The sequence below is a fragment of the Phyllostomus discolor genome, chromosome 11 (genome assembly GCF_004126475.2).
Source record: "Phyllostomus discolor isolate MPI-MPIP mPhyDis1 chromosome 11, mPhyDis1.pri.v3, whole genome shotgun sequence".
NCBI classification, from domain to species: domain Eukaryota; kingdom Metazoa; phylum Chordata; class Mammalia; order Chiroptera; family Phyllostomidae; genus Phyllostomus; species Phyllostomus discolor.
Genome location: NC_040913.2, coordinates 84594680 through 84666768, shown reverse-complemented (window position 1 = coordinate 84666768; position 72089 = coordinate 84594680). Strand labels below are relative to the sequence as shown.

Sequence of the window (72089 nt, the reverse complement as noted above, 5' to 3'; positions counted from 1 at the left end):
CATAATGTCCTAAACTCACTATATTTAAATGAAAAGAAATGGACTCTGTTTGTAATAAAATCATGCAGTATTACAATGCAAGTATTCTTAATGGTAAGAGGTTTTGCTGACTGGCTTGGTGGCTAAATCTATGATTTAAATATCTCCTGGACTCATTCTAGCAGCAGTGCTTAGTTAGCACTTTCAAACTGGGAAGCACAGATAATAAGAGACTCTTGACCCACAGTCTTGCTGAGAAGGTAAGGGTCTGGTTAAGGTAATGTAAGATTAAAAAAAAAAGATAAAATTGGTGAAGAAGAATATTTCCTAATGATAATGCAGTCAGTTCATCCAGAAGATATAACAATCCTAAATGTATATGCATCATATAACAGCATTTCAAAACACGTAAGTAAAACAGGATTGAGAGAAAAATAATAAAAATTTAGTTGGAAATTTTAATACTCTTCTCTCAACAACTGAAGAAACAGGGATGTGAACAGTATGGCTATAGAAGATGTGAGCAACCCAATTAGTCAGTTCAGCCTGATTGATATTCACAGGACATAAACACACGGCAACAACATACTACACACTCTTTTCAAATGCACGGGGAACATGCACAAGGACGCGTCATATGCTGGTCCACGAAATAAGTCTTGAGAAATTTAAGAGAACTGAAATCGTGACAGAATCGGTTCTCTCCATACAAATGAATTAAATTAACGAAAAGGTGTCTAGAAAACCCTCTACTATTTGAAAATAAAAAGAAAACAACCAATTACAAATCATCCAGAATCAAAGAAGAAATCACAAGTGAAATTTAAAAACATTTTAAATAGCATGACAATAGAAACGTGTCTCAGACATTGCGGGATGCAGGGAGAGCAATGCTGTGCTTAGGGGGAAATGTGATGCCTATGTAGCTATAACAGACATTGTGAAAACAAACAACCATGGTATATTGAAGCGGTATTTACCATTGTTGGGGGAGCATTTAGACCAATTTTACTTAGAAGTGGCAGGGGTTCAGGGATAGGTGTGGGGGCACAGAGTAAGTAATGCAACCTATGAAGAAGAGTAGAAGTTTGGACTTGACATTTAAATACAAGGCTAGGTGAAGAATTTCACTGAGGCTAAGGGGAGCATTGGAAAGCCAGGAAGGGGTATGCTAGCACATGAAATGTTGTTGACAGAAGAGCTAGTATTGCCATTTGTCTGAAGCACAGGACGTACAGGGCAAAGTGGAGCTGAGAACATAAATGTGGGTATGCACTAGATGGTGAAAGGCCACACATGTTCTGTGTTTTCATATAGGTAAATGTGCAAGTAGGAACTCCTTCTGTTAACACCTGCAGCAATATCCTCCTCTTGCCTCTTTGAAGGAGCAGTGACCAAGATTAATGCAACAATCTGTCCAATATGCATTACAACTCTTGCAAAGACAAGGAAGGTCAATGAATACAAAATTAACAGGGACGTTCCATATGTATCAGTCGTGGTAGTTTTATTTGCCAGAAGGAAGAATCATCGCAGTTACTTGGCAGGTTTGCCTAAGCTAGCCCCGTTACACCTCTGCATATAATCCAGCTGGCAGGCAAGGCTGAGAAAATAGCCTAGCTAAAAATAGCATTACTGGAAATTTTTAATGTACATACAAAAGACTGTCATAAAACAAAACAAAATAAAAAGCCAGCAATATGTTGCCATTTTAAAAATATATTTATTTATTTTTAGAGAGGGGAAAAGAGGGAGAACGAGGAGAGGAACTTCAATCTGTGGTTGCCTCTTGCATGCCCCCTACTGGGGACCGGGCCTGCAACCCAGGCATGTGCCCAGACTGGGAATTGAACCAGTGACCCTTTGGTTCACAGGTCGGCGCTCAATCCGCTGAGCCACACCAGCTAGGGCAATAAATTGTCACTTTAAAAAAATGGTTTTGCAGCAGATGATGTAAAGTGATGAACTCTGTGTTGGTTGGTATGGGTCCAATGGATCCAGGCCTCCCACTGGAGATGAACACTTGCAAGAATCTATATTATTGACTTGCTGGTAACATCAAAACACTGTATAAAATGCTTGAATTCAAACAGAATTTAACGCTGTCAGAAGTCACACAGTGGTTTTGTTTTCCCTAATTCACAATTAAGTTATAAGAACAGCAAGTGGTATACTGAGCCGTTCACGTTACTTGGTTGCAGAGCCGGAGAATTTGATGAGGTGTACAGTTTTCCCCTCAAGGCTAAAAATGTAATTATGAAAACGTCCTGAACTGAAAATCCCTATTGTCAGCTGTTTCTGGGAAAGATAAAAGATCATTTAAAGGTACAGGGATTATGGATGAGAGATACAAAATCAAGGTGAAACCGCCAGTGTAAAGGGGGCACATTACAAACAAGAACTAAACATCAAACCATTGTATTATAATGAAAGAATAAGGCTTCCACTTTTCGCCAAGAACAGCACAGAATTATTTAATTCAGACCTCTGATTAGCTCTCTCGGGTGTTTAAAGATGAGTGGATATTGGATGTTATAAATCTTCCAATGGTGCCACAGAAATGAGCCCTGGGGGTGCCTCAGTGTGTCAAACTGATGGTCTGGGAGAGGCGTGATCCTGCACTCAGTAACCAAGGGACTCCTCTTCCTAGTTCACGGAAACTGCACGCTTAATGGTGTGTTCATTTCTTACTCCAAACCTGCCTCTAAGTCCTCTCTGCAAAATGAAGATGTTAGAAGCGCCTTCACAGATTGCGGGGAAGCTCAAACAAAAGAGAATGGGCAATGCACGCGAACCAACTTGGCGTGGAGCAAAGTCCTGCGCAGCGGGCAGTATCACAAAGTGCCTTCTATTGACAAAGCCTCTTTCAAAGCAGTTCTTACTTGATGCAGTTCACAGCCATTAACGGAGACCCTAAGGTGTATCAGGCACTTTGCTAGATGCTGTGGACCTAAGACACAAAATCCCTACCCTCAGAAAGCTCACGGACTAGACTCCAGAAGAAAACACGAAGGTATATCACCAGATACTCTTGTCTGTGCTGAGAGAAAATGCAAAGGAAGCATACAGGGGAGGAATGTGCTACAAAGGACTTGGCATTTAAGCTGGAGAAATGAGAAGCCAGCTCCTGTTCTAGGTCCCTGGACTTCTGCAACTTCCCCAAATACTTAAGGGATAACCTGAAATGATCATACTTGACCTTGTTATCCATCCTCTGATGGTAGACAGGAGAGAGAGATTTTACCTTTTTAACACGAAGAAAGGGAGGCTTAGAAAAGATAAACAAACTCGCGCTGCTTAAGAGACTTGACCTCTGGGGCCCACAATTGAACACCAGGGCAGCAAATGGGGTCTTCAGCCTCCGGAAGTGCCCACCAGGGTGCGCGGCGGTTGATTTGGCGTTTGCAGCGATGGAAAAGGCGCACGGGAACTCAGTGGGACGAAAGCTTTTCAAACGAGACGCTTGTTTTGAATAAAGAAATCACGATTTTCAGAAAATCAGGTGGGTCGATCCAAACCAGTGTAACAACGTAAACAAGTCAGCACGCATGTGTATGGTTTACATTCACGGACAGTTGGATGTAAACCCCGTAGCTGTTCTGGGAAAATAAATGCTACGGGAATGTCAAATAAACTGGTTTTTATGTAACAGTGACCTTGGCCACACCGCCCCACGGAGAGTGTGAAAGTCCATGCATGTTGGGTGGCCCAGGTGGATTTAAAAAAAAGGAAAGGAATTTTTATTGCCCTCTTTCCAACCACACTGCTTGCGCGCGCGCACGGCACACACACAGGCAGAAAATGCAGCATTAGCAACAACCCCACACAGTGAGTATCTAACAGCTGTGGTCCTGCTATCAGGAAGGATTTCTCGAGTATCTCTGAAGGACCTTCCAGAAGCGACTTAGCAACGCTCCTTTGCCAATGAGCGGCGGTCAAGGAGCTCCTCTCACTGTGGGGGCTGGATGAAAGTAGGTGCACCCAGCACCTGTGGAGAGGAGCGGAGGTGGGGGCCGGATGCCCACCGAAAACAAGCTGAATTCCAGAAACCAACATTAGTGGCCAACTGCAGAGAAATATTTTAAATAAATGCATTCACAAGACTGAATATCGTGTAGCCATTAAAAATTATGTTCCAATGAAAATTTTATTTTATGAGTCACTGTTCAACATATAATGGGAAATTTAAAAAGCAGGCTAGAAAACTGATGATAATTTACTTAAATGCACATGTATAAGCATGTTTATATGTGCTATTTCATATAGATTTATGTATAGGCTATGTACATTATACATCATAAATTTAAATATGAAATATACTTAAGTAGACATTGAATATATGTACAGACATGGGCAAAAGTAGGTTTACAGTTGTTTGTATGGAAAATAATAAAATAAGTAATACATAATAATATAAGAATAACTGGTTTACACACTCACAACTGTAAACCTACTTTTGCCTACCCCTGCATAGGGAAAATAGACTCAGAAGGAATACATCAATATTAACCATCAGCTTTTAGAGAATTCATCATTTAGTACTGTGAATGTTTCTTTGATAATAATAAACATCAGGAATAAATGTGAAGTTTCTTGGTTAAAGATGAGAAATTGGAATTACATGTTAACTTCTGCTTCCTCTCCAGTGTGCACAAAAGCAACATAAAGGGTTTTTTTTTTTTCATTTTGTTTTATTTTAAAGTCATCAGCCCCAAAAGGCCCAAACAACAAGGAGACAATAACAATGGAACATTGGAAATGCAAAGTAAATGACTAAGTGATAACAGAACAGAAGACCTGTGCAAGCTCAAAGTAAGGCTGGCACTGGGGAGAGCAAAGAGATGACATGGTTTATATCTGAAAACGCACAAAGCTTCAGACGTTGGTGATGATAGAACGGGAGGCTGATTAAGAAGCAGGTAGACACCCGCCACACTCACACACTCCTCACTCCACCATCTAGCCAGCCGGGCAACTGGCCTTTGTCCGCCTGGGAGAAGATGGGAGTTTATCCTCTGGAACGGGGGAAACAGAGGGTCTCTGCAATGGAGACACCAAGAAGAGGTGGACAGCATAGTGCAAAAGAAAGAAATAAAAGTTTACAAACTGAATATTGACATTGTTCAGCCTTTCCACTGTGGATCCTAAAATGCTGGCAGCAGACTTACATCTTTCATGCAGGAAATGGGGTGGGGGGGAGGTTCCTAGGGAATCAGAAATTTAAAAAAAAACAAAAGAACATAAAAATATTGACATTAGAGGATCTCCAAAGAAATAGTTCAGCTTATTTTAAACTAGGATGAAGCCCAAGTTTATGTGAAGCTCGTCCCTAGTCTTCCCAACCAGACTTACAGGGCTGCCCTCTGAAACATAAGCAGGCTGCGAAGGACCACCAGCTTTTGTAGGACCAAGCATGAGCAGATAGTGGAAACATCCTGAAATATAACCAGCTTTCTGAATCAGAGGATGTGGGATATAACGAAGGGCCAACACAAAAACTTACAGAGGTTACAAGTCAGTGGAAGTGTAAAGTTTGGCGACAATGCTAAGAACAGAATGAATATAACAATTGCTTAAAGTTCAAGAATAAGGAGAAAGCTTTCCCCCCCCAAAAAAATCCAAAACAAACAAAAAAAAATCAGGAGATGCAAGAATGAGGCTTGTCGTTGGGTTATGATACAAGGATGGTTTATCACAAAGGGACTGGGTCAGCAGGACATACCAGGAAGTACAATTGAAAGTGGCTCGTGCATTAGTTGCATTTTCTCGTACAACAAGGCAGCCTCGTTCCAATGCATTGCGATGGTTTAGGGAAGCCTTCTCTCTGTTGAATTAGCAATATCATGTGTCTTTGTCCTTGTGATTTTTTTACCTCATCATTGAAAGGTGGCTATTAGCTTTCCAGTTCTGGATAGGAAGAAGGGGAAGGGTGAAGAGGGAAAACACAAACAAGCAAACAAACATAAATTAAAAAAAAAAAACATGCTTGTGAATGTATCCCTTGTAAGAATTCACCCACAAACCCTACTTGGTGACTTCTGCTTGTATATTAGCGGTCAGAATTGTGCCACGTGGCCCTAGTCAGCTCCAAGGGATATGTAAGTTTTTCTTTGTTTAAACTCAACATCACTGGTCTGAAAAACATTAAATTCTAGTTGTAAGAAAGAAGGAGAGAATCTGTATTTGATGGGGAAACAGCAGCAAAACACATGGGTGATTTTTTAAAAGTCAAAATGTTTTAGTAATAGGCTTAAATTTTAATTAGTTGGCAATAAATGAAATACGCACCATAAAGGAGGCCCGTGATCTTATAAGCACTCTGGGTTGTTTTGTGGGTATGTGGCAATGACCCCTGCGGAAGGAAACCAAACAAAGGAAATTTGGGGCTGATAGAAAAGTAGAACATGAGCAGCTGTCTTCTCCACCTTCCAGGTAACTGCTTTCAGATGCTCTAGAATTTTTATATAAGAAAATTTGCATTATACTATCAATATTGTAGTCTTTGACAGTAGGTCAGAATGCATTTATTTCTTTTTACTTGTAAGTCTAAGGGACAACACAGAAGCCTGATAATAAATTATCACAGGATCAATAAAAACTAAAAGTTAAATATAAAAATTGCCTTTCCATTGCACAAAAATGTAATTTTACCAGTCCAATGTGTATCACTTGAAAAAATGTGGTTGCAAAACACAATCTCTTTGTGCTTCATTTTTTTTTTGAATTCTACAATTCAAAGTCAAGAGGGAGAGGCATATATAAATTGGTTCCTTCTTTTATATCTCAAGAAGTCCCTACTTCTTTTTCATTGTCACTGCTCTGACCATACAGTGTTCAGCCCCAGGAGGGACTGTAGCAATGCAAAAGTGGTATAATTAACAAAGTTCTCTCATTGCTTTTCTCACAGAAAGCTGGAAGCATAGAAACTAATTGCAATGGCAGACGCATTTAAAATGAAGTGAAGACCTTATTAAGAATAAGAACTCTTAGAAGTAAGTATTATAGATTGCCTTAAATGAGAGTACAATATCCATGAATTGAATGTTATTCAGATAATAAATTAATAGGATGAAACATGCATCCGCATTTGTTAAAGGGGAAAAGGTTTGTAATAGAGATGTGGAGCATAATCCAACATTCAATTATCAAACAGTTTGAATTATCTGTCCATTAATAAATATGACACATGAAAAATAGTCGTTCTTGAATCATAAAAAAATATTTATTTTAAATATCATAAAATGAAACTATAATAAAAGGCCCTTCCTTCCTTCCTTCCTTCCTTCCTTCCTTCCTTCCTTCCTTCCTTCCTTCCTTCCTTCCTCTTTCCTTTCTCCTTATTTTTTTAAGCCAGAAACTCCAAACCTTTCAGGGCTATAGTGATGATGTTTTTCTTGGTAAAGTCGGAATTTCCAAGTAAAGGAGAATGGCATCCAACAGTGGCAGTCATTTTTAAAATGTGACATATCTTCAGGCTCCTTGATGTACTGTTCCTGGCTGAAGAATTGCCTTAAAACTCCAACACGAAACAGTTCATGCTGCCTAACATTATAGCTGAATGAATGACTGACCTGCCCGTTGGGCTTTTCACGTAGCAACAACAGTCAGCTTTTTATCAAGCTTCAGCTCTCCAATGTTTGTTCTTTTACCTCTTGTTACTTCTTTCATAACAACCATTGGTTATTGACAAGGTCTGATGCTGCAGAACTTAGAGGCACGGAAACAGACATCTATTGGCTATAATGGGGTGAAGAGCAAGGCGACAAGAAAGATGACCGCTGAAAGCTTTCATGAAACTTTGTTATTCTCTCACATCTTTTGTATAGAAGACGTTCGCAGGTCATGCGCTATGCCCTTTCAATCCACAGCCTAGGAACGTATGAATTTTAATAGCCCAGATAATATTGCGCCGGGTATCCCAAACAAGATCTTTTACCCAATTTATTGTATGGCTTTGCTTCAGGGGTCCATGAAAAGGAAAACACGTTTATAAAAATCATTATAATGAGACATTTTAATGCAAATTAAAATAGTTAAATTTAGGTAAACAGAACTAATTAAACTCTTCATTTGATTTGTATTGATATGAAGCGCCTGTCATGTTTCAAGTACTGTCTAGATTCTAAATTATAAAGATAAGATGAGCTACATCCTGCAGAGAGCTCATTATCTTCTAGGAAAGAAAGATGTATAAATACACATTTGTAAGAGTGTAAAAATGGAAGGTGCAGAAGTGGGCATAATTAAATTTGGTCACTACTAAATATTCATACACCAAGTTTAATGTGAATAAACCAGAGCTCCAACAGGTTAGTTCACATTTGCAATATTCTACAGCTGACAAGTAAGTGATAGATTCACGCTTGGATGTGAAGCCAATCCCAGTGACTTTATCCCTTTATCAAATTTTGACTTTTTTCCATCCTCATTATACATTCAGTAAATACACTGGTAGCAGCTGTCGTGAGAAACTCACTGTGGTGTTAGGCTAAGGAAATAGTATGAGCATGTGTCGTTTAGTTATCACGTACATAGGTATAGCCTCGTGCTTACATCCCTTGACTTTACGGTCAGACTGTCTGATTTCAGATTTCAGTATCTTTCTATACATATGACCTGGAGAAAACTTAATTTTACCCTCTATGGTCATCAAAGGCAACATGGGAATCTATCACACAGAGTGATTAAGAGAAGGACATGAAAGTATATTGTGCTTATCTCCTAGCAAGCGCTCAGTAAAGGTTAGCACCATGTGCTGTGAAATTTACATGTGTATATAGCATGCTGGCGTCTTGATGTGATTATGCCAACTACGAGTGTAGAAGCAAGAGTCATCAGGATGAATGGTAAATTAAGGACTAGGAGAAGCATCTTGTGATAAGAGTAAGTGTATGAGTCTAGACAGGAAGTGTTTATCACCCTGAAAGCCAGTCTACGCTGTTGGCTAAATAACTGTCAACAGCAGAAGCACTTTTAGAATAAATTGAGATGAAGTGCATGTCACCTGATTCTATGAATATCATTCCCATTGGTATTCTAATTGGTTTTTTCAAATACCTTTTTTAAAAAATGGTTGACACTGTGCTTTTGACAAAAGCTTTTAAAGGATTACTAAAACTGGAACAATTACAACTTATTCTTATGATTAAAATGGAAAAGAAAAGGGAAGAAAAGGGCACAAAATAGTAATAAACACAATTTGTTCTCATTAAATTGTTTGTGGTAGTGAATCCCCTAGTTAATTTACATGTGATTTTCTCTTCTAACTTTTGTTTTTATTTACTTATAAAAGATTATTATTTGAGCTGACATTTTTGTCTCTTATCTATAAACAAAGGGTAACATGTATATTGAAAAGTAGAAAAAATGTACACACTTCCTCCTAGAATCAAATTTAAATTTAAACATAATATGCTGCTTAACATTAGCATTTGGAAATGAATAAGAGGAAGCCACAGGCAAGGCATATTGTCAAATAAATACTTTCAGAAAAATTAAACGTTGAAAAGGCTAAATGTTTCCAACGTAAATTGTATATACATTGTTTAGACTACAATTGATAGATACTGATTAGACTAAAAAACTTAATTAGCAAAATAGGGGAGAATTTTTGCTACCAATATGTAAGGGGTATTTTAAATAAAGAAATCAAAAACTTTAAAAATAGAGTTGCTTAGTAAAACTTCCTACTGTTGAACTTGAATGGGAAGAAACATACTTTATGAGGTGTGGACCAAAATGGAAAGACTAGAGATGGATACCAAATATTTCCTTCCCTTCACCTTTTCTTAAAAGTTAAATCAAAGTACAAGCCAAGCCCTGGCTGGCATAGCTCAGTGGATTGAGTGAAGGCTGCAAACCAAAGCGTCACAGGTTCGATTCCCAGTCAGGGTACATGCCTGGGTTGCAGGTCACGGCCCCCAGCAACCACACATTGATGTTTCTCTCTCTTTCTTTCTCCCTCCCTTCCCTCTCTAAAAATAAATAAATAAAATCTTTTTTTATTTTTTTGAAGATTTTTTTTAGATTTATTTATTTTTAGAGAGGGAAGGGAGGGAGAAAGAGAGAGAGAGAGAAACATCAATGTGCGGTTGCTGGGGGCCATGGCCTGCAACCCAGGCATGTGCCCTGACTGGGAATTGAACCTGTGATGCTTTGGTTCGCAGCCTGCACTCAATCCACTGAGCTACGCCAGCCAGGGCAATAAATAAAATCTTAAAAAAAAGTTTAAAAAGTACAAGCTGATGTTAACAACTACTGTAGGAAGTCCTCATGTAGTGATACCAGAATGCCATGGGGCCCATGTCCATCTGAAAGTCCCAGCTTTCCCACATGCTCACGTGAGATGTCCATACATTTATGAAATGTTTATGTTTATACAATGCACTGTGGTATATTTTTACCATGTTGATTGTTTCTTTTGTTTGTATTTTTTCTGTGTGTGTGTGTATGTGTGTGTTGATAGTGAGTTGAACACAGCTGGAAGCAGTAAACTATTTTTGGAATAGGACCCATTTTTAATTTAAATGTGGGCTTTATAGACAAGAGTAAGAAGCCCTGATTGCAGTTAATTCCAGCAAATTCAAAAAGAGCCCACGGGGAAAACTGGTAACGAAGAAAAGCAATCAAGTGTGCGACAATATTGATCTTCAGACACAAAGCTGAATAGATAATAAAATACAGTTGGAAAAACCCATTTATTTTTATTATGAGGATAAAGCAGATGCCGGTTTAAGCACAAGAATAAAATTTTTAAAAACGATTGAATATTGCAGCTGATACTGACAGCACTGGATATACATAAGTCTCCACGGTTTGTAATCGTTCCTGTCCTCGGGCAAAGAGCTAACCCAGAGTTGGCGCTGAGTCACTTTTATCTGACAGCATCTCGCACGTTAAATATTTAGGTTTCAATGAGCAAAGAAAAGGGATGAAATCCAACAGTTTCTGTGGATGCACGCACAGGGCATTTGTCAGACTATGCACATGGCGTGTTCACAAAATCTTCTTCCACCCCCTGGAGAACTCTGAGCTTTGATGGACAGAGCATCTCCTGAGCAGAGTTTATGAACTGGGCCAAAACAATGACTTGGCATAAATGTTGCCTTGACTCCTAAACAGAAATATTACTTTAAGGATTAGTTTCTACAGCAGAACTTCGTCAAATAACAGCAGGTTGTTTAGTATAGAAGGGTGCTGGCAGTTCTCTCTGTAGATCCTCATGGGATCAGAAGTGGGACTAGCTCACTTAGGCAGGAGAAGCACAAAGAGTTCTTGAATTATTGGGAATGAGGTGGGAATGATTCCAAGAAGAAAGTACTGAACTTATTGTGCCTACAGAATATAAGCATATCCTTCCTTCCTTCTTTCCCCCTTCCCTCCCTTTCCTCACTCATTCATTCATTCAGCAAAGTTGAAATAGAACAAAACCAGGTTCTAACACAAGAGAACAGAAGTCAGGTAGATCCTAGGTCATTTTTGGAGAGGGACTGCTCTTCTATCTTCTTCACCTATTTCTGGACTTATTTTCACACTGCTTCGCTTTATAACTGGCTATAAAAGAAAGGTGGCCACATACTCAGCTGGACAAGCTTGGGGGAGGCCTGCATGGTGGGCCTTATACCTCAGGGACCGAAGGTAAGCGCACAGGATGGTCTGACTATAAACATTTCTAATTAAAAGTGGGTCATGGGGGGTAGTCACATCCTAGGCTTGTACCTTCCTTAACAAAGGTCAGTCTTTACGTAAGTAAGCTCGTCTATTGTCTTTTTGCTTCTAGATAACATACTTCTGAAATGTCAAAGTGATCTCTTTTCCAGACCCCTCAGCAGACCCACAGCCCCAGAGCAGGAGACCTTAGAAAGCCTCATCTCATTTTGGTCCCTGAATACATCTCTCTCTGTTGTAAATGTTAATTACTAACTACCCGGTACCCACTGATGTAAAAGAAAAAAAAAGGATGCGTCTCTCCATGTTACTTTTTATTCATCCCCAGAGATTTCCTGGCTTTGCTTTCTCCTACCTCCCTACTCACCAACAGAGTTCCTGTAACCTTACATCTTCTGCTTTTGATTCTAATGTGTAAAATAAGCTGCAAAACTGCCATTTTCCAGGGCATTTTCTCAATTTGCTGAGATTTTTCTTCCCAGCAATTGGCATGAGTTTGGCTCAAATATGCTAAAAGTTCTCTACAGGTCTGGACATTTCCTCTGTCAACACGACCTTTCGTCAAACTCTTAAACATCATGTCGTCATAATACCTTGAATTTGTTGAATAGGTTCACCTTTCAGAAAATGTTCTCCCCCTTCTAATTACTTGTCCCAATGCCAGCTGTCATGGAGCTACCAATCTATTGGGGAGAGAAAGAGAGTGGATAAACCAATTTTTGGAACTAGAGGATTTCAGAGACCGAAACTACTGCCACAGCAATAAAAGTGAAATACGATAGGAGTGGGTTTGGCAGACAGAGCTCAGTCGTCAGAAATGCCCACTCAGATGATGAGTGGAAGGTGGCCCTGGCCAAGGTCTGGGGGAACAGCTTTGTACATAGAAGAAACAGCAGGCAGGAAGGTTCTGAGGCCAGAGCAAGCTTGGTATACCCAAGGAACAGAGAGAAAACCAGTGTGGTCAAAGAGGAGCGAGCTATTAGAAAGTGGAAGGACTAAGGCAGGGGGTCAGGTGGAAGACGGAGGCAAGGAACAGTAAGGGAGACCTCACGAGCCTAGCAAGGAGTTATGATCATAGATAAGTGCCACGAGAAGTCGTTGAAAGCAAGGGATGCTTAAGTAACTAACTGGGAATTTTGTGAATGAATATATTGTACTGAAAGCCTGTGAAACAAAAAGCCGTATCTTTTATATCCACCATTCGTTTTTACATAAGCAAATTCATGTTTTAAAATACTTTTCCAAAAGGTAAATAGCTTTCTCATTTTCAGAGATATTTTAACCTCTAATTTTCTCAGGTACATGTTTTTATAATACCTTATTTTCCTTTATCTTATCCACCATAACTATAGTTGTAACAAATTATTAATTTGAATAACTATCAGCTTATCTTCTTTCTTATTGACTATAAGCTCATGTATGCAGAGTGGATGGCTGAACTCTCAGTGGATAGCTAAGAGGCCAGGAAATATTTTCACTGAATAAATTAATATAATAATCATTTAACCTTCATTTACTTAACACCATATAAATATTTTCCATATCATTAAGACTTCTCGACTCTATACTTTTTGTACAGTTGCAACATTCTGTGGTTGACTAATTAAAGTGCTCCAAGTTTTAAGAACATATTATTATTTTATATAAAAGTATTTCTTTAACTTACATGGGCATGTTCAGGCCCCTGACCTGCTGACTTGTCCCAGTGTAAATAATATTGAAATTGAGTTTTAAAAAGTCTCTCAATCTTTTGAGGAACTTCCAAATTGTTTTCCATAGTGGCTGTACCAGTTTACATTCCCACCAGCCGCGAATGGGGGTTCCTTTTACTTCACAACTTCATTTATTCACAAAGGTCTGTGCACCCCTATGTTCATGGCAGCACTATTTACGGTGGCCAAAACATGGAAACACGTGAAGGGTGCTTTGACAGGTGATTGGGTAAAGAAGATGTGGTACATACATATAAGGGGATGCTACTCACCTATAAGAAAAGACGAAAAACTGCCATTTGTGACAACATGGATGGACCTTGTGAATATCAGGCTAAATGAAATAAGTCAGGAAAAGTCAAAAACCATATGATTTCATTCATATGTACACTGTAGTACTGAAAACAACAAACGAACAAGCAATACCCAACAAACAAGAACTCATAGACACAGACAACAGTACGGTGATCACCAGAGGGAAGTAGCATGGCGGGGGGGAGGGGTAGTAAAAGATAAAGAGGGTTCAATATGTGGTGATGGAAGACCATCTCACTTTGCGGGGGGCGGGCACACAATGTGATATACAGATGATGTGTCCTAGAAATCTACACTTGAAACCTACATAATCTTATTAATCGATGTCATGCCAATACATTTAATAAAGAACTTTAATTTTAAAAGTCTCTCCTAGTCTGGTATGGATTGAATTATGAGCCCCTCCAAGAGATATGTTAAAGCACTAAATCCCAGTACCTCAGAGTGTCCATTTTTTGAAAATAGGATCATTGCAGATGTAATTAGTTAGAATAAGGTCATGAGTTTTAAAATAAGCTCAGAGGGGGGTGGGCTCCTAATCCAATAGAACTGGTATCCTTATAAGAAGGGTTGCCAAGTAAAGAGAGAGAGATGCGCACAGGGAGAACTCCGTGTGAAGGCTGCAGTCATGGTAATGCAGTACAAAGCACTGTCCAAGGCTGGGAGAGTCCTGGAACAGGTCTTTCTCTAACGTCGTGAGAGAAAGCATGGCCTGACAGACACCTTGTTCTTGGGCTTCTAGCTTCCAGAACCATGATATGAGAAATTTCTCTTGTTCTAAGCCACCCGCTTTGTGGTATTTGTTACAGCAGTCCTGGGAAACTAATACACCATCACAGAGTCTTCGATGCTGTGTTTCCCTTAGATTACTGAGCAGGAATGGCACAGAGCCACCCTACTCATAACTCAGGGACATTATTGTCACCCTTGCCATGTTGGGACTCAGGTCACAGAGAAGGGAAATGAAACTGCTGGGTTTCTAGGTCACATACAACATTCACTGTTAAATCTGAATGTCAGATCATCATATACTATTTGGAAAGTGTGTACTAAAGATCGCCATTTATCTGGAGTTCAAATTGAACTGGGCATCTTAGGATACCATGTGCTAAGTCTGGCTGCCCTCAGAAGCACCCACCAGGGAATAAACAGTGTCCTGGGGCAGGGTAAGGAGAGGCAGATGTGGTGTTCACTCTCTTGTGGGGGCTCATCCTCAGAGTGGACACTTAAGAGGAGTTAGACAGGTAAAATGGAAACAGTAAATGCCAACTCTCTGTTAGGTGCAGTGACGTGAATTTGGAAAAGTCAAAAAAGACACCTGAGAATCGGAGGAACAAAAGGGTTGCCAGAAGATTGCTGAAAATAGGTGTCTAATGCCTCCTTGGAAATGGAATCAACAAAAAGTGTTAAAAAATAAATAAATCCTCCTATCACCATTGCATGTCTTTTGTGACACTGTTCATTAATCCAGGGGAAATACTAACTTTAAAGCACCAGAGATGACGACTAAGGAAGTGTATGTAGTTTCTATTGACTAGGGGAAGGGGCTCAGGAAAGTTTTGTGGTGTGACGCAGAAATAAAAAAATATTTTGAGAGTGCTAAAGAAATCACAGCAACATTTCTTGGCATTAATGTAAAGGCAGATGAATGTGTCTACTCTCATTTGATGTTTGTGATAGAAAGAAGGATGATGGCAGGACTCAAATGTAGACAAATTCACGAAGATTGCAAAAGAACATGCGGAAATGGATCTGGCAGATGGAAAGCCCAGAAGCCCCAAATGCATTAGCCTGAGGAAAATTAATAGAGGATTTAAATTACCCTCCGAAAGGGTGAGACAGGAAAAAATGAAGTTTATGCAAGGAAAACGGTCAACAACAGGGAAGGTGGGAAAGCAGGTAAATTTGATAATAGTGTTGAAAAGACCCAAAGAGAATTTTGAATCGAGATAGAATTACTTTCCTGAATTGCAAGACTCTGTACCTAGGATTCAATTAATTGTCGATGTTAGGTCCAAATTTTAATCAGAATGATCCAAAACAATAATGTAGGGAGAACTCTTGCATCAATGTGGGAATAAATCTGGGTGAAGTGACTGATGCTGGAGAAATTTCGTTTGAAACACCATAGCCCCCATTTCAATGGCAAAGACACTGGTGTTCTCCTTAAAACAAGGAATCAAGGAATCTGAAGCTAATTTTCCTTTGAGAACCTATAAAACTGAAGCTAATGAATAAATCATTTAAAGCAATGAAAGGACCTGCCGGTGAGTGCATAGAGTGTCCTAGAGATGTGTGAGTGTCAAAAATACCTTCTGAATACGCATGTGTTTAAGACACGGCACCTCATCAAAGGATATGCTTGGGCCACTGCACACTCTGCGGAGGAGGGGACTGTCAGGATCCGGAATCCCTCTGCTGATACAGATGAATGCATCGCACGCCGTGTCTCTGGGGACAAGGAAGTTTGTGCGGGCTTGTATCAGAAAACACTAAAATAAGAGGAAAAGGAGAAACACCCAAGTGGGAAACACCAAAAAGCAGTAAACATATTTGCAAAAAAACAGAAGAGGCAGCACCCAGCTGCCTTCTTCATTGCCATTCAATGTGCAAGGCAGTTTCCAACATGGTGGAAGAAGCCTGGTTGCCATCAAAAGGGAAACAGAAGAACCACCGGGGGACCCTGGGACCCTTTCCTCACGGGAACAACACAAACAGTAAGAATATTCTAGATGCACCACATACATATGTGCCTCTCTGCTTCCTGCTGGTGGTAGATAAAAGCATCCTCTTCCATTTATCTTTAAGATTTTATTTATTTATTTTTAGAGAGGGCAGGGAGGGAGAAAGAGAGAGAGAAACATCAGTGTGCGGTTGCTGGGGGCCGTGGCCTGCAACCCAGGCATGTGCCCTGACTGGGATTCGAACCTGCGATGCTTTGGTTTGCAGCCCAAGCTCAATCCACTGAGCTACGCCAGCCAGGTTTTCTCTTCCATTTATCTTAATGCTGGTATTTATGAAAGCTACACAAAAATCTTAAGTTTCTGGTGAATGAAAAGATCGGTGTTGGTGTGAAAGCGTGAACACTTTGCCCAGGTCGTTTTGAGAGAAAAACTTCATCCCATCATCACCTATTTTAATGTGTTATGTTGGGATTAGCCTCTGTCATAAATGACAGTTATCAGAAAACTGGAAATGGACCACTTTCCAGTTCGGTCGCTTGTTCACCAGGCATGCCTGCCCAGTGCCGTGGAGGAGGCAGAAATGGAAACAATCAAACAAAACCACGGGACCTGCCTGGCTTTGGGCTCCAAGATGCAAACTCCCCAGTGGGCAATTAAGCATGACCAGAAATGTAAGATAAAACAAACAAAGAAACAAAAAAACCCTGTAGTTTAAGACATAGTGTGACTAAGTGCCATTCGGAGAAGCAGAGGGAAACAACTGTCGAGTACTGAGAAAGAGAACACAGGTGGGAGCTCAGAAGCCGTGCACATCAGGACCACGCCTTCACAGGCTGCTTACAAGAACCCAGGTCTGTGGAAACGCGGGGAAGCACTTTCTTTCCAAGGTAAGAGGATGGAATATGAGCAAAGTGTGTCTTTAACACAAACAGGGAAATAAACACTTGGGAATATGAGTACATATTTTGGGGGGACCTCGGGATATGTGACCTGCTGCATTGAAGTTCATGTACTTACTGCATCTCGCTCTCCCACGACAGTCTCCCCAAGGGTGGGGGACGGTGAACGCCTACCCCTAGGACACGTGAGTGATGGCCCAAAACATCCTTTCTCCAACACAGCATTTTTTAATCCCAAACATTCGTGCAAGTGTTTCACAATACTAAATATTATGTTAAAGTTTGACTCAAATTCAAATGGGGTCATTAGTTATCAAGTACCCGATATTAATTAGGCAAATCAAAACAACAGTGGCATACTGCCATATAACCATAAAACCACTAGAATGGTTATAATAAAATATACAGACAATAACAAGTGTTGGAGAAGATGTGGACAAATCTGAACCTTCATACATCACAGGAGAACGTAAATTTCTGTAGCCCCTTTGGAAAATCAGTCTGACGGTTCCTCAAATGATTCAATACCGAGTTATGACATGCCCCAGCAATTCCGCTGGCATGTATCTACACAAGAGAACTGAACACATGTACCTACACAAAACCCTGAATACAAATGCTCACAGCAGCCTCATACTCATAGCCTAAGAGTAAACAACCCAGTGTCCCTCAGCTGATCAATGGACAAACTAAATGTGGTTCACCTGCACAATGAAATATCATTTAGCCATAAAAAGGGATTAAGTATCATTTGCATGTTACAACCTGAATGAACCTTGAAAATGTAATGCTAAGGGAAAGAAGCCAGTCACAGAGGACCCCACAGTGTATGATTCCATTTGTGTGAACAGTCCGGGATAGGCAAATCTATAAAGACAGAAAGTAGATTAGTGGTAACCTCAGGCTGGGGGGATGGGAGGGTCTCAAGATGACAGCTGGAAGGTCGAGCTTCTTTTCAGGGTGATGAAAACCTTCTGAAATTGATTCTGGTGGTGTCTGAACATTTCTGAACATACTAAAAATCATTGATTTGTGTGTATCAAGTGGATGATTATGGGGTATATAATTAGATCTCAAAAAATCTGTTCCAAGAAAATAAATTTTTAAATGTCTTGCTTCTTTTTTCACTTCTATAGGAGCACAGACTGACTTCAAAGGCGACCAAAGAAAAACACTCATTTGCCCTGCCCTCTTGCTTGAGGTTACGAGTCAGTTTGAAACATGAAACATTCCTCCCAGGCTTCTACTGTGCTCACACAGTACAATGTGTACACATCAGTGTTTATTGTGTATACATTCGTGCATCCTTGTTTTTTTAAAAGAACGTTAAATATTACCAATATTTTTCTACACTTTGCAAAACAACATTTCTGGTTTCCTATCAGAATACCGACAGCCCCCTTCCTCTGTGCCTTCTGTACCACTGGAACACAGGTAGCACCCGTGACCGCACGTAGGAAGCATTTATCTACTTGAACTTTGCTGTGCTTCCAGAGGCATAGTTCACAGCTGTCAGGGCAGGGCCCTGTGAGAAGGTAGGGGTGGGAAGAGCAGGGAGAATCTCCGATGGGGACAGAGGAAGTTATGGTGGCCTCCTGCACCTGTGTCCTCCCGCACCTGTGTCCTCGCCCCGTTCAGGGTTCCCACCATCGCCAGCCATCGCCGAGTCTGCCGCCCTGCCCCCGCCCATCTGCAGCAATGGCGCAGACGGTCCTCCTGGAAACCCTCCTCCACTCACACTTACCCGTGGCATCAGCCCTCCTTTAGCGGCAGCTACAGTTTACCAAGAGCCAAAACGACATGTTTTGCCCGTGGAGTCTCCATAGTCGTCGTGTAGGTTTGACGTTAATCTCCCTCCCTCTAGGTCCCAGGACTGAGACATGAGAGGGGACAGTGCATGTTCGTGGGCCAGCTTGTCAGTAACCAAAGCCCCTTTATGATGATTAATTCCTACCTGATGTGATGTTTTGAGAATGAATAGCATCTACCAAGAGGCAAACAGGAGATATTCAGGAATCCTTTATTTTAATTTCTATTCTCAAGATCATAGAGTTACTCCATGTCAGAATCAGGGTTGGGACACAATACCTTACCTACACATTTAACACCATTTTCACTCTAATGTTGAACTTCTGATGGGCATTAAAAGTATTCCAAAATGATTTTCAAAGAGTGTATTTTGAGCATATTTTAGTATAATAATTTTATTAGAGGAAGAGTGTAAAGATGTATTATCATGGCATACTTGGCCCTTTCTCAAAATAGTTTATGTTTCATTTTAGCATATCCATTTTGTAAGCAGAGTGTATATTTAATAAAGTAAAATGCTCAGTCTATAATGTTACTCCACATTTTTCTTTTTATATGCATTCATTTTTTTACAGGTATGACAAACTATCTTTGGGTTTTTAGATAAGATTACAACTATAACTTTTAAAACCTACATTTTTGTTGAGTCCAGGCCATAAAAATACATCAGAGGAATAGAGAACCTAGCCATTTAATCACCCAGATTATCAGTACTCCTATAAAAAGCTTTTAAATGGCAAGAAGATAAAAATGTTAAGTGTGGATAGTAATTACTTGCCTTTATCTCTTGCGCCAAGTTTCAAACCTCACCATATGGGTGTTTGTGCAAGATTAAATAGCTATTCAAGTGTGTAATGAGGTGCGGACACTAAACCAAACCTAAAGCCATATAGCACAGACCAGATCAGAGGAGATCAATTCTGCAGAAATGAAGATGCAAGAGTTGATTAATAGATCTTCGTGATTCAACTCATCTCAGTATTTTGTGGGCTATTTAACAAAATAAAGAAAACCCTCCTTTTTTTTCACAATTCTTCATGGGTGACAAAATACTATGGAGGGAAGCTGTGAAGAAATTTGGGACAAAAACAAAGTGGGCTGCCATCTGAAAATGCCCTGTAAAACTGGAGTAGCGGAATCATTTGGTTTGCCCAGGACAGTCCAGTTTAAGTATTAATAATAAACATCACCCACCCCAACCTTTTGCTCAGAAATCACCCAGTTTTCTTAACAAATTATATAATAATCCAACATGGAGTAATTTTTTAAAAGAGTTTATTTATTTATTTTTAGAGAGGGAAGGGAGGGAGAAAGAGAGAGAGAGGGAAACATCAATGTACGGTTGCTGGGGGCCGTGGCCTGCAACCCAGGCAGGTGCCCTGACTGGGAATCAAACCTGCAATGCTTTGGTTCGCAGCCTGCGCTCAATCCACAGAGCTATGCCAGCCAAGGCCAACATGGAGTGATTTTTACAGGTATTGTCAGAGTCATCTCAAGAACACTTAGGCATGAAACTTGCCTGCACACTAAGTCACTCCAGGTGACAGGCAGAAAAGATCCTTGAGGAGAGAAGCATCTGGCTGATGTTGTAATCTGACATCATGATGGGTGAGAACAAAGACCTGGACAATCTGCGCTGTGATCTGGAAGATGCACTATTGAGGGGGAGGGGGGGGGATGCTGTGTGTGTGTGTTGGAGAGAGAGACAGACAAAGAGCGAGTCAGCAGTTTTGCTCCTCTGAAGCAGAATCCATTCTGCCTTCACTCGGACCCTCGAAAAACACAGAATACTAAATATATCAAGACTAAAGTTAAAGTGTGATAAAATCAAAGTATTTTTGGAGCAAATTTTGGATTTTTCTGGAAACTCTGAAAAAGAGAAGAGATAAATGTTTTAGTTGCTAAATATTTCCAAGATTTATTGTTCAATGGCAAAAGCATAGAGGAAAACATGTACATTACACATTTTAAAGACTTGGTATTTCGACACGTTGTGCAAAGTCTGAGGGACTGCATCATGACCAGTTAGGGCAGTGTTGTGGATTGGGTAATTGTTCCTGTGTGCTGTAAATGTGATCGCACACTCCACGCTCCCTCTTTCTCTGCCTCTGCCCATTACCCCGTCACAATAGGGGCCTCTTTTTCAATCTGAACCCTGAAATGAGAAAACATGCGGAGCCCAGCAGCCTGAGGTGATGTCAATAAGAAATCAATGGGGAGTTTTGGTTACAACAAAAGGTGACTAGTACAAGTGGTCATAGGTGAAGGGTGGGATTAATAAAAAGTTTTTTCTCATTTCTGTAACAAAAGACTTCCTTATAACAGGCACTTAGTGGATGATGATGATAAAGCTGTATAGCAAACAAAATACGAACTTTTCATTTATTTTCCTCTCATACTTCCCTAATTTCCAGTCCCAAAGGAGACACTAACAACACCATCAAACCATCAAGACGTCCGTGGTACAAAATGATCTCCTGAGGTTTCCTTCACCACTGAGTTATGGTTTTTATTGTTAAAAAAAATTAGATGTATGCTATCAGAGAAGCGGCTTTTTAGTTCATGTTTGAGATAAAGGCAACCCATATTTGTGTTAGTCTACATTAGCATCTCAAGTTCTTTTTAAAAACCTGAGCAAATCAAAAGGAATTTTCAGACCAAATCAGCAAATTTTTGTCCACCCTGTGCCATGATGAAAAATGCAATTGGGTCAAAAAGGAATTGAGTCATTCAACATAAATCACTGCACAATGCAATCAGTTGCAATTCATTTGAAAATATAAACTAGTCACGACGCCCAGGCCACTCGGCTCTAAGGTACAGTTTACAGAGACGGAAACAAGGTTTCTTCTTATGAATCTTGGAATGTTTTCACTTTGCAGGGATTATGTAACGTGCACCCTCCTTTCTACCTAGTCTCTTCTCAGATAACCTCTTCCAATCCCATCATTCTAAACCCTTATACATGCTGAGAATGTTGATCAAAGTTTTAAGCTAACCTCGAAATACTCTTTGAAGATAGAGACTTCTTGAAATCCAACTGCTTTCTTGAAACATGTTGTTGGCAACTGAATCAGTTATATCTGGAAGAAAACTTCTGACTTTCTCTAGCATTTCTAAGTCAATAGATGTGTTATCATTAAGCAGCCACAAAGAAATGTGGCCCCATACATGGAAGAACGCAGGAAACTAAAACAAATCTTTAAAATGAAATGGAGAAGATATTTGCATGGCTTGTGATCCCATCGGGTTCAAATTTATATAACATGCCTCCCAGACAACTTCTTTTCACTGGGTCCTTAAATTTTCCTCAGTAAGTTATCATTCCACATAAGAAAGATTAAGAACTAGATTAAAAGATTTAAAAGAATCAAAGCCAAAGTATCAATATTTTGCCTTATAAAGAATCCCTATATATTTTGCACTTTATGTAATTTTGCCATTTAGGATTGCTTAGCCAATTAAAATGAGAGCTTATTAACTCCTATTTATAAGGGTAAATGCATAATTAACTTAGATTCATGGCTTTCAGTATCATCTGTATGCCAGCAACTCACAGATGCATATCTCCACATATAATTTCTGTCCAATTTCTTAGTATCATTTCCATTAGGATGTCCAAAAGAAATCTCATATGCAAAGTATCCAAAAATTAGTTCTGGATTATTCTCCCCAAACTTGTTCCATCTGCACTTCCCCATTTCTGTTGATAAGTCCATGCCTCGCAGTTGCTCAGACTACAGTTCCTGGGAGTCCTCCCTGACTCTTCTAGATCCCTCCCCACACCAGTGCGTCAGGGAGGGAATCCTGCTGACCTGGAGCTCGAGACGTGTTTCACATCTGACCTCATTCACTTCCACCCCCAGCACCGCTGCCTCCCTTACTGCTCCTTCCCTTGCTCCCCAACAACCTGCTCTGGACGCAGCAGCCAGGAGAAGGCAGTTATGACTAAATCAGATCCCCTATTTCACTCAGAATAAAAGCTCAAGTCCAGTAAAGCCCCACAAACTCCCCCTCCTCCATTACCAAGCTGCCATAACCTTCTACTGCCCAGCCCCCTCAGTGGTCCGCTCATCCTGCCCTTTGAGGCTTTCGTGCTGCCCAGGGGGCCCCTCGCCCCAGCAGATTCCTTCACTTTTTCCCAATTTTTGGTCAAAGACCACCATCTCAATGGCCATTCAACCTGGCCACTCTATTTAAAATTGCAGTTCATCCTAAGCTCCCTGTTTCTCTTACCATGTTCCGTTTTTTTCTCCTTTCATAGCATATATCACACCTCAATTTTTATCATATAGTTCACTTGTTTATGATATATATCATTTGTATTTATTGAAAATAAACTCCTCCTGTTGGAATATAAGTTCCATGAGTACAGTGCAGGGGCATTTGCTGATGTGCCCCAAGTGCTCGGAACAGTACCCAGCACAGAGCGGGCACTTGCAATGTACTTATCGCTGTTGACTTGTGGTTTTCAGAAAAAAATCACACTACATTTATGATAATAGCACACGTGAGTAATATTCCAAGAATATAAGATTTTTCTTCTCCCAAACCAGACCACTGTTAACTTGCGACTTCTAAGTTAGGGTGTTGTCTGCCTCACACAATAATTAGTTTCTTCCAAATGTAGAAAAGAACAAATTCATTATTGGTAGCATAATGCATGTTGACAGAATTTGTGTTTAAATTTAATCGTATAGTTTGTGGTCATTCTAGAATTTGCATTAGGTTAAAGGGCAGATTCTTTATATTTCCAATTTGCTTTCTCCATTGCAGTCGGTGTGCCTTCAAAAGTCACCTTTGAATGTGACACGCACCATTGGAAACGTAAAACCTACCTTGGCTCCTTCCTTTCTGCTTCAGGATGCAGCCAGTGCTCCTCGGAGTGACCAACGAAGTCTTTCCTAAGCACATCTCTGCTTGTTTTCTAGGGTCCTCTTTCGACACAATCCCCTCTCACTAGGCTGTCCAACCATACCTAAATTTGTTATTCTGTTTCTGGCCTTTAGGCTTTTAAATTTGCTACTTTCTTTGTATAAAGCAAAGAAATGCTGTACTAATGCCTACTCAACCCCCTGGTCATATTCTAAGTTTGTACTTCGCTTTCTTCTGGGGGGGAAAAAAAATTTCCTTAATCCAAGGGCTGAGTAAGGGTCTTCTGGGTTCTCATGACTGCTTGTGTTTGCCCCCCCCTAACACTACGCTCTGCAACCAGGTTCTACCATAATCCAGGGACATAGGGGGTCCCGTGCAAACCTTCGCTGAATAAATACATGAATCCTCCCCCTAAAAAAGAAGCATTACTGACCTGCAACTTACCTCTCTTCATCACTCGTTTTTTGTTGTGATCTGTAACTGGGCTAAAATGTCACTGTGTAACACTGGTATGACAATCCTCCTTTGCTGGTGATGGACTAATTTTCAAAATGCATATGCTCTAGGAGTTATCCCACTAGAAGTTTTTAGTATGGCTTTGGAGCTGCTTCCTTAAGTAATTTTCTTACTCTTGTAGGATTACTCACACGTTACAGGAAATTTTGGCAAAGATCTAATTCCGAGATGATTTTATTTTATTTTATTTTATGGATTCTTTGGTCCTTTATAGACTGTCTTTTATTTATTAATCTACCTCCGAGGTGATTTTATTTTTTTTATGAGCTCACTCTGCTTCATCTTTAGTCCTCAAGTTCAACGGCCAAGGTAATGTGACGGCATGAGTACTGAAGGCGACCTCCGCTCCGAAGACGTCCGTTCCCACACAGCATACCTACGGCGCCGAGGGACACGCCTGGGTGCCTTCCCCTGAGTCATCAGCTAACGGAGAAATTCCTGATGCTGCCTGATGGCTTTCCTGAATGGCTTTTTCTTTACTTCCCATTCATGCTTTCTGATCTAATTAGTATAATGAGCCTTGGACACACAATAAACAAAAGCAACGCATACACACACAAATCTCACAAAATCCCATTTCAATGGCTTGCCTTTCATAGGCTTTACAGATCGAAGTTTTCAGCTGTCTTCACAGCTCATAACCTTTAATCCTCACAGCACTCTCAGCGTCCTCGTCAATGATAGCTCTGTCTATTGAGAAGTAGCAACGGTTTGGGAGAGTTTGTGGGAACATGGAGGTAAGTTGTCCCATTCATTTTCATTAGGTAACTCAGGAGACACTAACTTCGCTAAAATTGCCAAGAGTGCTCCTGCCGTGTCTGGATGATTTATTATTGGACATCACATTTCTTTTCAAAACACGGTTAAAAGAACTCAAGAAAATCACGTGATTGTTTTACCTGAAACATTTTGTAATTGAATCCCCTGTGCACTAAAGCTGCTGACTAGACTCTGGATGGAATAATGCAAAAGGCTTTGTGTGGCCGGAGGAGAGGAAAAAACAAAATAGCAAGACCCGTGTGTAGCCTTTTAGCTCCCATGAAGGTGACCACGGAAGAGAAAGTGTGTATCTCGAAAGGGCCGCTTGCCATACCTAAAAGAGAGGGGGGTGAGGAGTGGTTGTTACTAAAAAGCAAGTAAAATTTTCAGGAAAGATACCAGCACTAAGGGGCCAACATTATAATTTAGAAATAGAATTGACTAAATCCGTAGGCTGTGGTGCTGGGCTAAATGGCACCACAATGTGCCTTTGAGGAGCCTTGAGGAGCTAATTTCCTAGAAACGATAGTCCAGACCTTCCATGCTGGACCTTTCACAGCTCGTAACCTGCACCACCAGACCAGGCAGCCTGTGTCAGCCATGACCCGCACTTGAGAAACAAGGCGTTAGGTCAGCGTTTCCAGTCCCGGCTACGCTTTAGGGTCATCGAGAGAGCTTTTAAAAGTTATGCCCACGACCCAGCACAGGCTGATGAAATCAGAGTCTTTAGGAGCCGAGCTTTCCAACGTGTGTTCTGAGAAGCCCCGCTCTCACCAAACTGCACTGTTTACCTTTCTCCGAGCAAAGAATCTTTCCCCTCGCCCTTTGCTCGTATTATTCCCTCAACCTGTTTTTATAAAGCTCCCACGTTGTCTTTCAAACACCACTTTCCTAAAGCAGTCTTTATATTCTTCCAACTTTTCTGAAAATTCACTCTTAGCTTAAGCCACGGCAGCTGAGAACCGGGGACGTAGACTCAACTGAACAAGCCTTCTGCGGGCCTGTGGCATGCCAGCATCCAGGCTGTGGTGTGTCAGCATCAGCCCGTGTGTTCTTAAAAGAAAGAACCCCATCAAATTCATCCTTTTGATGACCCTTTCACTAACAGTGAAGCTGTTTTCAAGGATGTGGAACATGTATCACTATTTCTTCTTCCTGGTGAACTTCCAGGAGTGATTTCTTATTCTTGATTCCAAAAGAAGTGACATATGAGAAGTACAAACTTCCAGCTCTAAAATGAATAAGTCATGGGGACGTAACGTACAATGTCAGGAAAATAGTCAATAATGTCATAACTTTGTGGGGTGACAGTGGTTACTAGATGTATCATGGTGACCACTTTGTAAGGTACAGAAATGTGGAGTCACTATGTTGTACACCCGAAACTACATAATACTGAATGTTGACTATAATTTAGAAAAATAAAAGCACTTGGAATAGTTGAAACAAACAACAAAATGAATGGCACTTCTTATGAGTGACAGGGATTCTTCGCATCTTGTGGACACTAGAAATCATGTAACTAATCAATCTGCCCTTTAAAATTTGCCACTGGAATGTTTAACACTAGCTGGTGCTCTATACATGGGAGATGTAGTCATTATTATACATATGTCTTCATATTATGTCCGTTTTGTTCAATATTTCCAACTCATATCTTTTACTATTTGTTTAGCTCAAGTTTACTTGTTATCTTGATGTATAATATTTCTTCGACTAATGTGTTTCCTCTACATATATCAGTTATAGAACAATATGATACACAAGTTAAATGAAAAACTTCCTTTATGTTATTCCCAATTATTTATACCATAATTAGCCCCTAAACTATACTTCCGTAGCTTTCTTCTTTTTATCCAGATTGAGGCCTTAACTTTATTCTACTTACATCATATAGTTATTTTTAACTCCTCTAGATTCTAAGCATCTTGAAGACAAGGAACACACCATACTGATTTGAGTATAACCCATGAAATTAACAAAGAAAAGTTGATCAATAAATGTTACTGTTGGCTCTTAAGAGTAGAGAGCTAATAAAACTTGATATGCATTCCAAATGTGTCATATACCAACTGGAGACCATAAGCAAGTCAGCAAACCTGTAAGGCCTCATTCTTTTCATTATAAAATAGAGAAAATTGAAGATACTGATTAGCTCATAGATATTCAAGATGATGAAATAATATTTGTTGAATAACGTTTCAAATGACAAGTATGACCCAAGTGTGATATATATATATATATATATATATATATATATATATATCCGCATTTTATATAATAATACACACACACTCATACACACACACACACACACACACACACCCTGAGAGTCTAGGACTTGGACAACGCTCTATGTTGTCCAGAAAGTGCTCTGGGAAGGGACGACAGCGAAGGCAAAGAGAGCTGTTCAGAAGCTATCAGCTTAAGGCAATCTTATGTAGTGGTACAGTGATATTGGAATAGAAAGTTATTTTTGTTTGTATTAAATTTACTATACATGTGGCTCCATTTGTCTCCTTGGGAGCACCTTATCTGTATAAGTAATTAAAATATTTTCAACCAAAATATTTTATCCTATCGCAATATTGACTATATTAGCAGTCTTAGAACATAAAAATGTTGTTACAGCTGAACTCCAACGCTTTGAGAAGAAAACATGTTTAACACCTAAGGCTCCAGATCAGAAATTAAGGATTAAGAAATCCTCCAAGTCTCCCTCAAAGAAACCGTCGTGTACCAGCCCTCAATTTCTCCTTGTAGCAATAAAACTTGCTGACATCGAGTCAGCACAAATCACTTGCTCTAAGGGGACAAGCAGGGGGCACTAGGGGACACGCATGCGAAAGGTAGAGGTGTGTCGGCAGTGCAGGGGGTCGTATCAAGGCTAGTGCACCACAAATAAGAGAAGATAAGAGTCCTTAGCTACGGCAAAGAGCACAGGGAATCCCTGCAGTGGGGAACTCTGGATGAGCGTGGAGAGTGGTAGGAGAGGAAGGAGAAAGCAGAAGAGCAAATCCGATAGAATGAGGATATCAGCTTCAAGCAATCAGGGAGACTTTGAACTTCAGTTCTTCACTTGAAGAATGAGAAACTCACCCTTTCAGTGTTATCCAGGGAATTAACTAAATGCTTTAAGTAATTTGTCTAGCACAGCACCTAGCACACAGGTGTGTTCATTATGATTACAGATACCATCAGTGTATCAAGAACTAGGTTTGGAAGCTGACGTACATTACCCCCAAACTGTATTACAAATACATTCTGAAAATACTCTATTATTTCCTAACTCCATCCTCAGTCACATTTCCTTTGAGGGCTGTTTGTCTGTGGGCTTACAGTAACTCTGCAGTAACAGGGAAAACTGAAGAATACCTCTCTTTGAGGAGAGAGAGAGAGAAAGAGAGACAGAGAAGGAAGAAGAAAAGAGAGAGAGGGAGGAAGCATTAAAAAAGGATACAATTCCTTTTGAAAAATAACTTCCTTTTCACTGCATATTCTAAACTTAATTCCTCATATAGTTGCTTTTCCTTTGGATGAAATGCATCTCAACAACTAATATTTCCTTTATATTTAGATGATGTGTATACCATCCTATAAGTGTACAGTTTACCTTGTGTTTAAGTATAAAATCATGGGATGTATTCACATTAAGAATAAGCACCAAGGGCGAAGCGCAGTGGGTGGAGTTGGAAGAGGGCATAAGGGGGATAAATGGTAATTTAAAAAGATAATTAAAAATAAACTATTAAAAAGAAAAAAATAAATAATAAGTAAATAAACACTACATTTGCACAATATTAATATCATGTGTCACATGTTAAGGGGAGTCCACAGCGGTCCCCAGCTCCCTCCAGCACTCCAGGAGGGCACCTCCTCCCCAGTATGGAAATGGGTCTCCTTGCCCACACTCCCACCCAGGCCATTCTCACACCAAAGCTTCTGCTTGTGTTATTAGTGCACCTGCCACACAACTCCTGATGAGCATTAGTTACATCTTTTACTTTCCTATGTTTGTCAGTAGCTTTATTAACAAAGCAGTGCTGAGATCATTTTTTTCTACACAATTGTCCTCTCTGCCTAAGAAGTTCTCTCCTTGTCTCTTCAAAGAATTCTTTGCTCCTTTCTGAAGCTTGCCCAAAATGTTATCGCTTTTACACAAAAATGTGCCTGATCGTGTGCACGTCAGGCATGGCTATTTCAAATTCCTCTCGGTTTTTGAGTCATAGTTCATAGGCCCCACACCCAGTAACTGGTCATACCACTTAGGATTGAAAAGCCCTTGGGACATACGGGTGGGGGAACTTGCATGTGAATTAACAGATGAAGAAACAAACTAAAAACTAAGGTTAAATTTTTATCCGCCTCTTTAAAGAACCTCCCTTATGCAAAGATCACCTTTTGTTTTCTTTCTGTAATATCCCAGTGAAAACTGAATAATTGCTTTAGCAGTAAGAAATGTTAGTGTCGGCTCCAGGGAGGAGACCACTCACCAAAGCACGGCCACCCATAGGTCCCCGAGGTGCACAAGACAGCTTGGACACCAAGCGAAGGACCCCCTGCAGGCTGAGGGCTTGGAAAGCCCTGAGTGGACAAGGGGTAATACCTCTCCTCAGCTAAGCCCAGAGCTTCACCGCCCTACCTCCTCCCTCCTCTCCTTGAGCCTCACCTGGGTTTCTGCTTGGTCTCCCAAGGGGACTGGAGCAACGAAGCATGAGGATATCCATGTTTTTCATAGGATTCCACACACAGGAAGTGCAGTAAGCAGAAAAGAACAGAAAACCACAGGAGACGGCCCAAAACAGGAAGCCCTACAATCATAAACAAAAGCCTTGACCCACTTGGTTGGCTATACTGGAAGTGCCACCGTAGCCCCAATAGAATTCTTGGGTCAGACCTCATGTCCATCTTACTCCTCCTCAAGATAGAGAGCAGCTCAGCTCTGAGCTTTTCACGGGAGCCTCTGAGCCTCTGGGAGCCTCTGAGCTTGGTGTAAATTAGACTTGAATTGACCTACCGGCAAAATTATGCATTTGACAGCAAGAAAGCTCTACAATGAAAGAATAGTAATTTTACTACCTTAGATTTCACTCTTAATGTATTTATCTCTATAAAACCAACTTTTTTTCAATATATCCCATTTGGTAACATTTCCTCATCAGGTGCACTTAGAAGAGGAATCTGGCTGGAGTAACAATTGTGTCATGGGCACCTGAGAGTTAAAAAATGTTAAGTGTCAGGAGCTGAAAATTTTACCTCTTTTTCATGGGTATTTCTTCTCAAATATAATATACATTCTTCTGCCTTTTTAAGCAAAGATATCGCCAATAATTAACACTCATTTTAATCATTCTGGGTTATTAGGTATGATGTCTCACTCTCCATTTCATTGATGGTGCTACTTCAGAGTAGTGGACTCTAACTACAGTGATTGCTGAAATGTCCATGGGATGAGATTTCCAAGGGGCTGTTTGACTCTTTTGAATAAAGAGTCCCCCAGGCTTCCGGATGCACGGCCTCTTGAAGACAACACTGGTGTGGGTTTCACCTTCTAGAATGTTTCATTTTTCTCTGTTCTTGTCAGTATTTTTGGCTTGTCTGCACCATTCAAAATGTTAAGCATTGTTTATAGTATTGCATCTATTATATGGAAAAGAAAGGAGCCACATTTTCACAAAGTAAGAATTCTGCCCGGACCAGTTAGTGGTTGTCACTTTATGCTGATTTGGTGAGCCAATCGAGAAGACTCTCTAGAAGAGCCTTCTGTGAAAAGAAGAGCCTCCTGGGGAAAGTGTCCCGGTGTTGCTTTCTCCCGACTGGACCAGCCAGGGGCCAGAGGGCTCAGAAGCAGCGCAGGGGAGGTACCTGGCAAGGGAACCGAAGGATGAAAGAAAGCAGAGAAAATTTTGTTTCAGTTTTATCCAGATGCCAGTGGAGTCGGTCATCCATTATCCATGACCAATGAGTTTAAACTCAATTGAGAGAAACCCAATATCAAGAGGTAAATTTTGGCAACATGAATGTGTTATGTCTGGAAGGAAAAATAAACAAACAAAAAACCCTATGCATAGTCTCTCATGCTCAAAAAATCTTTTAACCTTTTTTATATTTGTTTAATCTTTTGAGGAATCACCATATTGTTTTCCAGGGCAGGTACACTATTTCACATTCTCACCAGCAGTGCATATGGTTTTCAGTTTCTCTCTGTCCTTGGCAACACTTGGTTTTTCCTGGTCTCCTTTTTAAAAAATTTTGTATTCATTTCCCTGATGATTAGTTATGTTGAGCATCTTTACATTATACTTATCAATCATTTGTATATCTTCTTTGGAGAAATGTCAATTCAAGTCCTTTGTTCATTTTTTTTAATTGAGCTGTTTTTTTGTTGAGCTGTTCTCATGGTTTTTCAAATTGATGTTTTCGTTGTTGAATTGCAGGAATTCTTTACATATTCTGAGTAGTAATCTCATCAGATATAAAATGGGCAAGGCTCGAAAAGCTTCAAAGGCAAATTTTACCGACTGTTACATAACAGAACATTCCAATTTTAAATTCTTTCCAAGAGTACAAAAAAAATGTTACTCTGGAAGTTATTTTATATGGTTGAACCTGGCTGATACAGGGAAACAGAACCAGTGGGAGATATGTATTGAGAGACTTATCACAAGGAATTGACTTAGACGATTTTGAGAAATGAAATCCGTCAGGCAAAACACGAGAGAAAGGTGGCTGGAAGTCACAGCTGAGCTGAAATTGCTGTCCACAGATGAAATTTCTACTTTCTGAGGAGAGATTCTATTCTGTTCTTAAAGACTTTCAAATGATTGAGTCAGGCTCACCTGAGATCACATAGGGCAACCATTCAACAAATATTTTAGGATAATTTTAAAGTTAACTGATGGTGGATTTCAATCACATCTGCAAAAAGCCTTCATTGCAACTCCCAGTTTAGTGTTTCAGCAAATGATTGGGGAGCACTGGATAGCCAAATAAATACGTTAAACTGTCACTGAGTTAATATACAGTAAAGCCTGAAAAAGAAGAGTTCAAACAAATTTTAGTCATAAATTGGAATTAAAACCCCACCTGCCAAACCACAGAGCAACAACAGAAAGTATATAGCAAGTTCAATTCAGCAACATGTAAAATGGAAAAACATGTCCAAAATATAGATATCTGTCTTCGTATGAAATTCTAGGACTAAGAAAGTTTGACCCCGTGTTTCTTTAGATTTTACTGCCAGCATATAGAATAGGCAACCCTCATGATGGAGTAATATGTTCATTGTATCTCATTTTAAAATATTTCATACTCTGGAACTCCTTGTTCCACAGTTAACATCAGTGTGGTATCGCTGAAGGCAGAACAATGGTAACTATAATATATTCTCTCTCCATGAACTTGACTTCCTCAAGGTGAGCCCCTCAATATTATCCAGCATGGGAACTGCTCTGCTGCTTCAGTTCACAAATGATACTTTGTTCCCTAATTTACTGTGAATCACTAGCTTAATCTGCGCAGTAACAGCCCTGAAAGAAGAAATATTTGTGTGTTTTTTATGAATTTAAATTAAACTGGTGCTTTCACATTACCATTTCTGTTAATTTTTCCATCATCGGAATATGAACCCATTTATCCTTTGTAATGATACTCATCAACAGGAATATATGAAACAAAATATTCACCTATAAAATTAGGCAAATGTAGAAAAAATGCTGTAAAAGCAATAATACTTAAAGAGATATTGAATTCAAATAGGATTTGTCTTTTCAATAGCTAAGTTCCTTACTGCCAAAGTAGTATTTGAGTTAAAGACTTAGAATAAAAAGAATTCAAACTAAATAGGGACGATGATGTTCTAGAAGCATGTTAAAAGGAAAAGTTTTCATCTAAAAAATGTTTCTTGAATGATTAGGTATTTAGTGTCAGGCTTGTACTGGAAACTAGAGATAACAGACAAATAAGGTACAATCTGGTTTGTTTTTAAGGTTCTCGTATGTCTGGTGATAAGCTAAAAACCAATATATAAGTATGTGATTGCATGGTTGTGTAATAAATGATATAAAAATATGCACAGGATGTTATGAGAAGATATAATCATGGGAGAAGTATACAGTGGTAAAAAAAAAAAAAACATTAACAATTTGGCGAAAGTGATGCCAAATCTTCATCTTGAAAAGAAATACCCGCTAGCTCACCCCTTAAATCAATTACTGAGATCAGTAGGGTGCAATATCATCACTAAGCTATCTTGTTGTCAGGGGGTAAAATCTTCTAAGGAAGGAGGTATATTTTATAGGAAAATTAGAAGCGATACATTAAGATAGTTTAGAGGCTACTGTTGTTGCCCTGTAATACCTGCTCCAAATAGAATCGTTGTATACAGAGAGGTTTGCTCCACCGGTTTCTGCAGGTACCTTCCCTGCAATGTAATTTTTAACATGTCTGCCATTGGCCTTGGATTATTGCAACTTCCTGTCGCTTCAGAATGAACGCTGATTGTCTGCATTCTTTCCATGGAGATGAAAGTCTTTGGAAACTTGGAAGGGGTGGGTGAGGGATTCTACCACTGCTTGTCGCTTTCCTCTGTTCGTGGGAACTGAAGACGGATCCTTTGTTTTTGGGGCAGCATGTCATGCGCAACACCGTGAAGGGCAGAACACAGGTCCTTCCAGCGATAATCACTAAGGACATTCATGCTTAAACCCCTCCTGCCCAATGGCCTGTGGATTACCCTGAGGTTTAAGGTAAAACCTCTTTTGTGGCTATTCACTGGTATTTTCAACTTCTCAATTACCGCTTCAGAGTGCAATGTTCTTACGAGACAGCCTATCCACAGCACTCCGTGTCGTTTCCTTCTGTCTCAGAATGCTTGAGACGATCCCTTTCAGGGCAGCTCTCCATTCTTCCCTGCTCTTCGGGCCGCCGATCCGATCCCACGCTGCCTTAGGAGAAGCTGGACCTGCCACGCCTCGTTAGCATCATGGAGTTCTAGTCCACTCCCAGCCTCCGGTTCCCCTTTTGCCACTCTATGACCCAGTAGCTGAACTTCCCAACGGTAGCTTTCCTAACAGAGCTAAGCTCCTGACAAACCCATAAAGCAATTGATTTTTCGTTTGTTTTTGTTTCTTAGAGATTCTCTGCTTGAAGCAGAGAGATCAAAGATATGCATCATTCTCTCTCCAAAGCCTAGCAATAGCTATCTCAAGAATCTCATCTTCAACACATTTGTTACGACATATTTCTGCACTTTCTCTTTTCTAATCACTTTGCGTTACCTTCTACTATTAGAATGAAAAAATCCTTAGTACTGAGACCAAACTTCCTTAGAGAAGAAGCAATAAATCAACAGCTGTTTCCTTATAAGTCCAGATTTACCAAATGGAGAATGATAGTGATCTCTTGGACTTGGGAGAAAAAGGCAATAACTCTATTTGTTTCACTTTGGCATGTAAAGCAAAATGAAATGTTGCTTTCATCAAAAATGAAAACAGAGATGTTTTAATTAGCAAGCAGATAGCAATTGTTCTAAAAATAAAATGTGTTCCCCATAATCAGTGTTCGTATCTTTTTTTTTTAATAACTTGCTCAGCATAGAAAGGAGAAGAGCTACGTGCTGGATGTTTTATGGGAAAAGCTTTATAACATGTCACGATTTTTTGTAGCACAGTAAACCAAAGCAAACCAAACCAAAACAAAACCAAACCCACAGTAAATTGCATTGACAAGGTTTTCATGCACAAAGCCTGCATTTTATTGAACCATTATCCCTGAACAAATTGAGGCACGATATTTTGTTAGACTGGAAAGATACATTATTAAACATATAAAAAAATCAAAGTCCCTTCAATAGTTTTAGCCAAGAGGATCAATATTAGGTTTTGTAGATTCGTATAAAAAAATACTTTCTTTATCATAGCACTACCTTTTATAATAAGATTCATTTTTAAAATACCCGAAGTATTGGGTATCTTGGGGGGTTGTTTATTTTTAAGAGACGTGTGTCAAAGTTATTATTTTTCATAGACCTCTAATATTTATAGTTATTACATTTAGAGGAGAGAAGGTTGACATTCAGACTTACAATAATACATCTCAGAATTGGGTTCTGAAACGGCTCTGACAACAGTTCTGTTAAGTCATGTACTACTTCCTGGGTAAAAGGCAATTTAGTTACAGTAGAGCATGTGCGATTGAAATTCCTCCCAGACACGACCCATTTCCTACCAGTAGAGATGTTCATTCTTCACAGAGAATCTAAAGGTTTATAGGGCTTTTATGTGGGGGGGAAAAAACAGATACTTTGTGTAACATTAACCATAACAAAGTAGAGTAACTATATTAGTATTAGACAAAGTAGACTTCAGAAGAAGTACTATTACTGAGGATAAAATGGGATATTGCGTAATTATAAAAAAGTCAATTTATTAAGACAAGGTAACAACCCTAAATGCGTGCTCATTTTGAGCTTTAAAATACACAAAGCAAAAGGTGATAGAAACCATAGGAGAAATAGACAGTTGCTGTGTGACTTGTCTTGTCATTGATAGAGAAGACAGAAAATCAGTGAGAAAATAGAAGAGTTGAACAGCACCATCTACCAATGTGTCCTAATCGGACTCCATCCAACAACAAAATATGCATTCTTTTCAAATGCACATGGGATATCACCAAGATACACCAGTAGATCCTCTCCAACTTCGGTGGGGAATTTAAACCTAAAGTGTTCAACACTTTTGTGAAAAAGTATTAGTGCATTGGACAATTGTCGGTATCGGATGATGGAAACAGCTGGACTCCCTAGTGCCCCTTACTACCTCATTTCCACCTGGCATGTTAAAGGGAAGTCCCGGACTTCATTCTGCCCACCTGTAACCATCTAGTAGCAAGTAGGCAGAGAGACAGCCATATAGCCTCACCACCCTCAGTCCTTGGGTGCACAAATGGGTGCACAAATGGGTGCACATTGGACAAACGGCTCACTTCAAAGCAGACACGGTATTTCCCCTATGGGCTCAGCAAGCTTTCTTATTATATCAGGTTTCACAGTTATCACCTGTGAGGCGGATTCCTAGGGTCAAAGAGCAACCCTGGCCAAGGGACTGCTCTGACAAGATTGCAATTCCATTCTCATAAGATACTTATACTTCATTCTATTTTATTATTTTATTTTATTTTATATTTTATTCAAGGGCAATAGAGCCTACAAAATCATTCTTACCCACCACACATCTTGAATTCTGCTCAGTTGGCCAATGAAATAATTTGCCTTATATTCCTTGTGCTAATCAACCATCCCTCTGGTTTCAATTTAGGTCTCAATTTTGGAGACTTGCCTTCTCCATCTCGCAAGTGCAGATCCCTGATTGAGGCCGTTCAAAAGCTAGTCAGCCATCCCCCAAGGTGCAGACTTACGTTAATTTACACTTCCAATACAGCAGGCTCCGCTATAATTCTAAATGAATATATTTAGTCATATGATCCAGTAGTATATAAATCAATATACTAAAAATATGCTGAAATATTTTAAATAAAATTACCATAAAAACCCTTGTAATAGAATTGAGGGTGTGAGGTTTGCAGCAGTAAGGATGCCAAAAGGAAATCATGGCATTTAGGTAAATGGCGAAGAAACAAACTGCTCTTGACATTATTTTCTCCCGTCTCTTAATAGCTTTCTTTAACTATCATTCTAGTTTTCCTAAAAATAAAAGAAAAATTTGTTGTCTGTAGCAGGAGTTATCTTCTTTTAGCATCTATTAAAATGCTGTTTATAAAGGCAATAATGATTTTTAACATGAACAGTTCTTTGACAGTAGAATTTAGTTAAAATTTAATTATTTTACTTTTAGCACTGTAAGAAAAATATTCTTATTGCATCAGATATTTAAAAAGTTCTATTAACATAGGACATATTCCCAGCTGCGCTTGGGGTCTACCAATGTTTTCTTATTTGGATCACAGAGAGTTAGATCATTAACTTGAGTCCAGTTCACCGAGCCAGTGAAGAAGTATTCACCCTCTACATTCCAATTTTAACACCTGCTCTTTGTTCTTCATTTGTATACGTCAAGTGCATCCCTCAGCTTCCACAAAGATTTACCTATCTATGATTGTTTTCAAACTTCTCCAGGGATTTCCTTCAGTGGTAGAGAAAAATATGCTATCCACAGGCTTAACTTTTCTTTGAAGGCTTCTTTATCTTAAAAATCCATATAAACTTTGTTTAAATACACAATGTATCACTGTTAATTTTTATATAAATGCTAATATGTACAACTATAATCTCTTAAATCACATTAATCATGTGGCTTCAGAAAATTCTTCCAGTTTCTCTCTGCGTACCCAATCTAATTTAGAATCAGAGACTTGGAGAATATAGCTAGAAACAAATTTAGGCATCACTGTGGAGAGTGGGAAATGTTTCATAAACTTACGTTTTTTTTTTTTTTTTTTTTACCAGCAGCCTAAAGGGACCATATAAAGGGAAAGCAAATGGAGTTACCAAGTTCATGAACTCCATTTTTCCTCATTGTGTTTCAGAGCGACTATCTCAGTAAGAAACCGAGGAACATTAGAAGTGAGAATTTGCTGAATCAGTACAGGCAGTAGGAATTCCACATGGAAGCAGCCAGTGCCCTCAAGGACCCCTGGAGTCTTCTTTATTCCCAAAAAGCCAACTTGCAGGAATTATCTACCAGGTTTATTCCTGGGAAACCTGGGAAGCCATGAAGACTGCTTCTGGATGAAATACCAACTGAAAAAACAAATGGCCATTTAATGTGGCCACTGCCCTTTGAGATAAATTGTCTTCTTGGAAGCCAAAACACAAAAATAGCTGATCGAGGAGGGACTTCGGAAGCCGCAGCAGACAGAGTGACATGAGTTGTCCTTGGGACGGAACCTGAATGCCTAGAGATCAGGAGCAGGGAGGGGACATCCTTTTCTGGTTCTCCTCATTCCCTTTCACTGTTTGTAGCATATACATGTAAAATACATTTTAGAAAACGAATTTCTAAATAAATTTGTAATAATAACAAACAGTTTAAAGACGTCAGAAAGGAAGCAGCGGGTGGCTTTGGGTCTCATTTATCATCATTTTAACCTAGGGTGGAGGGGATCTCACCAGAGAGCTCTGGAGAAGCTCAAAGTCACACGAAAATAGCTTCTGTGCCTGACACTGCTTCACAGTTGAGAATCTGCACAGCTAGGACTTGAAACAAGAAAACAGGTATGCAAATGTGAAGGATAGGCTAAAGCTACCCACATATTGCATTTGCTCCCATCTATGAAAAGGGACAAAATAGAATATACATGCATTTACTCATTTATGCATAAGCAATCTTTTGAAACTAAGATGCCTAAGACCTACAGGGACCCATGTTATAGTCTTTGCACTGGATTGCATGTAATAAGTGGAACCCAAGTCAACTATAATCTGCTTTTCAACTTACTTATAGTTATTCCAGGACTATTCAAACGAACAAAAAGGATGCTCAGTACAAATGAATCTAAAATAAATGAATCTAAACAAAATTTTCCTATTACTGTATACCAACCAGAGGTAAAAGTTTGTTCAGATTATAGAGAAAAAAGTCACAATGATTATTCCCACAAAGAGCCCTCTCTACTCTCCCGGCTTCTGTCCCCTTCCATCCAAAGTCCCCACAGATTAAGACAGCAGTGCGTTGGAGTGAGCAGTCTCCAGTGGAATGAGCCCTTGAAGGTTGCTCTCCGGACTTGTGATCGCCATCTTTTGACTCAAAGCCATTAGGACTCATTGACTATAGTCATTGAGGGGGCGGAGCAGTAAAGAAATACTTACTGAGTAGAAAGCCCTATACTGGGTCCTATGTCAGGAAGTCTATTAAAACAGCTGGAATATTGGGAAATGGAGTGTGAAACTCTGTTCTTCCAAACTCTGCTTCAGAAAACCCTTTAACATGCTGAGAGTGATTAGCTCTCCTTGGTCAATCCGGGATGTTTAGAGGGAAGGGCCACGCTCATTATTCACTTTTTATTTCATAGCTGTTTAAGCCCATTTCTGCCAAGGAGCAGAGGCATTGGCTAAATGACTTCTAATTAAAAATACGGGGAAGTTTAAAGTGACTTCATAAAGATGTCACGGCAATATAGTGCATTAGTAAATCACCATAATTCCCCCAGATCTAAGCGAATAAGCATAGATCTATTTCTTCTTGAGTTTTTATGTGAGGACACGAGTCCCTGTCCACTTGCAGGGTCTATTTGAACGCAATTTCAGTTCTTTTCTTCTCTCCCAAATAACATCTGTACAGTGATTTATGTTCTTTCTCACCAGGGGAAAAGCAAATCCCTTCTTCCATATAAATGCATGCAGGAATCTGACTACTTCAACAACCCTTATGTCTCCAGCCTCAACGCAGGCAAACTTTTTTCTCCATCTCTCCAAGCTGTTTCCTTCCTCCTGTCCCCTTTGTGGTTGACACTGACCTATTGCATAGAACCAAATCTTTTACCTCCTGACTCACCCCCTCCGTGGAAAAGCCTGGAGGAGAGTCATGAAGCATCATTAAGCACTGAGTTAAAACTCTCAATAGGGGGAAAAAAGTGTTTCATTATAATCAAGTAAGTAAATTCATTTGTCCTCCATTCTCTATGTAATGCCAAACACCTGTGCTGTCTTAGATTATTCATTAGACTCAGTGACGTGCGTGTTCATCCCAGGTACTTATTTTGACCATGAGGTGAGAATGAATACCACTTACGCCTTATCTGGATAACTTGCTGCCTTTAAACTCACGGTCAGACACGCCCACCCCCAGCTTCAATCTCTGGCCTATACCCACCCTCCTTAACTGCTTTTTAAAGAGCTGCTAGTTATTTCTTCACTGGATCCAGCTTAAGCATTCTTATTTATGAGTCCTATTGCACTGGTCTTCAAACTTAAAGATGCACGTGAACAGCCTGGGTATTTTGTGAAAATTTAGATCCTCTTCCAGTAGGTCTGGAATGAGACCTAAAAATGTTCATTCCTGACAAGTTTCCAAGTGATGTCAATACTGCCGATCCGAGATCACACACCAGTTTAAAATGCTCTATTGTGACCCTTTCTAAAGTTTGGGGGTTTCAAAAGGGCTCTGGAGAATAAATTATACTTCCTACTTAAAGTATCATTTCTGCCAAATAGCCAGATCAGCCCATCAGAGAATATTTGTTTTATCCCTCCTTCAAAGTCCTTAGTAAAATATTTTCATCTCGGCTTAGTAGGCATTTTCTAAAGCCTTTGCCACTTCAAAACTTGAAAGACTTCTGGTGAAGCCGTTCAAAGACTGTCAGCAGCTTATCAAAGTAGTTAACATTCTTCTCGTTTCTCCTGATCTCCTCATCACCGCGCTATATTAACGCCAGATTTATAAATCAGTTTTATGCAGGATCAAAGAGGTTTTTCCAGTGTCTTGGGAGGTATTTATTCATTCCGTCCACAAATATTTACTGAGTACCTACTCTGTTCCAGGCACTGTTCCATGTGCTACTTACTGACGAACACAGAACACAGACTAGCAAAGCTCCTGTAGTTATGAAGGTCGCACTCTACAGGAGTAGGAGATAGACGACAATAAAACACACAAATACAGATAATCTGCATGGCGATAAGTAAATGGTTAGAATTTAAAAAAAAAACATAATGAGAGAGTGTTTGGAAAGGACTACCGCAGAACAGGTGATTTGGGAAAGCCCTTCCTTCGTGACCCCATTAGAGCTGAGATGCAAATGACGAGAAGGAGCCAATCGGGGAGGGCTGGGAGAAGGGCCTGTTAATCATCTACTGTCCACGATTTTTTCCTTAGACTGCGTTCCTCCAGATAATGGCAGTATGTGCAGTCTCGCGTGGGTTTCCTCAGTGCGTCTGAAAAGGCCAGTTTGCAAATCCAATTGGTGTTCACTATGTCTCCTCTTGCCTACATTGTTAACTTTTTACAAGAAAAATTGATGTAAGACTGCTTGTGTGACATATGACTTAAAGGGTGGAACGTAGGTAGGTACGGATTTCCATAACCCATGAACAAGCTGTACATAGAACATATAAGCACAGCATGCATTCCTGGAAGGGAGGGGAAACTTCTTTGATAAACACTTATGGAGCACATGTTACATTAAAAAAAATGAGCTTTTCTTAGTAAGTGAAATGTCTATATGGTGAGACAAATATGAAATAGATCATGTCATCAAGAAGCTTAAAGTAAAATAGAAAAAGTGAGAAATTAGAAATACAAAGTGATGAGAAGTATCAGGCTGAAGAAAGGGTGATTAATTTCTGCTGGAGAATCTATACATTTTCCATATATTTTAAGTCTTAAACTATGAATAGGAGTACCATATCAGTGAAGAATATTAAAGGCCGTGGAGCTAGAGGAGATCATTAGAGAAAAGCGAAGGGAAGAAGAAAGGCCCAAGCATGGAGCACGCTGTACAATGACGTTAATGGCCTTGAAGATGAGGAAGCACAATGCATGGAGGTTTCCACTATGTCGAGTGCTGCGTAGATCCCGTAGGACAGACAGTGAAAATGGACTTTGGGTTTAGCATTTTGGAGTTACTTAGTGACCTCAAAATAGCTGTTCCAGTGGAGAGTAGAAAGGAATGATTTATCGAAGTGGATTCAAGAGAAAAATATAAGGAGAAGAATTGAAAATCAGCACTACAGATTGGAGCTCCTCAAACTTGAATGCCATTAGGAATCCCAGAGATCATGCTACAGTATAATTTCTGATGCAACAGGGCCAGAGCAGAATCTGAGAGGCTGTGTTTCTGCCAAGCTGCCAGGTGATACTGATGTCAATGGTGGATCACAGCTGGAGTAGCAAAAGAGGAGGATCTTCCAGGAGTTTTCTATACAAGGGAGCAATGAAATGGGGTGGGTGAGCAAAGTAACTGGAGGGGATACGGGGTCCAGGGAACTACCTGTAGAATTCCCATGATCACAGCAAGTGTGTTTGAATGGCCATGGGAATGATCCAGAGTTGAGAGGAGGATACAGGGGATAATTATTTGAAGAATGCCCTTGAGTAGAAGCCAGGAGAAAATGGAGACAAACACTGAATGAAGGGGAAGCCCTCAACAGTTCAGCGATATTACCAAGAAGAAATGTCAAGTGCCCGAGTATAGACGCAGGGTGGTGGGGGGTGGAGAGGTCCCCTCGCCCAGCTGTTTTTATTTCTCAGTGGGATAAGATACTTAGCCGATAAGACTAGGGAAAAGATGTTAGAGGTTTGAGGAACAAGAGGACAGTGTGAGATAATGACAAGAAGCATAAATAGGTAGAGTGTAGAGGATTTTTAAGGCGAGAAACTATATTGTATGATACCATAACAGTGGCTATATGCCGTTGTACATGTGTCCAGACCACAGAATGTACAACACCAGGAGTGAACTCTGATGTAAACTGGGGGCCTTGAGTGATAATGATGCTTCAGGGCAGGTTGATCGATTTGAATAAATACACCACCTGGGGGGGGGGGGTGTTGATCAGGGACCAAGGGGAAGGCTGCGCATGAGTGGAGGCGGAGGGCATACAGGAAATCCCTGCACCTTCACTCAGGTTTGCTGTAGACCCATACCTGCTCTAAACTATTATATAAGGGAATAAATCATCATGAGAAAGTATATTGACTAGGGAAGTTTTTCTCAACCCTATCAGACCAATGACCACTTTTATAACACATATTTCTAACATTTTGCTACTATTATAAAATTAAGCAATAATCATTTAACCTACCTACACATATGCTTAAGTCAGCATAATGCCCTCACTATAATATAAAGAAATAAAAGAAAAAATAATTCATAATAAAAATAACATGTGTTTCCATATGTAATGCTCAAGCCTGGATATTGGGAGATCAAAAACATCTCTCCAAAAATTCTTGATGCCCTCTAGGGGGCGATACGACCCGTGATGAGAATCATTGTGACAAAAATGGCCAGAGACTCCTTTGTTTGAGAAAGTATAAGCCATTCAGTGTCATTAGAAACCATTCAAGTGGCAACATTGAAAGAATATTAAATGTAGAATTTACTTTCTCAGATCACAGCAGCTGTAGGGAAACCATCCCTGATCTTCTGATTCGGTCACAGCCTTCTACCGTGGGCTCTTACAACACCCAGCACTTACCCTTCCCTGTCCTAACAGCTGCATTTTGACATTTACAGAGCATGATTATTTGGTTATCTGCATTTAAATATTTGATGTTTTGTCAGTCATAAATTTTTGCTCTAATTTTAATTTTTAATAAGGAATACCATATTAATTTTGAGTAGATTAAATACTATTAATCTGATTTTTGGGGGTGCTCCCTAAATTTTGCTGTGGGAAACCGGTGAGTTTCTGCATTCATCCTAGTTCTAGCCTGGCACCTTCAGCCTGCAAACTCCAGGAGGCCTAGGTATAGGGCCTGGAAGCGTGGCCTGTCTGGGGCAGAGAGTCTGTGTAGAATGAATTGGAGTATATGTATAGCTTTGGCTTTGAAAGCTTTTAGAGAAATATGTTGTCTGGTAACACTGAAATAAATTGTCCAAATACAATGCTTAAAAACTGACTATGATGTTATTCATAAATGAATTACTATGACTAAAATTCCAGCAATCCAAAAAATCACTCTCTGTGTCCATTTCGGAAGGCAGATGGCTTTTATTTCATGGTTTAAATGGTTCTGTAGATCGTTTTGGAGAAATTCAATTTCCTTTGATTTGGGTTTATATGAGAATAGATGAGCTCCTAACTTCTGGTTTACTTGTCCAGGACTGTGGGGAGGAAAACTCAAACTAAGTGGGAGCAGAATAATTTATGTAAGAGGTTTACATAATTTATGTAAATTATGTAAATTTACATTTTCTAAAGATGTTGTCTCCAGTTTCCAGACAGTCACACTAACACAAACCTGGTCACCCAACTGAATCAATAGGGGGGACAGGGATTACAGATTAATTTCTAGATGATTCCCACATTGTCTCTCAGGGTAAGTGAGTGATAACCACGGGGCGTGATCTGGGGAGGTACACGAAAGGATTAAATGAAAGAAGTGACCTTTGGCCTCAGTTATGCCTCCCCCTTCTCTCTCTATATATAAACTAGATAAGTGTGTAACACAAATCATATATATAAATGATATATATCATATATAAATGATGACTATATGTGCATTTATATATATATGACTATATAGTCATATACATACATATACAGTCATGAATGCTATACCCAGGATTCCTTGGCTTATTGAAACTCAAAACATTAACATTTTTATCACACACGCATGCACACACAAATGGATGGTGCAAACCTGCTCCATGCAGTAGTTTCTAGGGACCACAGCAATGCACCATAGCAAGCAGGAGAGGTTACTTTTTACAATGTCTGCCTTCAGAAACTCACATGCAAATAATATGTTCTAAGATAAAGAGCTAAGGAAGCTTGATGTGACTCAGACTTCAAATGGTTGAAGACCTAATATGCCTACAGGAGAGATCAAGGAATAATACATTTAAAAAATAGATGCTTCCTCCATTGGAAATCATCTTTTACTTTCCAATCCAGCAACTGGCATTTATTCTAAAACAGAGCAAAAAAAAAAAAAAAGTGGAGAACACTGCTCCCAGGTTATATATGTGAACTGCAAGCAAGCGTCCAGTCAACGTTGAAGAGGTTTTTAAACATTGATTTGGTTTTTGTTTTAATAGTCTATGTACTTATGCAAACTATTAAACTTTACTAGACCATAACCAACGGTGAGCGCTGACTGACCGCTGCTTTCAAAGCGGGTTGTGTTGCTTTTAGGGATATGAGCAGTCACGTTAATGTCTGAAAAAGAAAAAGCCTCAATAGTTGTTCTGCGACCGGGCTCAGTGTACGGAGGGAACTGGGAGTTGGGGAGGAATAAGAGAACGCCCAGGGAAAGTGTGTGTGGGCGGGGGGGGGGGGTGTCTGCCATCCAGGAACCTCTGCTTCCCAGGGAGTAAAAACCGCCTCCATCACTTGATTTCCTTCCACTTCATGGCTCTGTGCAACAACTTAAATTTGAGTACACCTAAATTCATTTTGTTCAGGAGACATTGACTGAGTACCTAGTCAGTGCTAACGCTAGGAGGCTGCGAACCAAAGATTTTTGTCCACGTGGCGGAGACTCAGTAACGCCAGGGGCGTAGCCTCCGCGCTCAGCCCCCCTCGGGGCGAGGTGACCACGCCAAGCCAGGTCCTGGACACCCAACCCCAACCCGGGCCTGGAGCAGGGCCACGCCCACCACGACTCCCAGGGCGACCGGATCCCTTGCCTTTTAGAGATCCGTAGCCACGTTCCTCGGAATTTGAATCTAATCCTGGCCAAGTTGAAAGGTAGGTGCAGCCTGATTAGAATATGTCCATCAAAAGGAGGTGGGTCTAACTGGATGAATGCTAAGCAGGGATGATTTTAAAAGCCTTTGGGAGTGCACGTCGTCATTTTCCTTCGAAAAGGCAGCGGACTAGGAAAAAGAATGGCTCCTGGTGGTTTCGAGGGGTAAGTCTTACCTGCGGAACTCGGCTTCGTTCAGCTACTCGGGAAGGCGTGATTGAGTTCCCTGGTTAAGAGGTGTTTGTAACCGTGGGTCCCAGGTAAAAGGTTTGGAAAACCACGGATAAAAAGGGCTTTTCGCACCAGAACCAGGTGGGGAGTGGCCTTGGCCAGCCAACTTCTAGTGTGTAGACTGCGTTGACCTAGGTGGTCTTGAGCCACCGCGCTCAAACTTTTAAAACAGATAAAGGAGGCAAATGAATACTCTTTCCAGAAAACAGATGCCTAGTTGAAATTTCCTGTGGGTTGCATTTTCTATTTTGTTTTAAAAAATCGTATAAATGCGATGAATACGATATGCGGGTAGGTCTGTTCGATATCAAAATGTTTTATGTGATTTGTTATAAAGAGAGTAGACCTCTCTTCTATTCTTCTCTTATCTCTGCAATGGTGCCACCATCCCCTCCATTACTCCAGCAGAGCAGCCTGGGGCCACTCGGGCTTGACTCCTTTCCCTACCCCCCCCCCCCCCCCCCCACCGATTCAGTCCGCCGGCCAAGTCAGGAGGTTCTAGCTTCATTTCCTCTACCTCTCTGGCCCCCAACTCATTTCCTAGCTTGCTAAATAGCCAGGAAGTTTTATTTATTTATTTGGGGGTTTTGTCTATTTTTTTTTTTGAAAAAAATTAAAAAATTTCTATTAAAGCTGGGGACAGTGAAACAAGGAAGGCCTTAAGACAGAAAAATGCAGTGGGAGGGAGCCTCAGCAGGGCTGCTGTTGGCTCACGAACAGAGGAGAGGGGGCCATGGAGACAGGTTCAGGAGGCTAGCCTGGTTGCAGGTCTCATGGGGACCCTGAGACCTTAGGAGAAGCAGGTCTGGGAGGGGAGGAAGGCTGGGCACCTTCCCTGGAGGAAGGGTGGCCTAAGTGCTTTTTTTTTTTTTTTTTTTTGCTTTCAGGCTTCCCTTCCGCGATCTCTTCCCAAAACAGCAGCCCTAATCTTCTCATCTTTAACCTAAACCAGAGTTTGTTTTGCTGCTGTTGCTGGTTGTTTGAAAGGAGCTCTGTAATTGGTTTGGAAAGCCATGCAAATGGCTCCCTGGCCCCCGGGGGTTCAGAGCGCCTCTGCCTTCCCGCAGGAGTGGCGACGCCGCTCCCCCCCCCCCCCCCCCGCCCCCCACGCGTCCCTAGGTGCCTCCCTCCAGGCCTCCAGGTGCGGCCTGGAAGGAACGTGGTTCTCCCTCTTCTTCCCACGGCTAACACTTCTCCTCTTTTTCAGGTCTCAGCTTTGAAACGCCCTCCAGTGGAGGCCTTTGAAGACTTCCTGAAGGTGTCATATTTTTTAAATACATATATATATTTTTATTTTTAGAGAGAGGGCAAAGGAAGGAAAAAGGGAGGGACGGAAACATGCTGTACCATAGAAACCATGATCAGTTGCCTCTCTTACACCCCCTACTGGACACCTGGCCCAGAACCCAGGCATGTGTCCAGACTGGGAATCAGACCCGTGACCTTTTTGTTCGCGGGTAGGCTCAACCCACTGAGCCACACCAGCCAGGAACCCCTCATATGCTGATCGGTTTCATTTCCTAGCATTTTTGTCAATCTGAAATAGTTTTGCTATTGACCCCTTACAAACGGATTCTTCTTTACACTTATGTCTCACATGAATAAAAGCTCCACCAAACACAGTGACTTTGTATGTTTCTCACGGGTCTGGGGTGGACACATAGAACAATGTTGGGTACTAAACGTTCCTAAATGACTAGAGAGATAAATAATACGCCCTTGTAAATACGTCTGTCCCAGTTCGAGAAATATGAAATCAGGTTCATCTCATGCCATCAACAACTAGATGTTTTTAATTGAATTTTCTAGGGGGATATTGGTTAATAAAACCATAGGTTTCAGAAGTAAAATTCTATAACACATCATCTGTGTATTGTATTGCGTGTTCACCACCCCAAGTTGAGTCTCCTTCCGTCACCATTTATCCCCCCATTTCACCCTTTCATACCTCTTCCCACTGATCCCCCCCTTTCCCTCTGGTAATCACTGTACTTCTGCCTGTCTGTGAGGTGTTTTGTTTGTTTTGTTTTGTTTTTGCTAATTCCTCCACCTTGTTCACTCAGTCCCCTATCCCCCTCCCCTCTAAATACCCAGGTTTTCTTTCCTTTGTGCCATATTTACCTAGTACATTTTCCTTGTAGTTATTTCCACTATCAGAGAATATACTTATCATATAAACAGGAGTTTTTCCATTATAAATTACCTTTTCCATTTTATACACCATCCTCACAAGCTCGCATGTTGTGGCCTGATATGATAAACAAGAATCTAGCTGAGAAAGGTAGGACCACCTGTGGACCCTGGTAAAGTCATCAGGAAAATAACCTCCCCTTCAACCATACTCTCATAGGTGATGTCCTTCTAGATAATACCTTAGCGTCATTGATAGCCAACATTTGGAAACATCTACATTGTGTGTCTAAACTCCCAAGTAACTGTCTAATAAATTAATTTTATAAGATTGCTATATCAGATATCACCAGTATGATGACTGATGCATATCCATCAATTCATTTCCTTAGACAAACGTACTAAGTGAGTGAGACCGAAGAGGACCTGGCTCTCACAGATTGACAGCCTGGTAGGTAAACAGACCTAAACTAATCAGTACCCAGGGACTTTAATCAGTGTAAAATAAGGGTCTAGGGGAACATTTAGCTGGGGGACCTAATTGGGCCTAAGAGTTAAGGGAAGCTCGCCTGAGGAAGTGATGTTTAAGCAGAGCCCTGAAGTATGAATGGGAAGTAAGTACAGGTGTGTGTGTGTGTGTGCGTGTGTGTGTGAAAGAGGGATTGAGTGCTGGTACGGGAAGGGGGTGTAAGGATGGGTGGCACTTTTATTGAGAAGGAAGAACGTGGCACTTTATTGGACATAGAGTTAATTATTACTGAAAGTGAAATAGAGCTGGAGATGGCAAGAGATAATGTGGAGAGAAAAACTTCAATCAAATCAAATTATAGTTATTTTAAATAGACTAATTGGGGGAGGGGGATTTTGTGTTCTGTTCTACTCAACTTAGACCAATTTCTAGTGATTTTGCTCCAAAGGTGCTATGTGCATTAATACAAAATGTTTTGAAAGTTATTTTTAATATCTATGAGAACAAAGTTTTGTTACACAAATATTCCCAGACATAGTCTCCCTGGTTTATGTCACTTTTCTAAATGACAAAAGAAATAAGAACATGTGTAAGATTACATATTTTTCATTATATGTGTGTGTATATATACACATTATACATTATATATAATGCATTATATATAACTAGCTTGAAAATATTTTTAAATAGCTGCATTTAAAAACACCACCTCAATGTCAGATGGGTACTAGACTCATTGGAATGATCACTTTGCAAGTTACATAAATGTCTAATCACTGCATTTTATACCTCTGACTAATATAATATTGTATGTCAGCCATTATTGAAAAATTTTTAAAAAGAATACAAATTCCACCTCAAAAGAATAGTGTCATTTGCTTTTGGTGAAAAAAAAATACATAGAATAAAAACAAAGCATGCTTTTTAATTGCTAGAGAAACACTTCAAATTTCTTCTTAATATTTGTATATTATGTTTAAGAAGAAATTTAAAATGCTTCCCTTAGCAATTTGTATACATAAAACACTTATACATTATATATAAGTATATAATTTATTTATAAAACATTTCTATATTATACTTTTCCTATGATATATGTGCATGTAGAAATATTTATGAAGATATTTAAAACTCTCCCCTTAGCATTTGGAAAAAAATGCTTTGTTTTTATTCTACGTTTTTGGTTTTTTTCCCCCAAAAAGTAAATGGCATAATCTTTTCACGTGGTATTTTTTTCTTAATTTGTTAATGTCAGAAAGAGAGAGAAAAACATTGATTTGTTGTTCCAATTCTGTATGCATTCATTAGTGGCTTCCTGTATGTGCCCCCTCCTGAGATCAGCCCCAAAACCTTGGCAGATGCAGACAAAGCTCTAACCAACTGAGCTACCTGACCAGGGCCTCAGGTGGTAGTTTAATTTTAATTTTACTTTTATTTGTTAATCCATTGTTTATGGATACTGAACATATCTAGAATCTTCCATTGGACCTTCAGATGGTATTTAAAATGTAGCTACTTAATTTATCTCATTACTTTCATATATTCCCCCTTTTTAAAAAAGCATTTAACTTTTTTTCCTACAGCAGGGTGTTAGGACAATAAAATGAAAAGATTTTATAAGGCACACAAGTGTAACATTAAAGCAAAAAGTGGTAACTTTTATAATGTTGCTTTTACATTTTTAAGGAAGTAGCAGAAAACTATTCAGTCTCAAAGTGCTCTGTGCCTTTAATTTGACGTGCACAGGTAAGAGAGGGAAATACATGTGCTTTATGTCTTCCTCACCTGACCCCCATCTTCTGGAACAGAGGTAGGTAAGCTCCAGCCCAGGGCCAAATCCATCCCCTGCCTGTGGATTCATTGGAACACAGTCTCGCTCATCATCCCTCGTGTATTATCTACGGCTGCTTCTGCACCACCTTCTGCACGGAGGTGATAGTTGTGCCACACATCCTAGGGCCCACAGAGCTTAAATCTGACTCTTCGCAGAAAGAAATTTGCCACACCCTGGGTCTTGAAGAGTGCATGGCATGTAGCAGGATCCCACTCATACTTGCAGAATGAAGAAGCTAATAGAACAACACTAGCTCACATAAACATTCAGCATTTGCTCTGTGCCATGAACTGTGCCAAACACTTGATAGGTATCATTTAGTGTGAATTTCACAAAAGTGTTACATAAGAAAATAGGCATATCTTGCTCCCTTACCTCTATCAAGTTTTGAGTCAACTGCCACTTCCTTGAACACCTATTCAAAATTGCAGACTCCTACTTTTCTACCAGCTCCTTTGCTTATGCTATAGCACTTTACCATATAACAGATGACATAGATACTTATTTTGTATGCCTGTGAGAATGTATACTCCATGAGTATGTTTGTGTGTTTACTTACTGATATGGCTCAACCCGTGAGCAGCCTAGAGCAGAGCTAGAATATAATGAATGCCCACTAAACAGTAAATGCTGAGTGATAGATGTGGGGGTGCCCAGGTAGGATCTGCCTATGACCCCATGCCTTATATCAGAGCTCATTCTCGTACTCTCTCGTGGAGTTTGTCAAAGAACATGTAAATGGCCTGGTCCAGTAGCTCAGTTGGTTAGAATGCTGTCCCTATTTGTCAAGGTTGTGGGTTGTCTCTGTCCAGGACACATAAAAGAAGAAACCAATGAATGCCTCTGACAACGGCTCTAATGTTGGGGTATATTTTACCTCAGGGTTACTATCTCAAAGCAGGTGCCTGCTGGAGATTCACCCAGACCACTACTACCTGGAAGTGGTTGTCGCATCCTGGTGCAGACCTTCAGGGAGGAAGCAGCAGGACGACATGGAGCATCAGCTGAACACACAGGCAAAGGCAAGTGGACTAAGCGGCCCGGGTGAAATAGACCTCACTGGGGATGAGCTGGAACCAGTCCTGCAGGAACTTCCCAATGTCATGCAGTCCTGTTGGGATGAAGATGGGGACCCCGAGACTAGCTCTCAGGCTGCTGAAGAGGAACCCACCTCTGACTGTTATATAGAGTGTGTTATAAGAAGTGAGTTTGCTGAACTTGTCAAGGAAGAGGACATGATTCTCACGTCCTTCAAGTACCGGAAAAATGGACCAGAGCAAGCAGTTCCTCAGCAGGTTCCTACAACAAGCTCACTTGCTGAAGATTCCTTGCCATGCATGACACAAGGGGCAAAACAAGAATTTTCTCAACAGGTTGTTGGAGAGAAATCATCTGTTGAATATTCCGAGCCCGCGGCAGACAAGAAGCATCCTCGTGGAGAAATCCCCAACACTAGCAACATGTGGGAAACTAATGAAGATCTTCAACAGCTTATGGGATTTGTTCAAAATAAGCCAAGAGAAAATGAAGGAAACCACGCTCCAGAAAAAATCGTTTGTCCTCATCGTGAATGTGCAAAACTGCTGAAGAACAGAGATTCCCTGAGAAAGCATGTCCTCCTGGTCCATGGTCCCCGCAATCATGTGTGTGCAGAGTGTGGGAAAGCATTTGCTGAGAAGTCAAAACTAAAGAGGCATTTTATGGTTCACACCGGAGAGAGGCCTTTCCAGTGCACTTTTAAAGGGTGCGGGAAACGCTTTTCCCTGGCCTACAATTTGCGCACACATGTACGCGTCCACACTGGGGAGAAGACCTATGTGTGCACCTTTCAAGGCTGTCTTAAGAGGTTTAGTCAGTCAACTAACCTGAAAAATCACCTCTTAACTCACACCAAATCAAAGATAAGTGGTGAGGGAGCAGATGGAAAATTATCTTTAAACGGGATAAGCATTTTAACCAATGAGTGATTAGGGAAAAATATGCCTCATTGATTATTGTTTTCAGGAAAGATGTTTTTGAATCAATGTTGCAACTCTATAAGGCATATTTTTTTTAGCGTAAGATTTTCCTATAGTTTGTGATACCATTTTAAGAGCATTGTTAAAAAAATAATATTGTGTGCAGAATAATAGTGTGCTTCCAATGAACTTTCTTCAAAAGCATAATTCTTAATATATTGGGAATTAGATTATTGGGTAAGGGGCTGATTTCACATATTGTAAAAATGCAATTAACTGATTTTCAAGTTTGTCACTTCTAATTGTTTCACTTTTGCCTTTTAGGAATAGACTTCATGCTGCATGTGCTAATCGTAGAGAATGAAAATTTCACAATAGATTGTCAATAAGCGAATCAGTAGTTAAACTTCAGTAAAAGTTAAATGTAATTTGTAATCATTTTTTAATCATTTTCTTTTTTTTAAATCATATGTCATACTATTGAAATAATATACTTGGATCTGAGTGGTTATTTGAGAGTGTCAATGTATTGGAATCATTTCAGATCTTTTCAAATAAAAGGAAGTAAACCCCCCAAATTGTCTATGCCTGGTTTGAATTTGTCTTTGAAAGTGGCAAAGATCAATGGTCTGGTATCGGTGAGGTGGGAGACAGGAGTTACCCAGCTACCTGGTTGGTTAAGGTATACCCTATCACAGGCATTTTGGAGGGTATCGTCTCTGTTTTGGAAGCTAGAAGTCCCAAGCCAAGGTGTTGGTGGGATTGGTTCCTTCTGAGGGTTCTGAAGGATCTGTTCCTGGCTTCTCTTCTGGGTGTGTAGGTGACTGCGCTCGTGTTCGCATGGTTCTCCTTGTGTCTTCACACCATCCTCCGTCTGCGCTGTGTCTGCCCACGCTCAGGTTTGCTTTTGCAAGGGTGCCAGTCATTGGGTTAGAGCTCGCCCCAATGACCCTATTTAACGTGACCACCTCAATAGAGATCCCAGGTCCAAGTAAGTTCATATATTTGGAGGTACTGAGAGTTAGGGTTTCATCAGGAATTCTGGGGGGCGCACAGTTCAACCCTTAACTTGCATTCTTGCAGACCCACTCATTTCAGTTTTAGAATTTAATTCTATAGAAATATTTGCACTTGTGTACAAAGATACTTGTTTAAGGATGTTAACTGAAACTTATTTTTAATAGTAATAAATTCATAATGTAAATGTCCACTAAAAGGGAACAAATTGCCTAAATTGTGGTACCTCTATTTAATAGGAAATGTGCAGATATCCTTAAAGGAAGCTTGGCTGTAAGGGAAGAAAAGAGCAGCACAGTGAGAGGAAAGCTGCTTTTGATGGACGGATTAGAATCCAGTGTATTTATACCCTGTGGAAGGAAATTTAGAGAAGGTGGTTAACTAATCTGAATAAAGGGGGAAAGCAGACCATCCAGAAATAGCTGATAAAAAAAAAAACCCTAAAGCTCTAATGTAGGGATTGCCTTATTTTTGTGATTATAAATTGAATCCCTAATTAGAATCACCTTATAATTGTTTATTTTTATTAGTGAAAATGATCTTAAATCTCACTACCTTTTTTTTTTTGTCATTCCTATCTTCCCCTAAGAGAGGCAGGGGACTGAGGGTCTGCTCACCTTGGCAAATGCAGAACCAACCAGCCTGCACTGGGAAGCATATGCACCAGGATGGATGAGAGTCTCCAAGATGTGCCAAACCCCTGACATTCTCACAGTAGTTTCTTTCATCTTATTCTGTGATAAGTGCACAGGTCTCCCAAACAGTCCTATCTGGTTTTTGCATTTTTACCTTACAACATACATTGGCATAACATAATTTGGTAAACATAGGATTTATATCCTATTTTAGCCCAAAGGAATTCTATCCAAAGCACATTCGTCATATATTACTTTCCTACCGAATATGCATGTGTGGAAATTCATGTGTGCTTGTTTTAATTACCAAATGCACTAGCTCTGACTGAATAAATTGCATGATTACATCCTACATTGGACACAGAACAGTGCAAGTTACATTAAAAAGCCATTATATTTGCAACTCTGAGCAAAAGACTATAATTAAAAGGCAATTGGATGAAATTAGCTTTGAGAGTACAAGAGTTTAAGTAGAATTTGGTAAATGAACATTAATGGTTAACATGTGGTTTTTATTAGGTATTCTGCCGCTTCTCTCTGACCTTGGGGTTGAATTTCTTAGATGTCAGCAGACCAGACATATGAAAACACCTGTACAAAGCCACCCTTTACCATGTGGTTAAAGTTGTATCTATAAAAAAAAAAGCCAACATAACTTTTGTGACTTTAGTAAATCAAAAGTATTAAGTAAGCAGGAATGATTCCCTGGGCATTAATAAACTCTTTTTTAATACTCCTAAGATCTGGGTGTGTGTCATAAAAAGCATAGTACATGCTTCCTGCAATTCAAAATGTTGGTGATAAAATACACATGTACACATGGAAGAATAATAAAACTAGAGAATTTCAATTATTGTGGCCATTACATACAAAACATTAAAGTTACACACAGTATATTTAATATCACCTAATCCTTATCTAAGGCAACCAGTGCATTTGTAAATTGCTGAGGACTGGACATACTACTGCTTGCATGTGTGGCTTGGGTAGGTAGAAATCTTTTTTTACCAAGTATATACCCCTAACAGGTGTTACACTTAGGGTGGATTGAAGATGGCTGCAAATTCTTTGCTCCTTTTCCCATTGAGATTTGGGGTCTGTTTCCCTTCACTGCCAGTCTCTGCTGGTCTGTGAATGCTTTGGTCAGTAGGGGATGGTGTAAATGATGCTGCAATAGCTCAGCCTATTCCAGGCCAAGCTTTTGAGATGCCTGGCAGCTACTGCCTTGCTCCCTTAGAAACCAGCTGCCATTTAAGAACTATGACAACCCTAAGGCCACCATCCTAGGCAAAACCCAAGCCACATGCTGAGACCCTGGGGGATAAGAGGCAAAGAGATCAAGATCAAACAGTAGTGAGGTGCCAGGCATGAGTGACAGCGCCATCTTGGACTAGTCACCAGCCCCAGTCACCCAGGTGACGACAGATGAATTACAGAGCCTGGGTGGTCCCTTTCCTAATTGCTGACCCACAAAACGATGAACGAAATAATTGTTTTTTAAATAGGGACTATAGCTGATAACACTCTATTGAAACATTGAAATTTGCTAAGAGAGAACTCAAATGTTTTATATATAGAGATATAGATATACTGGTAGATAAGTAGAGGGGAGGAATCTTAAAATGTGTATGTATATGAAATCACCATATACATTTAATATCTCACATTTTTTTCAATTGCACCTCAATAAAGTAAAAAACATAAAATGGTTATTTTAAGCCACTTAAATTTGGTGTCAGCCATTATGTGGCAATGGATAACAAGCCCCATTTCACACTTGTTATTTGAATTTAGTCTTTGCTTTACATTTGTATAAGTGTTTGTACACATACATACATATACATACATACATACAGATTTCACATAACTAGTTTATGCCTAAATTCAAAAGGAATTGTTGACCGTAGTTTGCAATTTATATACTAGATCTAATATTTTCAGTAAGAGTCACAGCAGTGAGGGAGTGGGTTTCCTAGACCAGCGGAGACTGATCTATTTGTGGACTGAGAAAAACTGCAGCTCCCTTTAATAAAACTAAAACTCAGTCTCCGTAAAGATCGGTGGAGGAAGAATCTCCACCTGGGAGGAACAATTTCTCTTCGCCAAACGGGTGCTGTCATCCTGAGCCAGGTCACCTCCCTGGAAGGAATGCCATTAATTACTGCTGCTGCCACCACTGTCCTTAAAGGGTCACACTCCACTTTAACATTGACCCACGCACGAGCACATAGCTCTTTCTTTATTACTTCGCAGTAAAAATGAGATGAGGCTGGAACGTTTAAAGATCCTATTAAAGGCAAGAGGACAACATGCTACACCTTGTTTTCTCAGGTCACAGGTTTAAGAGATCACTATTTCAGGACCCAGAGCTAAGAGAAAAAGCTCCAGTGATTTCTTTGGTTTTCAGCTAAGATCTGGTCTAGATTTCTGGCTGAGGATCCACTTACTTCCTGAGCAGCTAGCCTCGGTGTGTCTAGATGGGGTATTTAACTAGGAAGCCACTAAAATGTATCTCAGATGTGGGTGGGGATGGACACTAGAGAGACAGCCTCACAGAGATGGGTGAGGAACAAATTCTGAAGGCCTGATAGATCATTTTAAAAAGTTAGAATGTTGTAGTCAATAATGCAAGCATCGAAGGGATTAAGGAAGTAACATGATTGAATTCACTTCTTAGAAAAATCACTTGGGAATCAGAGTAGAAGGCGGATTGGGGAGTAGGAAAGCAAACAGCTGTTGAGAAGACATGTCTGATTAAAACAAAGTCCACATGTGCGAATATTTCTGAAGCAACCCAAAACACTGATTTGAAAGAATATACGCACCCCTATGACCACTGCAGCTTTATTTACAACAGCCAGGATTTGGAAGAAGCCCAAGGGCCAATCCGTAGATGAGTGGATAAAAAAGCTGTGGTGTATTTACACAGTGGAATACTATGCGGTCATAAAAAGAAAGAAGTCTTACCCCTCGAAACCATGTGGATGGACCTGGAAAGAATAAGCCAGTTAGAGAAAGACAAATACCATATGATTTCACTTCTTTGTGGAATCTAGTGAACCAAATAATCTAACAAACAAAATACAAACAGACTCACAGATGTAGACAACAGACTGACAGCTGTTAGAGGGGAGGGGGTCGGAGGGAAGAGGCTGGGTGAAAAAGGTGAAGGGATGCAAGTGGTAGAAGAAAGACCATGTGAGAACTTCGAGAGAAGACTGCAAGCTGTCTGCAAGAAGAGAGAGGCCTGGGTATGAACCAAACCTGCTAGCACATGGATCTTGTACTTCTAGTCTCCAGACTGTGAGAAAATGTGCAGGATTCCAATGGTTCAAGCCACCGTGTCTGTGGTGTTTTGCTAAGGCCACAAAAGCAACCCTCCAGTGAGAGGAAAGCAGGAGCAAAGGTGGGGAGGTGCGAACAGCACCGGACAGGCGGGCGTGACTGCCGGGCATGAACTGCCAGGCGATGGGCTGGGGAGCGGCTGGGGGCCTGGAGCTAAAGGGACTTCCATACTGAGCTTAGGAGCTTTGATTTTTCATATACAGACCCTGAAGTCATTGATGGGAGAGTGGCAGGGATGTAGTGTGTGTTTTTCATTGCTTACTCTTTTTATTGTAAAAACTGAGTTCATTTACAAGAAACGTGGCAAATTATAAAGCATAAATAAAAGATAAATGCACTAGAAATTTCAGTGGAAAGAAACCATTTTGGTGAAACATTCTTTCTTTAAAAAAAACACATGAGTTCAATCAGAAGAGCAATAAATTCGGATTTGCAATCCATATCAAATACTACATTCAGTGTGACCCACAGAGGCGAGCATATGGGAAGCAAGGGAGAAGGCTGGGGAAAGACAGGCCAGTTTAGGAGTGAGGAACATTGAAACCCCGAAAAAGGCAGCAAATGAAGGAAGAAAGAAGAGTAGGGAAATGTTTAGGTAAAATGTTGAGACCACAGTGATGCATGGGACAAAGAAACATCTAGAATGGTCCTCGGGTTTTCAGCCAGCTTGTGATGTCATCAAGAGAGATGGAAACTGGGAACACAGGAAGAGAAACAAGGAGAGGCTAGAAGATAAGTTCCGCTTAAGACGAGAATTATTTTGAAATGGTAATTGTGCACATTGGGAAAAAAAAAACTCCCTTGTGAAAAGTGAGCTTAATCAAATCTGTGGAAGCTAAGAGTAATGCAGAACTCACATTCCAAAATTATATGGACTCCTTAAGATCATTTAACTCTGTGTTGCATAATAAGTATACAAAACAGGGGAAAATAGCATTTAACAAGTTAAATTAAAATTATTTTATTCCATTTCCCACTCTCCTCATTGACTAGCAAGTTCAGGACCAAATCAAAATATCTAAAATCAAAATCAAAACAGATCAAAGCTGTTTTCTCTCTAGCAGCTTCTCTATTATATCTATATAGAAGATAGATATAATCAAGAGTGCTCAGCCACATTTTTTTAAATAATTAAGAACTTAAAGGCCTGCTGCCTAGAAATTGTTCCACTCAAAGAAATAACCCTAGTTGTAAAACAGCTGACAAGCCATTTATTAAAACGGAAGTCGACCAATGCCTCTCCTTGCTTCAAGGTCACCTTATACATCAACCTGGGCAGAAAGCTTGTAGGAGACCTGTAGGAGGACGAGCAGCACGATTTAAACTATAAAAAAGTCATAAAGTGCACATCTTACTTACGGAAAGAATGAGGTTTAAAAGGATGATAATTAACAGAAATTACCACAGCTGGCATCCAGCAAGTTTCAATTGCAAAGATCATAGAAGTTGATTTATAATGTTCCCCTGTGAGTAACGGAAGTAGATGGGCGACCAGATTGTCCTAAACAATTGTGTCAGAGCACATGATTGCTTTAGGGACCCTCCCACTAATAATAAAATCATTGTCACCGAAGAATATACAACATAGTTTTCAGAATCGACAATGCTGTGTTTTAACACTTGTACTTTATTATTTTAACTGTCTTTCAGAGTGATTAAAAAGAAAACCCTAAAGAAGTATCAGCTCCACTCGTCATTTTATTTTTCTTTTGGAAGAAAGGGGGATCCCAAACTTCCCTGATGTCAGCACTTAGAAAGGTTAATTATTCATCCAGAACAATAAAGGGGAAGCCCTGGATTTAATTGGGTGTATGCTTCTTACATTTGAAGACAGCGGGTAGATAATGACCTCCCGAAAGAAATAGGGAGAACTGATAATGTTGCATGTGAGTCTTACAGGCAGAAAATGTAGAGCATGCATTTTTGTAAATCACTCACTCATTAAGGAAAAAGCCCAGGTGAAATGTGGTCTCCATAAAATGTCCTCCTTAAACGGAGCTTAAATACGGTCAAATTTCAATATCTTATCTTAGAAACTGGAAAATTGGACATCCGTAGCCTCTAGAGAAGAGAAGGACATTGTTACGTATAAAATTTTATCTGGACAATGGGACTTCCTGATCAAGAAAGCAGTTGAAAGGAAGTTTTAAAAAACTATTGGCCCAGAGAGCGTTTCAGTGAATTCCGGTTCGGTGAAAGCCTGTGTGAAATGGTAACCATAATATTCTTTTCTCAAAGCAAATGGACTGTAACTGCATGAAGAAAGAGAAACAGAATCTGTTTACCTCTGTATCCCCTGTGCTTATAGTAGGTAGGCAGGAACTGACCATACGTTCAAAGCATGAACTTTGAAAAGATCAATTCTAGGACACGTATGACAAGAAGTAACAGGTATTGTGAGAGTAAGAACTATTCATTCATTCCTCAAATTCTTTAATGCAGAGCCTTCAGTGAAAAAAATCTATAAATCATCCAGGCACTGGGACCCTGCCTGGCCCTTCCAGAAATCACCCACCCTCACCCAACAGGTGAGCCATTCTACTTCTCTCTCACAGCGAGTTTTACTGCTGATGGCATTTGAGAAGCTTCCAGTATGGGGCTGCTAACAAGTATTCTTGTTATGTCTTTTGGAGGACAATGTGCTCATTCTGTAAACAATTAAAAGTGGGTTGTTCATTCTGTGGCTGCGTATATGGTGAATTCTAAGAGATATTTTCAGTTTTCCAAAGTGAGAGAGGAAATTCCTCCGAAGAGATTTGTTAAGAGAGGGATAGGAGTCTTCTGTTCGATGTGCGTGTCGCGACCTGCAAGCCGACCCCCCTGGTCTCCTTTGCCCAGTTCCTGCCCCGGGACTCGGTCTTTGCACATTCTCTTCTCTCTCTGCTCTCCTTCGGGGGTCTCACCCAGCTTCGGGCCTTTACACGTCCTCCGTGGATGATACACTTCCTCAAATCTGTGTGGCCTGCTCGTCATCGCCACTTACATGTCTCATATGTGGCCCAGACTCAGCGTGGCCATTCCTGCCCACCCCAAATCTCCCTCCGCCGACGATCTTCTTACCTAATCTTGTACTGCCAGGCTCCTCCTGCCACTGACCTTATTCCACATTGAACTTACAGGTACGTTCCCACCCCAGGGGCTTTGCACTTGGCTGTTGCCCATTACTTCTACCTGGGAGACTCCTCCAAAGATTCACCCAATATCCGCCCGTTTCACTCCATAACCTTCAAGTCTTGGCTGAGACGGAATCTTCTCGTGAAAGGCAATCTTTTCTGATGACCCTGTTTGAAATGAACACGCAGGCCCACGTCCTCCGCCTGGACTCCTGCTCTCCCTTTCTGTTTTACCTCTCTCCAAAGCACTCACGAAAGCTGGCGAGGGTTTTTACACTCCTGAGGCAAAAGCCACCGCGCGTTAGGCTGCGCCAAGGAACACAGCAAGACCGTGGCCTCCGACGGCACCAGCAGTCAGTACATGCACCTGCCTCTCTGCCATGCATCAAAGAAAACAAGCGTCCATTTGATTTCCAAACGCCTTGATGGAGCAGTCACAGTAATCAATGTTCCTAAGTCTCCACCCTCCCGCGCACGTTTTACTGCCCTGTCTGATGAAATGAGGTGTCATAAAGCATTGCCGACGTGCACTGAAGGACCGCGGCGGTCGGAGGGAACACATCCATGCAAGCAGTTAACTTGAAAGCCGCATCAGCCGGCGTTCTTACGGAACGTAAATTTCGCTTGAAGAAAACAACTTGAGAGACGAGCGATGGGCATTCAGAACTGGGTATATAGGATGGACATCATCTCAAATACGAATGCCGTCAGCCTGCCACAGCAAGGGAAACAACTGAATGTTTTTCGTCAATGATAAAATTTGGGATTTCATGAGAAAATTAGAGTTTTGGAAAATTTGTATCCATCCCTGTGAAATTGACAGTGTGCCCACACTTCAATTTCTGATGAGATCCATGGTGCTATTCATAAAGTTCAGTTTTATATCGTCTAATGAAATGTGTCAACATTTGGAAGATTAGTAGAACTCGGTGAGCCAATATTTTTCAAATGGCCAGTCCATCATATTACAAAACTGTGTGTGAGAAAAAGACCTTTTCAAAGTATAAGGTGGATGAAGTTTAGTGCCACAGTTTTAGATTCCATGACACAGATAATCTTTAAAAACCTACTCCTATATTTAATTGTATGTGAACTATAACTAAAAAATGTTTTCTTAAAAAACTAAACCTGTAGAGGTTTGGTGTAGGTTCAAAGAATATCTACTATTATCTAAAATGCATGTTAAAATTCTCTTCCCTTTTCCAACACCTATCTGTATGAGGCTGGATTTTCTTCATAGACTTCACTCAAATAAAGATGTCAAACAGCTTGAATGTGGCATATATAAAAATCTATCCTAAAGTGACAGTTTTATTCCAAAAACAGAAAACACAATGATCATTCCAGGATCTTCAAGGTAAAAACCTACACATTCAATGAGTCTAATATAGTTTAAACACAAGAATTCTTACTTTGGTTAGTTCTATAGGAAACAAAATTTCATTCAGATTCAAATGAGGTATAAAGAAATAAATTAAAAGTTTAAAAGGCTAGCCAGTTTTGGTTTTGTTTTTGTTTACAGAAGAGCCATGACAAGTTTTCTGGGTGGTTGTCACAAATCTTTAGAAGTGTTCGCAAGGAACCAGGGCACAGCCGAAGGACCGTACTGGAAGGTAGGATGGAGACGAGGGATTTGTAGAGATGGTGGAAACATACAGATGGTAGAATCGATGACAAAAATATCACAAGGTTGCTAAATGCCACTATTAAACTTTTTGAAATCAGAGGTGCATATTGTAGTGTAACCGATGTTGATATGAGGCTTTTTGACTGATTAATTTTAGATTATCATTCTCATGTGTTGTCATACACTCACACAAACAATGACACATTGCCTTCTATTTTGTTCCTCTGGTCCCCTTATTGCCAGTAGCTCCTAGTTTACCGAATGATTCACAGCCTTTCAGTCTAATTATTATCCCCACATCCCTGCCACTCAAAAAAAAAATGGGTCCAGAGGGCCATATAAAATAACACTACAAGGTGCAGCCAGCTAAATCATCATCAGTTAGGGAAGTGGTGAGGGGGGGTAGATAATTGAGCACATCAACTCTAAAGAAGATATTTCTGAAATTTCCAGAGCTATTTGAATGCTAACTAGATAGCACATGATATTTAGAAATTATTAATTATTCCAGCTGCAAAAATCACGTTGTAGTTGTGATCATTTCAGAGCCTTTAGTTTTTCATTATACATACTAATGCTTTTATAGATAAAATTATGATGAGTGGAATTTGCTTTATAGAAAACCCAGAAAGAGTGAAGGGTAGAGACAAAATTTCATTTGTCATATGTTGATACTTGTTGATGCTCAGTAATAGGTACATAGGAAATGTTATACTCTTTTTTCTATTTTTGTGTATGCTTTAAGTTTTCAATAATAAAGATTAAAATGTGCAAAAGAAGTTAGGATTCCGAGGATGAAGAAGAAAATGCCATGGACATCCTTGGCGTTTAGGAGAATTCTGCAATCTTTATCGCCGATAGAACATTTAAATGACATGAAATTGCCGTCCTCTCACTGCCCGGAACCCAGACACCTTTCTTTGAAAGGCTCTCAGCCAGCTTGTGTGCAGCGATTCCGAGTTGAGAGAGCAGAACGCTTTAAAAAATTACAGGTTTCAGTAGGTCCTGTGACCGGATGACTGAAATTTAGCAGGGTGTCGTTCATCAGGTGCAGCCGCGCCTGTGAGAGAAGCAGTGACAGGCACTCATTATACAGATGATTCTCGTTAGGTCGGTTCTGAGGGAAACTGGAATGAATGCACGAAAACTGAGTGAATTCCTCGCCACAAGTCTGTTGTTCCAGGACAATGCCACAGAATCTGAGGCAGAGGTCACTGCTTCATCTTTTCCTCTTTTATTCGGAAGTTCATTATACAAATGGCCTCCTAGTGCCTGACAAGAACCAAATTAGTTTAAACCCTGAGAGAGCCTCAAGCTAAAACACCCTATCTGACATTTTTATAATAAAAAATAATTTATAATAAATCGCATCTAATCTACGATTATAAATGATTGTGCTGGATACAATACACAATGCATTATGTTCACTTTTATTCAAAATTAAATTATTTTGACATTTATTTCATATGCTAATCGTTCTAAGTTACTCATAGATAAGTACACTCAGAACTATCTAAATGAGTTTATTTTGGCTCTTGATAGACAGCCCTCCATCCAACAGGGCTGCCAACAATTCTTGGCACCTGTTTGAGCACAAGCTACTCCTCACGTCAAGAGTGGATTGTGGCCCTGGCTGGGGACTCAGTTGGTTAGAGCATCGTCCCAAATATGCATAGGTTGCAGGTTCGATCCCAAGCAGGGCATGGACAAGAATCAACCAATGAGTATATAAAAAATGGAACACCAAATCTCTCTCTCTCTATCTCTGTCTTTCTCTCACTTATTGAAATCAATTTCTTTTTAAAAGAGTAGATTCCATTTCCTCTGCCCCTGAAAGTGGGGCGTGCTGTGATTGGCTTCAAAGAACAGAATTGCATGGGAGACGCGTTTAGGACTTCTGAGTCCAGGCTTTAGAGGACTGGCAGCTCTACTTTTCTCCCTCTTGGAGCCGGCTTCTAATTACAGAGAAGCTCAGGACAACTGCTGAACAAAGAAAAGTCCCAGGGAACGGTGGCCGTGGTAGAACCGCCACAGTCGAGCCTCCAGCTGAACGCTCCAGAAGGGATGCCCCCACTCTGTGCGTGTGGGGCAGAAAAGCTGCCCAGCTGAACTCCGTCTCCCTGAACTAGGAGCATAAAGAAAATCATACATTGTTTTTGTTTGAGGTCACTAAGTTGCCATTTTTTAATCACTCACTAACTGATAGAGGTTTTAACTTTTCCAAGATAACCAATGTATAATGAACCACTGACCCTTATTAGATTTGGATATCTATAGCACATGAAGTTTATTTCAAAAGAGGGCATTTTGGGATAATGTTTTATTTTGATATAATGAAAAACTCATGGAGGAGCCTCGAAACTAGAACTAGGAATTCCCACATACCCTTTACATTTGGTCATCTTTGCTCTGTCATTTTCTCTGTCCTTTATTGCCATTGTTCTCTCACCATTTGAAAACAAGTTAGAAAAATTTTATCAGTTTATCCCTGGATATGTCAGTGGGTATTTCTAAGAACAAGAATATTTACTTACACCCAGGCTGGTGTAGCCCTGTAGATTGAGCATGGGCTGTGAACGAAAGGGTCGCTGGTTCGATGCCTACTCAGGGCACATGCTTGCGTTGCGGGCCAGGTCCCCAGTAGGGGCCGCGTGAAAGGCAACCACACATTGATGTTTCTCTCCCTCTCTTTTTCCCTCCCTTCCCCTCTCTTTAAAAATAAATAAATAAAACCTCAAGAAAAGAATAAGAAATTCTTAATTATTAAAAAGACAGAATATTTACTTACATAAACCCATTACGATGATCAAAGATAACTTTGATAAAACTATTATCCAAAATCTCTTTCAAAGTCTGTCCGTTTTCCCAGGAATGTACTTCTTGGCTGCCATGTCCATTCCTCCTTGGGTTGAGGACCCAAGCCAGAGCCATGACCACTGTCATGGCCTTCAGTCTCCCTTAACAATGAAAAGTTTCCTAGCTTTTCTTTGTGCTGCTGACCTTGACATTTTTGAAGAGTACACACCCATTTATTGTTTCCCTATGATTAGGTTTAAGCTGTACATTTTTGGCAGAAATATAACCATAGAGATGGTATGGACTTCACTGTGCATTATATCCAGCTGTACCTAATGTCAGTTTGTCCAAGGCCAAATTATTTCTGAGCACTTGGTTAAGGTAGTGTTCACTATGCTTCTCGACTGAAAAGTTGCTGTTTTTCCTGTGTCATGCACTAGTAATTTGTGGGGAAATACTTGGATACAAGCGAGAGCCAGCACATGTTTCAAGAACCGTGTGCCCCATCAGGCTCTGCCTGGCTCCCAGGTGGCCACCCTGTGACACCAGCAGTGTCAGTGGACTGTGGACTAGAAGTCAGTGTACCTGAACTGTCAGAAACCAAACTGGACTGGTCACTGTCAGCAAATCACCCAACCAGGGATCCCATTTGAATCTTTTGTTTGCGATTTAATGAACTATGTGACCCGAGCACACTACCCAGCATCTCGAGCCACTCTTTCCTCTTCTGTAGTGTTGTGATCGCAGTTTATGACTCTGGGTGATTGTGAGGATGGAATATGGAGATAATGTGGGTCTCTAACCTGACCCTTTCATCCCTAAACGTCCAATGTACTATCTATTGTGCTCCAGGCCACCTGTGCCTGATCCCTTAGTACACATGTACTGAGTGGGAGCTATGATTACACCTAATAATATGTAGGGATCACACTTTTCCCTCAGAGCAGACATTATGGACTAGATAAATGTCTCAGTAAAGGCTAAACCTGCTCAAATGCATAAGAAGCATGCCCGACACAAAGAGTCCCCTTCAGTGCCTTATCACGTAGCAACCCTGTGGCCCTTCCCTCCTGGAACGGTGGGTGTTGGGGAACAGCTTCTAAACAAGTAAATTCAGATGGACGTTAGAAGGTACTATGTGACGTGAGCAGGGAGGTGGGGGCAGAAAAATGCAGAACTGGCTTGAAACTGGTCATGGAGAGTGGGCAGGCCCGAGGCACACAGGGAAAAAAAGGGTAAATGCAGGCATCATTCCAAAGATATTTGACCTGAGGCCCGAACAGATAAGGGCCAAGTGGGTGCCTGTAGAGTAGCCAGGCATGAAACATCCAGGGCAAAGGCCCTAAGACAAGAGGGGCTTACTAGTTTGGGTAAACTCGTAGGTGGGCCTTGGAGCCCTGAGATGGCAATGAACTGGGGGATGTGGGGGAGAGGAGTACAGCAGATACACAGGGAGGGGCCCCAGTGGGGGGTCTCAGAGAACCATGTAAGATGTGATAGGCACTCAGATGGTCTCAGAATGTTATAAACCTGGTGCTTCCCTTTAAAATATTCTGGCCCAGGGGTGAGCAAACTTTTTCTGTAAAGGGCCAGACTATAAATATTTTAAATCTTAGGGCCAAAGTGACTTCTGTTGCAACTCCTAAACTGAGCCTCTGAGCTTAACTTGCAAGCCACGGGCTGTGCGTAAGCGAATGAGCATGACTGTGCTTCTGTAAATGTTAGGAGAGGGAGGCATTGGGTCACGTTGTCCTGCAGGCAGTAGCTTGCCAGCCCCTGCTTTGATTTAACTTACAAACACAAAGGGTTTTTTTCCTTATGTTTTCTTTTATAAGTTTTAGAGTTTTCTTTTTTACATTGGGTCTATGACCCACACTGAGGTCGTCTCTTTTTGTGTTAGTAGCTAAAAGCTGAGTATCTTTTTTCTTTTCTATTTTTTTTAACCTACAGATATCTACTTATTCAGCAGTATTTGTTACAAAGATTATCTTTTTGCTTTACCTTGGGACTTCAGTCAAAAATCAGTTGTGTGCGTGAGTGTGTGTGTGTGTGTCTGTCAGCTTATTTTTAGAATGTATTCTATTCCATTACTTTCTTCTTTCTATTTCTTGTTATTGTTGATACTATTACAGGTGTCCCCATTTTCCCCTCTTTTGTCCCACCAGCCTCTGCTTCCCCTGTCCTCTGGCCATCACCACACTGTCGTCTCTGTATATAGGGGTTATATGTGTATGGTCTTTGGCTAATCCCTTCATGTTCTATACTCCAGTATTCCATTGAGTTCTGTGTCATTCTTATACAAACGCAGCACTGTCTTCAATAGTCTAGGTTTACAGTACACCTGGACTTCCAGCGACCTAAGGCCTTCAACTTTGTTCTGATGCAAAACTGTTTTTCTGTTCTATGTCCTTTGCATTTACATGTGTAGTTTAGGACCAGCTTTACAAATTCTACAGAAGAGCCTATTGGGATATTTATCTCAATTTTATCGACTTTATGAATCTGTTTTGGGAGCAATCATTTTATAACAAAGATTTTTTTCAGTAAGATACCAAAAGTACAAGCCACTAAAAAATTGAAAATTACATTTCATCAAAATTCAAAAGATACAAAATCCGAAAGGACAAGCCACAGATTGGGAGAAAATATATGCAAAACATAGATCTGATAAAGGACCTGAATCCAGAATACATAAAGAATTTGTGTAATTCAATAATAAAATAGCATTCAACATAATTAAAAACTGGGCAAGAAATTTGGATAGATAATGAGCCAATGAACAGACTATGTGAATGGCAAATAAACATTTTAAAAATGCACAACAACATTAGTAATTGGGGAAATGCAAATTAAAATCATAATGAGATTTTACTACACACCTATTACAATGGCTGAATTTAAAATGACTTACAATATTAAGCATTGTCAAGAGTCAGAAACAATCTAAAAATTGCCAGTGAAAGTGGAAAATGATGCAACTATGCATACTTTGAAAACTGGGCAATTTCTTAAAAACTTTACCATGCATTTGTATAAGACCTGGCAGACTGGTTTAGTAGGTATTCCACCAACTGAAACGAAACATGTTCACACAAAGATTTGCATTGGAATCTTTATAGCAGCTTTATTCAAAATAGTTCCGAACTAAAAACAAGCCAAATGTCTATCAACTGGCGAATAGATAAACAAATCGTATTTATACAATATCAACTGGCGAATAGATAAACAAATCGTATTTATACAATAGAATATCTCTGAGCACTCAAAAGCAATGAGTTACATATAACACAATACATGAATCTCGACAGCATTTGCTAAGTGAAAGAAGCCGTACACAAAAGGGTACACATTGGATGCTTTTATTGAAATGAAGTGGATTCTGGAAAGGCAAACCTATAGTGACAGAAAGCAGATCCATGGTGGCCGGACACTTGGGGACAGGTAGTGGCACCAGTGGGGGGAAGATTAATTGGAAGGGATCTGAGAAGAGTTTTGGGGCCGATGGAACTCTTCTATTTTGTGGTTCCTGTTATTACACAACTGTTCTCATGTCCCTAAACTCCTTGCAGCACCATGATCAGGAAGCTTGGAGGGAAGCTGGAGGAAGTTGCTGGTGAGAGTGGTCAGATTCTTTCCTTTGAAGGAGGAGTCACACATTTCCTACTAGCTTGGACATGAACTATAGAAAAGGAAAGAAGGGAGAACTATACGTCCAATGACAAAAGACGCTCTCAAGCGGAGCAGGGGCCTGCACTCTCACCGGAAAACCCACACAGCAGCAGTACGGGGGTCAAGAGCCCCGACTTGGAGTCTGATGGTTCTTCGGCTTGTACGCAGCCCTGCAAGTCTCTTAACCCTCGTAGCCTCCTTTCTCTCGTTTGGAAAATGGGGTTAGCCCGGCACCCACCTCATGGGGCTGTTGGGAGTATGAAATGAGTTAACACACGTTTAGAACAGAAGCTGGCACACGGGTAAGCCCTCAACCAACATCATCACCTCCTCTCTCTCAAGTTGACACTCAAGAAACACTGACTGAAAGGAGATCTCAGATGTTTGTTTGTTTTTTTTTTTTCCTCCTGAAGGAAATATTTATTTGGCCTGAAGTTCTTTGTTTTGGGGAAACAAAAGTTCTCTGGGCTTGACCAGCTACTGCATCTTCCCATCCTGAACATCAGTCTGAGCTCTGATTGCTCCTAATGAAGTCAGCCTGGCCCAGCTTCAGCAACTGCCCAGCCAGGGCCCAAACTGGTGCCATGAAAAGGAAAGAAGGGGAGGGGAGGGGAGAGGAGGGGAGGGGAGGGAAAAATGAAGCAAAACCATGGAAGATATTCAACAAAAACTGTAGTTTCTGCAGAGAACAGTGAGTTCTGAATCTGGGGGTGCAGAGAACTCGTTCCAGACCCCCTTTCTCTTTAACTAGCTGTGTGACCTTGGGCAATAATACACTTAGTGTTTGTGCTTCTGTTTCCTCTTTTGTAAAATGCAACCAGTACCACTTGTCTTATTTCATCGTGTTTGTGTTTAGGATATATGGTCTCCCTGTGGGAGAATTAGAGCCATTATGCAGGTATGAAGGTTTTTGTTTTTTCCTAAAATAGGCAATTTGCAAATATAAGAACAAAGAATTTAACCTCTAATTTTTAATGTCATAACAAGTGTCTGCCTACCTCTGGTTAAAGAAACAGTTTGAAGAAACAAAGTTATTTCTGATCTTCCATGACATAATGAAACCGACCAGGATGCACAACGTGTAAAAGGGTGCACAATGTCTAAAAGTATACACATGTAAAACCTAAAATAATTTCCATAGATTCTATGACTATTTATATTAAATCACATGTTAGTTATTTTTGCATTGAAATATGCAAATGATCTGGCATTTCTGCAAATTTAACATTGGCCTTATCAAAATAGAGGCTCAGCCATTTCATTAGCAAAATTGGAATGCTACAAATAGGCTTTCATCCCAGACTATGGTTTTAAATCCTGGTTCTGTCTCTCAATGGCTGGGTGATCTTGGGCAAGTTTCTCTACTGTTGGGTCTTCTTATAAGTAAAACGAAGGTGATAACATTTCCTACATCATGGGAAATTTGTGACTGATTAGAGGCTACATGTAAAAATGTTTTAAAACAATGCTTTATGTGTTTTCTTATGCTTTATCATTGTTAGTTTTGGAGGATGAAGAAACTATGGAAACCAATGAAATTAATCTTTAAACATGGCAAAACAAAACAAACACACACCCAAACGCTGCAGAAATGTTTGCAGTGTAATAGTTTGTCTCTACTTTATCTATTACTGAAAATTCTTTGGCTTTAATCAAAATGACAAATTTGAAGTAAAAACACCAAAATATACTTATGCCTCTTAGGCTAAATACCAGATAAAAAATGGATATTTGACAGAAAGAGAATTAATTTAATTACCAAGAGGATAGCAGGTGACCCCAATTACTTTTGTTTATTTATTATAGGAAAGTGTGAACCATGAAATTGGAAAGATTTTCCTCTAATGAAAAATTTAGTCAGGCAACTAACTACACAATCTACATGTTCATTCCAACGAACACAAAGGGCCTTGCTCTCAAGCGATCATGATACAGCATCCCAGTGGCTAATATTTAAAACTGCAAATGAGTTATCAAAATCCACATTTTTAAAGATTTTGTTTATTTGTTTTTAGAGAGGGAAGGGAGGGAGAAAGAGAGAGAGAGAGAAACATCAATGTGCAGTTGCTGGGGGCCGTGGCCTACAACCCAGGCATGTGCCCTGACTGGGAATCAAACCTGCGATACTTTGGTTCGCAGCCCGCGCTCAATCCACTGAGCTACACCAGCCAGGGTCAAAATCCACATTTTTAAAGATAAGTTCACATTCTGACCCCTTCACAAAGATTCTATGACTACCCCGTGGAGAAGTAAATTCCTCGTGTCCTTGTTCAGATGTAGATGAGGTATTGTAATTCTGGGGGTGGTGAGATTTGCTATAATTATTAGCACAGTGTCACAGGGCTCGTATAACAGAGGACCTTGTCTTGTCTGTTTTTGTACATCCTCACTAGATGAAGCCCAGAAGGATAAAGGGGTTTCTTACCGGGCACACGGACAGATTCCAACATGGGAATACACCCCAAATCTCCTGACTGTATTTCAGATATGCTTTTCCCCATATTTTGTCCCCAAATACATGCCATGGAGGTAATGAAATTCCATGGTTTGGTGAAAACCTCAATGAGAAGCAAATTACTCTAATATTAATAAATAAAAGACATGTTTTCATTTGAGGAGGGTTTTTTTGTACATAACTATATACATGATACCAATGAGGTAATGATGCTCTCTATTTTCAATGATAAAATATATTCCACAGTGTAAGTCCTAAGGTATGATTCATTAAAAGTTCAAGCATTTGTTTCTGCGATGGCTAATATATCATTGTTTTATATGTGTGCACTAGTTTTTTTATTAAATGTGTGCAGTTAAATATACAATTATAGCAAGTTTTCAGTATTCAAAGTTGATATATAAAACTCAATTGCTTTTTTGTATACCAGCAATAAACAAGCAGAATTTGAAATTAAAAACATAATAACATTTAGATTAGGACTCCCCAAACCAAAATATTTGGGTATAAATCTAACAGAATATGCATAAGATCTATAGGAGGAAAAATGTAATACTCTGATGAATGACATCACAGAACTAAATAAATGGAGAGATACTCCATGTCCGTGAACTGGAAGATTCAATATTGTCAAGGTGTCAGTTCTTCCCAACTTGATCTTTAGATACAGTGCAACCCCAATCAACGCCCAGCAAGTTATTTTGTGGGTGCTTACAAACTAACACTAAAGCTCATATCGAGAGGCTAAAGACCCAGAATGGGCAACACAGTATTGAAGGAGAAGAACAAAATTGGAGGACTGGCACTTTACATAGTTTAACATCTACTATGAAGCTAGAATAATTACGAAAACACGGTATTGAAGAAAGAATAGAAAAATAGGCCAATGAAACAGAATAGAGGGCTCAGAATGGACCCTCGTAAATACAGTCAGCTGCTATCTGACAAGGATGGAAGGCAACGCAATGGAATGAAGACAGTCTCTTCAACGGATGTTACTGGAACAACTGGATGTCCAATTATTTTTTAAAAAATACAAATTTAGACACAGATTCTATACTTTTCCAAAAAAGTAACTCAAAATGGATTACAGACTTAACCATAAAACAAAACTACAAACCTCCAAACAATAACATAAGATTTAGATGACCCAAGGTGTGGAAATGAGTAGATACAAAGCCAAAGGCATGACCCATAAAAAAGAAAGTTGATAAACTGGATTTCAT

General features: G+C 40.2%; 1 protein-coding gene across 1 annotated transcript; it reads left to right on the top strand.

Moving 5' to 3' along the window:
- Positions 1–51081: 51081 nt before the first annotated feature.
- Positions 51082–64766, top strand: ZFP42 (ZFP42 zinc finger protein). The gene is made up of 2 exons (XM_028526313.2): positions 51082–52305; positions 64756–64766. Exon 1 carries the CDS (start codon positions 51082–51084, stop codon positions 52213–52215), a length of 1134 nt encoding a protein of 377 aa, XP_028382114.1. The 3' UTR covers positions 52216–52305; positions 64756–64766.
- The last annotated feature ends 7323 nt before the right edge of the window (positions 64767–72089 follow it).

Excerpts from the sequence above, each read along its gene's own strand:
- ZFP42 (XM_028526313.2), top strand. The coding sequence starts at position 51,082 with ATGAATGCCTCTGACAACGGCTCTAATGTTGGGGTATATTTTACCTCA.